A 72,089-nucleotide genomic window follows, 5' to 3' on the forward strand; every position below is an offset into this window, starting at 1 on the left:
AAATATCACTCTAGGATGTCAAATCTCTAAACTTGATTGAAATTGACCAATAAACATATAACAGGAATTAAATATCAAAGTCTTTGATAATGATTTGATCCAAAGACTCAATTGCCTTATATGCTGCAACTTCTTCACCCAGAACGTAATCTTTCAGCATCACTTGTATCTTTAAGCAGCAACGCTTGTGAACGAACCCTTTCTCTCAGAAACTCAAGAAATGTTTTGCGCTCCCTCTCCTCTTTTTCCAACTGAAGCCAACATAAAGCACAATTTTTAAGAAGATAAATCATTGATTCAAGACAAGGAATAAAGCCAGTAGGACTTGAAAAGCATTCTTTTAGCTGTTTCACACGATGATCCCAATATATATCTCTAATATCTTCACCAATTTTTAGCCTCTCATTGCTCCCAAACAATAGTAATTCTCCCATTGGGCAGAACAAATCCCCATATCTTTTACTATTTGCCTCTTTCACTAAGGTTACTACACGGGAAGCCAATTCTTTGATGGCAACATTTGTGGGGGCACATACGAGGACTCTGTAGTTCATCTTCAGTAGAACAAAAAGTAGTGTGGCCAAAGTTTTAGTCTTTCCAGTCCCTGGGGGACCCCATATGAGTTTTACAGCAGAGTTGTGATTGCAATTGAGACCAGACAGACATGCAGAAATTGCCTTATTCTGGGATTCATTAAGCTCTGATAGTATCTCTTGATATGAAAAATCATCCTTAAAGCATCAGCATCTTCCAGAGAGCCACAGATACCACATTCCTCAACCTGTGTTCCACCAGGCATTCACCAGTTACAGCACTAACCTACACACTTTAAAAAAACTCGTTCCTACTTGCATTGTATGCATTCTTTTTTTCCTTAAAAATTATACAAGTTGTACGCTTAGTCTCTCTCACTAGGGGGGGAAATTAAATAAATGCACAACATATTTAAGCCAAATTAAATTTATTTTTCTTACCTTATCTCTGTTGCATAAGATCTGCTCGATTACCTTCAAATTTCTGGGTATACGAAATGCATCCCAAATTCTTCTGTTAAGGCTTACGTTTGTCAAGAATACAAGAAATACAGTTTTATTCATTAATACTTCAAAGTCTATCATTTGAAGCCTTAACATCTAAGGAAACAGATACGCTGCCATCCTTATATTTATTCTCTTTTGTTCTTACAACTGATACAGAACTCCACATCCTTCCAACCCTTTTCAACTCTTTTACATTTTCTGGTTTGTAATCGGCCAAAACTAAAATATCATCCGGCGAAGCTTTGTATGATTCTCCATGATGATGAAACCTGCTTTTCCAGCTCTTAATTTCCAACTTATAGAGTCTCTTTACCACAGAGTTGTTTATTGGACTAATTACTTCCGCATAAGGTGCTTTGTATAAGATCTCCATACTTGAGCATATTTGTGCTCTAGTTTCTTCCAATAAAGGATTGAAAAAAGATCCAAGGTAATGATCAATGGACTCGAATGATAATTCAATCTTCTCTACCAGAAAATCACAGACCAGGATACAATAAATTGTAGATCATGAGTTTACACTCATAATATGTATTAAACTGTGAAACAAACATGGCTATGCAAAAGCATTTTGGAAAAAGTCATATAATAGAAAGAAGATATTGTTACACTACTAACCTTGTTCTTGAATAAATTTTCGTCCAAAATGTCGTCAATGGACCAGGAAAATATTGAATTCGTGAAATCAAAATCATCAGAGTTGTGCTTTGTACATGAAGTCTCACCATCCATCGTTCCTTGTAATCTCAGTTCACTTGGAAGAACAAGATCGCAAAAGTTTAGTTTTCTTCTTACATGAACGCATGCATGCAATTCAATACTATACTAATTTATCAGAAACCTACTGAGAGAGTGAGACTCTTCGAAATTTTAACTTCAATGATCACTTGTCTTGGAATTAGTAAGAAACGAGCATGCCGTAATAATGAAAAGTCTGAGATTAAAAAGCCTCACCCAATCAATGCTTGAATATTAAAATCCTCACTCAATCGATGCTTGATTATTAAAAGCCTTTAGCTTAAAAGTAGAACAGCAAAACAGTCTTTTTGTCTTCCTATTATTATGGGTTAAATATGTTTTTGTCCCTCAAGTTTAAGTGAATTTTGAAATTAATCCCTCATCAAAATTTTATACCAATTTAGTTCTTCATCTTTCAAAATGCGTGAATTTAGTCCTTTTAACCAAACCAAATTTTATTAAGTTTATATGACGTTTCAAGCACATTTCATGATAGTATTTAAGTTAACATTGAAGCAAAAATGTGTCAAACAGTGTAAATAATTTAAATGCTATCATGAAATGCGCTTGAAACGTCAGATAAACTTAACAAAATTTGGCTAAAAGAACTAAACTCACACATTTTGAAATATAAAGGACTAAATTGGTCAAAAGTTTTGATGAAGGACTAATTCCAAATTTCGCTGAAACCTGAGGACCAAAAACATATTTAACCCTATTATTATTCACTTCTTTTGGTTTTACATATTTCAATTATAATGCTTCCTTTTCTTTTTACCTCTTGATTCTTGTCAGCTCATAATATAACCATTTTCTGGGGAAAACTGTTTAACTTCTTTAACTTTTAATTAATGTGATTCTGTCTCCAAAATTTATTATGGAGAGTTTAATGATATATATATATATATATATATATATATATATATATATATATATATTTTATAAGTTATTTGATGAGTTATATACACTTTGAATTAAATACACAGTCCCTTTAAAGAGCTCTTATTCATTTATGAAGTAGTCCTAGTTGGTCTGTCATGTTCTGGCTTTGACTTTTTCATATAATCGAAAAAGGGGGCTTTTGCATAGCTTAACGTTTCACATTGTGGAAACAAAAAGAAAGTACAGGTTTGAATCTTATTAGGTGTTGCAAGCATGCAAAGGTTAGATAAATTCAAATTCCATCTTCAGTAACACTTTGAAGAATGAAACTTCAATCAATGCCACTGATAAATTTCACATTGTTATTGCTTTAACGAGATCATGAATGGAAAATTTTATATAATATCAAAATTATTTACTAATTCATTACATAACTTAATTTTAACAGACAATATGATTTTTAAAAATACATAGTTTTTCGGTATTAGAACTTTAATAAACAGTGGCATTAAGCTAATATAAAGAAATTTTCTCTCCAACGTACACTGGCATACGACCCTTTGGCATCCATACCCTTAGAAGATGCTTGGTTTGCATCAAATCATGCCTTTTGATACCAGATAAACGAAAGCCCATTGTCATGTTGAATTTGCTGAGACTTGAGAACAAAATGGTGTAAGAAAGACTTGAGAGAGAGGCTTATGAAAATTTAATGCTTCATGATGAGTTCTTCAATGTCACCTCTCTCACTTGAATTAGTTGTAAATCATGCTAACGGAGACCGAGATAAATATTCTTAGATGAGGCAAATGTACAGAAATCATGCTAGTGTAGTGCCTTCATCATCAATTTTCTTGAAGGCCAATTGAGGCAATGCAAAGCCTCAACTTAGTTGTTGTGACAGTCTTGGTCAACATATCAGTCGGATTCTTTGCACTTGGAATCTTCAACAAAAACAAGTCTCCATCATTTATCAAATTTATGATAGAATGATAATTCAATTCAATGGGTTTGCATCTGGAATGGAGAATTGGATTTTTAGCAAGACAAATAGCACTTTGACTGTTACTGAACAACGAAGAGTCATCTTGCTCTTTTCCTATTCTTTTAGAAGATTCTTCAACCATATCATCTCCTTCAACCATATCCTTTAAGTGAGTTCCGAAAGGTGTATTCTTGGTTTTAGCATTTTGCAACATTAAACCTGCTAAGTAATTTTTTTATATATTTTTCCTAAGATAAGTTCAGAATACCTTCAGATCTATCCCTGAAGATTCTCATATCAAGAATTTGGTTGGCTGGACCAAGATCCTTCGTTTCAAAATGTTTTGACAATTGTTTCTTCAACTTGTCAATTTCTACCATATTAACACCAGCAATCAACATGTCGTCAACATACAAGGCAAGAATGATATAGTTGTCAACATATTTCTTCACATAACACCAATACATCCGTGAAATTCTTAGTTTCTCATAAACTCATTAAACTTCTTATACCATTGTCTCGGTGCTTATTTCAATCCGTACAAACTTTTATGAAGTTTGCATACAAGATTATTTTTGTCTTGTACTTCAAAACCTTTTGGTTGTGCCATAAAGATTTCTTCTTTAAGATCCCCATGTAGGAATGCAGTTTTCCCATCTAACTGCTCCAAGTGAAGATTTTCTGCAACTACTATACTCAAAATAACTCTGATGGTAGTCAATCTTGACAATAGGAGAGAAAGTTTCTATGAAGTCAATTCCCTATCTTTATTGGAACCCTTTCACTACGAGTCCAGCCTTATATCTTTTGCTACCATCTGGTTCTTCTTTTAACCGATAGACCCACCTATTTTGCAAAACCTTCTTTCCTTCTAGTAGCTTGGTTAAAGACCATGTTTTATTCTTCTGAAGAGACTTGATCTCATCTTCCATTGCTAGCTCCCACTTAATACATTCATCTCTCTGCATAGCCTTAGCAAAATGCTCTGACTCACCAGTATCAGACAACAACAAGTAATATAATGAAGGAGAATACATTTGTGGTGCTACAATTATTCTGCTAGATCTTCTAATTAGGACTTCAGGAGTTGTTGTCTCTACTATTTGTTCAGGTTCTGACTCAGGCTCCATTTCTGTATTCTGCCTTCTATTGACTACATCACTTTCTGAAATATCTTCTAATGATACCTACTCTGACTGTTTATTTACATTTGCAAATTCTGCAGTCGTGTCTTTATAGAACATGTTTTCATTAAAAGTAACATTTCTACTTCTGATAATTTTCTTGTTTAGGTCATCCCCAAACCTATAGCCATACATGTCAGATCCATAACCAATGAAATAACATCGCTTTGCCTTAAGGTCCAATTTATCTCTACTATTAGAGTCTAACACAATATATGAAGCACAACCAAAAACTTTTAGATGTGATAGGTTTACCTCATTTCCAGACCATACTTCTTCAGATAACTGATAGTCTAAAGGAACTGATGAACCTCTGTTTATGAGATAGGTTTTGTGCTTATTGTGTCTACCCAAAATACCTTGGGTAATTCTGACTAGATTCTCATACATCTTGCTCTCTCATTTAAGGTTCTGTTCATTCTTTCTGCCATACTATTTTGTTATGGAATTCCTAGAACCGTCTTGATCATTCTAATCCCATTCTCTGAACAAAACTCCTTGAATTGACTATTGTCATATTCTCCGCCATTATCAGACTTCAAACATTTAACCTTTAAACATGTTTGAGTTTTAAACTCCTTTTTCCACCTTTTAAACACAAAAAACACATAAGATTTATTTTTAAGAAAATAAACTCATACCTTTCTTGCAAAGTCATCGATGAAGGTTGCATAATACTATGAACCTCCAAGGGAATTCACTAAAGTTGGCCCCCAAAACATCTATATGCACTAGTTCTAGTCTTTCAACTCTAGATGACTTACTTGCTTTGGAGAAGCTAACTTTTTTTTTCTGCTTTCCAAAGATACAATGTTTGCAAAGTCCAACGTCAACATGCTTTAAGTTAGGTATTTTACCTTTTGAGACCATGAGCTTCATTCCTTTCTCACTCATATACCCAAGCCTCTGATGCCACAAAGATGAATTGTTGCCAACTTCTGCAACTAATATCATATCCTCATATGCAATCATGTAAAGAGATCATTGTTTCTTTCCACGAGCAATAACAAGATTACCTTTCATTACCTTCCAATGTCCATCTCCAAAAGTGGTGTAATGTCCCTCAACATCCAACTGTCCTACAGATATTAAGTTTCTCTTTAAGGCAAGAATATGTTTGACATTATTCAAAATCCATACGTCTCATTAGAGGTTCATATATTAATATCACCTCTTCCTATAATATCAAGAGATTTTCCATCTACAAGGTAGATCTTTCCAAACTTTCCTGAAACATAGTTAGATAATAGACCTAAGGAAGGTGTAGTATGAAATGACGCACCTGATTCCATAATCCATGAGTCAATAGAACTATCTAAACTACATAATAGTGCATCTTCAATTTCATTAGTTGTTGCATTTGCTGCTTGATCATCATCTTGCTTCTTGTTGTTGTTGCGCTTCTTTGGAGCCCTTCATTGTTTTGTATAGTGACCCCTTTTCTAACAATTCCATCAAGTGATATCATTCCGGAATTTTGGTTGTGATCTCCCTCTAGACTTTGATATGTCTCAGCCTTGATTACAACCTTTCTAGCTACTTCTTCCTTTAGTTTCAGTACTAAATGTTGAACCAGAATTAGAATTGGAAGATTCCCTTGAACTTTTCCTATGAACATCTTCACTTAAGATCAAGTCGCGAATGTTATCAAGCTTCAACTTGCTATTACTTGCAAAATTACTAACCACAGTAACAGTTGCATTCCAACTTTTTGGGAGAAATGATAATAAAATTAAGGCTTTCAAGTCATCATCAAATGTTATCTACACTGATGTCAACTGCGCAATAATTGAATTAAATTCACTAATATGATTAGTAACTGAGTTACCTTCACCTATTTTTAGGTTGACTAGCCTGCGAATCAAATACACTTTATTGGATGTAGATGGCTTCTCATACATATTTCACAACGCTTGCATCAAATTTGCGGTTATTTTCTCGTTCATGATGTTGAATCCAAGATTCTTGGCTAATGTCAATCGGATCACACTGAGTGTCTGTTGATCTAACAACTTGCATTTTGACTGGTCCATGTCAATTGGCTTCTACCTTGTTAAGGGTAGATACAACTTCTTCTAATACAGGTAGTCCTCTATCTGCATCTTCCAGAACCCGAAGTCATTGTCATCAAACTTCTCAATCCTCAAGTTTCCTTCTTCCAATGTCATTGCTCCTGCTTCTTTTGAAGAAAGCTCCTATTTCCTTTGACAAAAGCTCCTGCTACTCTTGATGAAACTGAGATTCCCAAGAAGAAAAAGAAACCAAATCTTTTTTGATGTGGAAGATTAAACAATGATGCAACCACAGAGCATACTAAGAAAAATGGCTCTTGATACCAATTGTTAGGAACAAGGCAATAAAGGAAAGAATAAAGGAGAGAAAAATAAGTGACATGAAAAATATAACGTGGTTCGACATACAATGTGTATGCCTACGTCCATGACTATAGTAGGAAGTATTTTTATTTTTGGTATGTATCAAGCTTTACAAAGGGTCTCTTATATAGTAAAATAGAGAACCACATCTCACAATCCTAAGCGATGTGGGACTAAACCTAGCACCATAATACTAATAGAGTTTACATTGACAGAGTTCATTAAAGTTTTGTGGGAGTTTATCATGTGCGATTGATTGGATTATGCTTTATAACTTGGAAAATTGTTATTGTAATTTCATTTGTGAATTCTTAATCTCAGAGGGAGGTTAAGAAGCATACCTGAAAAGGTTGATACTCATCCGTGTGACCTAGAAAGGATGATTTCGTTGTAATCATGTGTTTTAATTAGTTGAAACTCCTAAGGAGTGTGCTTAAGAGAGAATTGGACGTAACCCAAGAGTTAGGAGTGAACCAGTGTTAAAATCTTTTTTATACATTGTCTGTTACTATTTTGTATGATATTATGTTACACACAAAAAAGTCTAAGCTCTATTCAATCCCCTTTCATGCCCATCTACACCAACGAGTGGTATGAGAGCCTGCCTTTGGGGGAATTCCTTAACGGGGCAAGGAAGAGTGGTCTTATAGACCAAATCAATGGAAAGGGACGGTCAAACAACCAATTGTCCACCTTTGTTCAAAAGAAAAAAAAATTATGACATGGAAACTCAAAATGTTGACCTATCTTGAAGCAATGAATATGAATCTATTGGATATCATTGAAAAATGCATCTATTCGCTACTACACCATATTTGGATTGACATCCTACTAACTTAAAAATAGAATTTGGATTGACATCTCTATTTATTTTTCTGTATTGTTTTTCTACTATGCTTTCAAAATAAACTCATGATCATTAATTTTGAAGTTTTAAAATATATTTAAAAGATTTTTAATATACTAATATAGTGTAGCTTTAATGCTCAATAAAGAACAACATAAAAAAAATCCAATAAAGAATTTGAACTCATCCTCGTTACAATGACTATTATTGTGATTATATGTGAGTTTCAACATTATTTTAATTAACAAACTTAATTTATTCAATGTTTGATGAATGTTCACATAAGCATATATTGGTTAAAACGATGTGAGAAAAATATATAAAAGTATTTTGACAGTAATAATTTAAACAATACCAGAAATAGTAATATAATTTTTGTGTATTTTTAGCTTTTTATAAGTATTTTTTAGGTTCTAAGACAATTAAAAGAATTTAAAAATAATCTTAAGAAATTAAGATATAGATAACATGTGTTTAAAAATAAGACTACAAATCATCTAACAAAAAGTGTTTCAAGGTAAGATTTTATTTTTATATTTTTAAATAATTAACGTTATGTTTTAAAATATAATTATTTTAATCTTTTGAAATGATTAAAGTTTTGTTTTAAAATATAATTAAATTAAAATGAGACTTCTATTATTTAAAATGGTTCATATTTTAATATAAATATATATTATAAATCATATTTTAAGAATGAAAAGTGTTTTAATAAATTAGTCTAAATTTCATTTGAAAATTAATATTTAATCAATATTTGACAGATTTTTATTTTATACGATAAAAGAATAATAATAACTATAACTATAGTTTTAAAAAAAGTTTTTAAATAGGGATATTGTAAAAAATTTACACTTACATTATCAAAATAATGTTTCTTTTAAAAGCGGATTGAAATATTGATCAATCCTATCTTATTAGATATTCTGTAAGGCCCAATACTTTTTAACAGTATGCAAGTTTGAATTTATTTGGCAAAAACTTCGTGTATCTAGCGTCTAAACAGGGAGAACAGTAAGGAATTTGCTTTAGCACTCCATGTTTTCTTTTCTTATTATTGTAATTGTCAAATCACTATTTCCAATTGTAAGAAACATTTAACATGCTCTAGTCAAAAAGTTAAAGTTTATGTGGCTTATTTATGGAATGAGAAGTTATGTCTTTTAAATTTTTTAGAAAGTTATGTTTTTTCAGTGTTTTTTGTTTGTTATATAAATGAATGTATGATTGTTAATAGACATGAAATGCAAGCAAAATGTTTTTATACCCCTGATAAAACTTCCTTAGCAATGATCCATAAATTTATTTAGTTGGATATTAGAGTCATTATTTTTGAATAAACATAATAAATGCACACATCCAAAATAATTAAATAATTAAAACATCACACTAATGACATACATTGGATTTAAACTCAAGTCCTCTCAACATAACCAAGTATTCTCCACCACTTAAGTTACTATTGTTCCTTGTCATAACTATCATCATTAATTAGTTCAGAAATCCCTTTACTTGCATTTATAAATATTTATTTATTTATTGAATATTTCCAAGTCTTACACAGAGAGGATGCTGGGTAGGGACAAGCTCGAGTAGTAATCTAGGGATTTATTATGCCTAGAGTTGAGAGATCACCTTGGGTTTAAATTCCCAAGGTTCTAGTTAATAGGGATGCATCTAGATTTACCTAAGAAAGTACTTCCATAGGAATAATCTTGAGAAATTTTAGATAAAAGAAGGGAGATTATAATCTGAATTAGGGGAAAGACAAAAGCAATCAACCTTGTTCTCTAATTTACCATTGAAATTTTATACTTTCTAAGTGAAATAAAAAATTAAATATGTAATAGTTGTGATCTAATTATTGATGACCTTTTGCAAGTCTATGTAAAAATGACTTTTACTACCTCAATATAATAGTGCACTTGCTGTAAAACAGAATTGCTAATGATAAAATATCAATATTATACTATAATACTTAATATAATGAATGATGAGATTATATTGTGACAATAAATCCACAATCAAAATAGTTTACAACCTTATAAAACATGATAGAATTATACAAATTGAAGTGGTCAGATACTTTGTCAAAGAAATGCTTAGTAACTTGATATGTACCTGTATGTCATCTACTCAAGGACACTTGCACACATACTCACCAAGAGATAAGTATTTTAGAAAGTTTCAAATTTTATTCCAATTGATTTTAATTTTGTATATTGGTTGTAGTATATTTATTTTATCACTACTGTTGCCAAATATTAATAAAGGTTGGGTTGATATATACGAGGTAATAAGGTGCAATCTTTCAAAGATAACGACCAATCTTGATAATGACCTTTAATGATATCTTTGTGCATGAGCTACACATGTAACACAACTGGTTTGACTTGAAACAGTTTGAGCCACAGTGGTCCTTTGCGTTCTTCGATCACTTCAAAACCGTCTCATTTTCTTAGGGTCGTTATGTTCTTCACACACAAAATTTCATCCTTTATAAAATAAATAAAAATATATTTAATTTAATATGAATCAATTTTTAATATATGTTGTATATAATTTAAAAGTTTTTAAAAAAATTAAATTTTTAATATATAAAATTTTAAAAATTTAAAAAAAGTTTGGAGTGTTGGGTTGATGAAAATAACACGTTTTGAAAAGTCTCACATCGCCTAGGATAACCAAGGGGTTGGATTTTACTGACTATATAATGAGCTCTAAGTCCATGATGTTGTCAGCCATAAGTCCTTAAGATTGTTGTAAATAAATGACAAATCATGAACAAAAAGAGTACTTCTTGAGGCGTGTAAATTCATTACCCTTAATGACTTATCCGCGGTGTGTTGCGCAAGCCCCCTAGAATACAACATGAACTTCTCGAATCTTCCAAGGATCTCAGAACTAGCAAGCAAGTACTCTTGAAAGAGTATTTAACCCAGATAATAGAAGAAAGAAATATGAGAGATAGAAGAGAGCTTGAAGAATGAAGGATAAGATTGAGAGATGGTGTGTTTTGGAGAGCACCAAAACCACCTATTTATAGGTGTAAATGAAGGAAAGGATGGGCTAAAAACATAAAGTTTCACCAACGTTCAAATCCAATATTGCAATGTGCTTTGGGATATTCATGAACCAGAATAATTGAATTAAACATGGAATCAAAACGGAAGCATGATATTGCACCAAAACAAAACTGCAGCAACAAAGAATTTATAGGTGGTAGCAACGTTCACATCTTTTGAAATGTTTATAACGCTTGCTTCACAACAATCCCCCACAAATTGCTAAAGATAAGAAAGGAAAGGCTGAAGGAAGAAAACCTGGGTCTTATAAAATGTAATGCATCGGAGCTGGTATAACAAGCTATATGAACCAGTCCTAGATAGATAAACTTAACACACAGTGTATTTGGTATAACAAGCTATATGAACCAAAAGACACTTGATGTATGTTAGTGGTTTATCGATCACAATACACCCCCACAATCCTTATTATTAACGCTGTGTTACGCTTACTAGGCCATGCGCGTGCCCGGTATTCATGAGTGCTCTAGAGATAATGCCAAGATCTCATACAAGCGGCCTCACTTGACACTTATATAGGTGATTACATCAAGTGTATGCTACAAATCATACACCACCCGTAAAGGATTTGAAAATCACTAAAACTTTGTTTAAACTAAAATTCTTACACCACATAAAATTTTAATTTACAAAGTTTAATCTCTCAATAATGCAGCCTTTAGCATTTTCATGCACACCATAGGAATGAACATAATTGATTTAAAATCAATTTAGTGCTATCAGAACTAACATGTGACTTGTTTTTACCCAAATGAACCTTATTCATGGGATCTCTAATCACAAAGGTTGGGTTACCATCACTTGTTTGTTTGCAAGTGGCTTAAGTCTTATTCCCCTTGATGTTTCCAAAGTCATATTTTCTTCCCAGGGGTTTTGTTAGGGGATCTACTAGATTCCGTTCTGACTTCACATAATCAATGGAAATAGTTCCACTCTTTAGCAGCTGCTTAACTAGATTATGTCTCAATTGTATATGTCTATTCTTTCCATTGTAATTTTTGTTTTTAGCTATAACTATGATTTGAAATCACAATGTATTGATACAGATGGGGTTTGTTTCATTCCTAGAGGAATGTTTACTAAGAAGTTTTTCAACCACTCAGCCTCACTACCAGCCATTTTGAGAGCAAAAAACTCAGATTCCATTGTTGATCTTGCTATAATTGTTTGCCTTGCTGATCTCCATGTAATCGCACCACCTCCAAGTGTGAATACATAACCACTAGTGGACTTTGTCTCATCTGAATCAGAGATACAGTTAGCATCATTGTGCCCTTCTAGTACAACGGGAAGTCCACTATATTCAATGGCATAATCTATTGAACCTCTTAAGTATCTCACAAGCCTTCCAAGTGCATCCCAATGCTCTTGATTAGGACATTGAGTGTATATACTCAGTCTACTTACTACATAAGCAATATCAAGTCTTGAAAAGCTCATTAAGTGTAGTAAGCTCCCAATTATCTGGGCATACTAAGGTTGAGAAATAGATTCCCCTCTATTTTTCATTAATTTAGAGTTAGCATCATATGGGGTACTCACAGGTTTAAAGTCATAATATCCAAACTTCCTAAGAAGTTTCTCAATGTATTGTTCCTGGGATAGTAATATACTATCTCCCTTCCTTATGATTCTAACTCCTAAAATCACATTGGCTTCACCCATGTCTTACATTTCAAACTTAGATCCTAGAAACAATTTAGTTCTAGAGACTATATCAATGCATGTGCCAAAAATTAACATGTCATCCACATACAAACATATAATGACACATTCACCATTTTCAGATTTAGAGTACACACATTTATCAACATCATTAGGTGAAAGACCATTACAAAGTAACACATTATCTAGTTTTCATGCCACTGTTTTGGTGCTTGTTTTAACCTATACAAAGATTTTAAAAGTTTTCACACCTTATTTTATTGACCAGGGACACACCCTTCAGGTTGAGTCATATAAATTTCCTCCTTTAATTCACCATTCAGAAAAGCAGTCTTAACATCCATCTGATATATCACTCGAATAGAGGAAATCCTAGTCACAGGGGCAAAGGTATCAAAGTAATTTATGTTAGGTTTCTAAGTAAAACCTTTCGCTACTAATCTTGCATTATATTTATCTATGGATCCATCAGGGTGATACTTTTTCTTAAAGATCCACTTACAACCAATGGGTTTTGCTCCTTTGGGCAAATCTACTAAGGTCCAAGTATTATTTTTCTCAATTGATTCAATTTCCATCTTAATAGCATTATCCCATTGTTTTGCATCAAGAGCACTAGTAGCCTCTAAAAAACTTGTTGGATCATTTAAAACTAGATAAGTATAAAAGTCATCTCCAAAAGAAGTTTCTTTCCTTTGCCTTATACTTCTTCTTAAACCCTCACTCATGGCATCACTATAAGTATCTATAGGTTGTTCAGATGTATCACTAACTTTTAATGGAAATATATGTTCAGAAAAACATTTTTTGTCTCAACAATAGTATTATGTTCAATCACATCACTTTTAAGAACAAGTAACCTATAGGCAGCACTATGTTCAACATAACCCAAGAACATACAATCAGAGGTTTTAAAGCCTATTTTCCTTTTCTTAGGATCGGGTAACATTACTTGGAGCCAAAAAGGAGCATGTGGGAGGTGTGACTTGTCACCTAAGCAAGTCACACTTGTCTTGCCATGAGAAGCTAACTCTCATCCTTGGAGAGCAAGTTTGAGAAGCTTCTAGGCTTTTCTAGAGTAGACACACTACTCTTGGCCCATTTGGCCCAATTCCCCTTTTTGGTCCAAAATTACTTCTAAAGCCCAATTTCCTCTAAGGCCCAATACATGGCCGAAAAAAAACCCTATTCTACTGGGCCTAAAATACAAAGCCCAAAATAAAATCCTAATTTAGTATTTACAAGCAAAATGTCCTAGGCTAGGTCTTCACATCTTCCTTGGCCCATGTGAAGTTCATCTTGGGCTTTGCATGCGTATTTAAGGCCCATTCCTCTTGTATTCTCCTAGCCATGGCTCTCGTTGTAGGTCCCTTGGCTCGAGGCGTCTCATCACTATTGGTGTCTTCTATTATGATATGTGTAATGAGCTCTTGAAGCGTCATTTGCTTGTGTCTATGTTTCAGCTGTTGTTTATAGTCAGTTCAGGATGACGGTAATTTCTCGATCAAAGAACATACTCTTTGCTTTGATATCTTCAAGTAACTTGTGATATTCGTTGATTTGAATCTTTATGTCTTTATCTTCGATCATCTCCGAACGGTAGTAATTCTCTATGACGAACCTTTGTCGGACGATGTCCTCAACAGTATATTTGACAATCAATGAATCCCAAATTTCTTTCGCTTCCTTATATGAGCAATACACATCGAACAAATCATTAGACAAGGTGCTAAGTAAGGTGTGTCAGCATACCTTGTTTGCATAAGTCCAATCTTCAACTTGTTTGGCACTGGATACGTCTGGTTTTGAAGTTGAGAGAGCCATAGCTACTCCATACATGTCTAGAAGAATAGACACACGTTCTTGCCAGCGTCGAATGAGATGCAACGTGTAATTAAGTGGGGAGCTATTGTACACCTTTAGAACAAACATTTCAATTGTCGATTGGCATTCCTTTTCCAAAATAGAGTTATATTATTTGTAACTCCCATCACAATTCAACTGTAAAATAAAACAACCATTTACTTGGAACGTATCCTTGAGTTGTGGCTTAGGATAGGAGTTAAGTGTAACATCCCTGGCGTACCACGCCCAGAGCATGTCAGGTTACTACAGCCCGATGCACCCCAACCCCTCACCCTTCTCCGTCCATTCATACTGGGTGGGTTGTTGCCAGTGGGAATCATCAGATTTTGCTGACCTTTAACACCTCTGGCACACCAGCAGATGCTACCAGTTGCGCTATGAATGGACGGAGAAGGGTGAGGGGTTGGGGTGCATCTGTTGAGATCTGGGTATCATCAGATTTTGGTCAAGCCTGAGGACGTACAAAAGACGGCATTTCGGTCTCGTTATGGACATTATGAATATGTCGTGATGCCGTTTGGGGTGACAAATGCTCCAGCGGTATTCATGGATTATATGAATCGGATATTCCGACAGTGTCTGGATAAGTTTGTTGTCGTGTTTATCGATGACATCCTCATTTACTCCAGAGATCGGGATGAACACACTGAGCATCTGAGGGTGGTGTTGGAAATACTCAGGGAACATCAATTATATGGGAAATTATCAAAATGTGAGTTCTGGCTGAGCGAGGTCCAATTTCTTGGACATGTAATCTCGGCTCATGGTATCGCAGTCGACCCTGCAAAAATAGAAGCCGTGTTGAAATGGGAACGGCCGCAGACGGTGACAGAGGTAAGGAGTTTTCTGGGATTGGCCGGGTACTACCGGCGATTTATAGAAGGGTTCTCCAAAATGGTAAGTCCTTTAACGCAACTCACGCGAAAGGACAAACCTTTCTCATGGACGGACCAGTGCGAGGCATGTTTTTAAGATATGAAGAAGAGATTGACCACAGCTCCAGTATTGGCTATTCCCGATACAACTCAAGCATTTGAAGTGTATTGCGATGCATCATACCAGGGGTTGGGATGTGTGTTAATGCAAGAGAAAAGGGCGGTAGCGTATGCTTCTCGACAGTTGAAGATCCACGAGAAGAATTATCCCACCCATGATCTGGAACTGGCTGCGGTAGTTTTTTCTCTTAAGACTTGGAGACATTACTTATATGGCTCCCAATTCCGAGTCTTTAGCGATCATAAGAGCTTAAGGTATTTATTTGATCAGAAAGAACTTAATATGAGGCAAAGGAGATGGATGGAGTACCTTAAAGATTACGATTTTGAACTCCTCTACCATCCAGGCAAGGCTAATGTGGTAGCCGACGCCTTGAGCAGGAAACGGGTGCATATGTCTTCACTGATGATGAAAGAATTGGAACTAATAGAGAAATTGCACGATATGAATTTGGGTTTACAACTGGATTCTGATCATATCCGGTGCAGTATGTTAACAATTACAAACACCTTCCTTGAGGAGATCCGAGAGGGGCAGGTGCATGATGCTGAATTACAACGGATTGTTGGATGGTTGGGTACAGAGAAAGGAAAGGAATTCAAGATGGGGGCTGATGGCATCTTAAGATTTCGAGATCGGGTTTGTGTGCCAGGGAATTGGAGGATGAGAAGGAGAGTTATGGATGAGGGACATAAGAGCCGCCTCAGTATCCATCCGGGTATGACGAAAATGTACAAGGATCTTAAGGAGTCATTCTGGTGGCCTGGGATGAAAACCGATGTGGCAGATTTTGTGGCAGCCTGTTTAGTGTGTCAGAAGGCTAAAATTGAGCACCAAAGGCCAGGAGGTACTCTAGAACCACTGGAGATACCCCAGTGGAAGTGGGATGGTATCTCTATGGATTTTGTGACTCACCTGCCTCGATCTGTAAAAGGGCATGATGCCATTTGGGTAATAGTTGATAGACTCACCAAATGTGCGCACTTTTTACCAATCAATCTGAGGATGTCAATGGATAAACTCGCAGAGTTATACATCCGGGAGATTGTAAGATTACATGGGGTTCCAGCAAGTATAGTGTCAGATCGTGACCCGAGATTCACCTCGCGGTTCTGGCAATGTTTACAGGCAGCGCTGGGAACTCAATTGAGAATGAGTTCTGCATATCATCCCCAAACGGATGGTCAATCAGAAAGAACGATTCAGTCGCTAGAAGATCTGCTTCGGGCATGTGTATTAGATCATTTAGGTAGTTGGAATGAAGTACTTCCCTTGGTGGAATTTACTTACAATAACAGTTACCACTCAAGCATTGGAATGGCACCCTACGAGGCATTATATGGGAGGAGATGTAGAACCCCACTATGTTGGTATAAGGATGGAGAGTCAGTGACCGTTGGGCCGGAGTTATTGCAACGGACGACAGAAAAGGTCAAATTGATTCAGGACAAGATGCGTGCGACTCAGAGTAGACAGAAGTCGTATGCAGATAAAAGGAGGAGGCCGCTAGAATTCCAAGCGGGGGATCATGTGTTCCTACGAGTCACCCCGACTACAGGCATTGGGAGAGCAATCAAATCCAGAAAGTTAACGCCGAAGTTCATAGGGCCATATCAGATTAACAGGAGGATTGGACTGGTAGCCTATGAAATTGCGTTGCCACCACATCTAGCCAACTTACATAATATGTTTCACGTGTCTCAGTTGCGTAAATACATTGCGGATCCCAGCCATGTGTTAGAGACCGATGATGTCCAGTTCAGGGATGATCTGACCCTGGACGTGAGACCGGTAAGCATAGTGGACTCTCAAGTCAAGAAGCTGAGAGGGAAGGAAATCCGGACAGTAAAGGTTCTTTGGGATGAGGCAACACAAGAAGCAACGTGGGAAATGGAGGACCTCATGAAGGAATCATATCCACAATTATTTCCTAGTAAGTGAAATTTTCGAGGACGAAAATTCTTTTGAGTTGGGAGTAATGTGAGATCCAGGAAATTCATAAAAATTAATAATTAATAAAGTATAAGAAATGAGGGGTTGAGACTACCATAAGAGAGTTCTTTGATAAATCCTAAACAAGAAACAATGTTAACCTAAGTGGTTTAGAGCACTTGATTATGTTGAGGGGACTTGGGTTCAAGTCCTGAGTATGTCATTAGTAGATTTATTTAATTCTGTTTTATTTTGCAATTATATCGTGAACGTGAAAACATGATTTAGGTTCATACGAATGTGTGAATTAATAGGAATCATATGATAGTTTGTTGGTGTGCATGTGTTTGATGGGTAGGAAGGATATGGGTTCGAATCTCGGCTAGAATGAATATTACCCTTATGTTTTACTATTTTGCCAGGTGGTTAAATGATCTAGAAACTGTAGAAATTCTCTGGAAATAAAAAAGGTAGCAGTTTAGGTGTAGTAATGACTATTAAACTTTAAATTTAAATTAATTTCGTTTTTATAATTTTTTTATTTATTTTGGGCTGAATTGGTGAGAGGGGGAGGAGTGAGTGAGAAAGCAAAGAGTCATATTGTGTGGCTAGGGAGTTCTGAGAAATTGCAATCCAGAGAGGGAATTAGAGTGGAGGCAAGGAGGGGAGCTTTGGGAAACAAAAAAGAATTCATTTGGAATTGTTGAAGCTAAAACACCAGGTAAGGGGAGGCTGAACTTTTGTGTTTTATTTTATTTGCTTCCGAGTGATCATTGTATGTGTTTGTACAATATATTGTTATTTTGCTGTCTGCGTGAGGTTTGATTGAGAAAGAAATAATGCAGAATTCATTTTGGTAATAAGCCTAGCATAATACACGTGCAGCCTTGTGAGGGGTGTGTATTGGTATTATCTATGATAAAGTTGGGAAGTTGATTACAATTTTTTTCGACGCCATTCGTTGGGGTAGTGTTAACATCTTTCAGTAATTTAAAAAGCAAATCAAACATTAGTATTCTTCCTTTCTCCCAATGGTGGCGTGACGAAAAGAAATAGAGTAGTGTTGATAGCTTTCTAAAGTCAGTTTAGACTTGAAAATAATTGTGTAGTGTTATACAAGAGATGAAATTGTTATACTACTTTCTGGTGAGATTATTATACATCTTTCAAAATATAATATAGCTTGAAATGTTGTATTGAAATCGATGCCTGTAAATTACGTTAAATAAATGTAAGCTAGAACAAATCTGTAATTGGAGTATTTAGGGTTGTTAAAAGAATAAATTTAGAGGAAGGAAATAAAGGATTTGGTTAGAAGATGTTTTCTTTCAAAAATAAAAAATGGATTACAGTGTTGAGGGATAGGAACTCAAATTGATAAACTTTTGGAAACATTCGGATACGTGATCCCATTTAACCAAATATAAAATGTTCATATTAATTGATAAGTGAACTAATTTAAAAGGATTGAATTATAGGTGTTCAGTTTATTTAGGATAAAATGGGAAGGGTTTTAATTAGGAAATTAAAGTGTAAAAGTGCATAAAGAGTTGAGAAATTGGTATGAGTGCAGTGGGATATTTTCAAGTCAAAAGTTTTGATTTATGGGTAGTGGATTCTTTTCCAAAGTGCAGTAAATGTCTTTTTATATATTATTTTATAATCGTATAATGTTGATAAAATATTATATGAATATAAAAGTTAAAAGGTTTACTTTATTATTTTAGTGGTTACGGTTATGAATTTGATTGTTACATGCATTTTACGTTGACATGGTATTTAAATACTTTAGATGTTTTATTTATCAAGTTTAGGTAGTAAGATGTAGGTATCTTAAATATCCTAAATATAAAAGTTTGGAGTTTTTGGTTTGACAACTAATGGGTGCATCAGTAACTCCTTTACCAAATGACAAGGAAAGGAGTTATGTTTTTTTTTACGTAAACAAAGAAGAAAAAAAAAGAAATTGCTGTATAACCTTTAATTCTATTTCTATTAGCAATATTACATTGATGATATATTAGATAATAATTTGTATGGACTTTGAGTAAAATTTTGGTAGTTTACGTATTCTTAGACTGTTATATTAAAGACAATATAATATAAAATTTTGAATTAATATATTATTTTATGATAATATAATAAAATAAGGTGATTTAGGTATTGTGGGCTAGGCGGTTGGCAGCCCAATTTTGGCCTGGCGGCGCTTAGGCAACGTCAGGCGATAGAGCATAGGCATGGGTCCATTGCAGATGGATTTGCATGGATGGGTTTGATAGCTTGGTCAGGGATATGCTGGATTAGTTACGAGCGGGGAGGTTCGTAACGGAGATTTGAGATGCGTGATTGATGCGGGCGGGGAGGTCCGTATCTGTTGTACTCTTGTGTGGGGATACGAGCGGGGAGGTTCGTATGTTCCGTGCTCACACTTGAGGCTGCTATGAGCGGGGAGGTTCATAGTAGGTGTTCACGCATGTTGGACTACAAGCGGGCAGGTTCGTAGAGTTGGACTACGGGCGGGGAGGTCCGTAGAGTTGGACCACGAGCGGGTAGGTTCGTGGGAGCATGATAATCCCTAAGGACCAAGGTTGTGAATGGATCTTTCTCATATAGGTTATGAGATTGGGGTATAATGTTATAGAAAGGTCAATAATCTAAAATTGATTAAGTTGGACTGGGTGAGGGTCAATTCTTATTATTTTATTGTTTGTATTATTTTTCTTTTCAGCTCACCCTTGCTTGTTTGTGTGTTTGTGTTTGGCGATGATCACGTGACTTGTTACGTGGGAGCAGACGTGAATTCAGGTGATCATGCTGATGCTTAGCAACAGAGCGGGGCTACCGATGGGGGATTTTCTTTATGTTATGCTTCCCTACCTTTTGTAATAGACATTATGATGTTTTATCCATTATGAACTTGTAATAAAGATGAGATAGTACGAATGGATTATAGCGAGACTAGTTTGAAATTTCCCACGCTTGGGAATTTATTGTAATGTCTGATTTTCTTAAAGTATATTTTGTGAAAAATCAGTTTTATTTAGTAATATCCATCTGGGGTGTTACATTTGGTATCAGAGCACAACTGGTAGCATTTTTTTGTAACATCCCTGGCGTACCACGCCCAGAGCATGTCAGGTTACTACAGCCCGATGCACCCCAACCCCTCACCCTTCTCCGTCCATTCATACTGGGTGGGTTGTTGCCATTGGGAATCGAACCCCCAACCTGACCTTTAACACCTCTGGCACACCAGCAGATGCTACCAGTTGCGCTGCAGCACAACTGGTAGCATCTGCTGGTGTGCCAGAGGTGTTAAAGGTCAGGTTGGGGGTTCGATTCCCACTGGCAACAACCCACCCAGTATGAATGGACGGAGAAGGGTGAGGGGTTGGGGTGCATCGGGCTGTAGTAACCTGACATGCTCTGGGCGTGGTACGCCAGGGATGTTACATTAAGGACATGGCATTTTATGGGTTGTGGCCCGGAATGACTTTCCTTGAGTTGTGGCTCGGGATAGCGGATGAACACGAGGAACTCTTAAGTTGTGGCTCAGTTGGTGAGTGTTACCGGTGTGAGTGTGCTGGTTGTGGCCAGTACGGATGGGTCCAGATGGATTGCCCTCCTCAACGATTGCTGACGAGTTTGGTAGTCTTGGGACGTTACAAACTATGTTCGTATTTGTGAACTCCACTTGGCGTTACGGTGTGTGATCCGTAGCATGGTTCCCGCATGTGCTCTATCGGTTGTGGCGTATAGGTGTGGCAGCAAGGCGCCTTGAGATACTCACTAAAAGATGTACAACACTGGTAGCATGGTTGTGGCCATGTAGAAGGATGAAATGAGTTTCCTTGATGTGCATTGATATTACATGGTTGTGGCCATGTGGAAGGAAGGGAATGAGTTTCCTTGACGTGCATTAATATTACATGGTTGTGGCCATGTGATAGAGAAGGAGGAGGTTCCTTTGTGGTGAAATGATATCATACATGGTTGTGGTCATGCGAAATAAAAGAAGGGATTTTCTTTGATGTATTTTATTATATATATATATATATGATTGATATATATTTATGTGTTATCTTTTTAGCTCACCCTATCTGCTTATGTTTAGCGATGATCGTGTATGCGGTACACGTGAGCAGATAATATTGCACGTGGAGCTACTAAGGCTTAGCCGCGGAGTGGGGCAAAGCCTTTGAGTTTTGTATTATTTTGATTTGAAATATTTTGTAAACTCTTATGAGAGGCTTTATTATTATGTTTAGTTTTATAAACTATGGATTGTGGATTTTAATTGGAAGTAATAAAATGTTTTAAATTTCCCACGCTTTATGGGAAATGAAGTATTATTAATTGCAATGTAATCTTGTTTTACCTATTTTATTTTAATTTAAACCAGTAATATCCTGATGGTATGTTACACCTTATGGGAAGGAAGACTTGGATTATTCAGTATAGGTAAGTCAAGAGTTGCAAACATGGAGTCAAGTTGGGTTAACACAGAATTTGTCCCATTCTTAGATTGACATGCAACTTCTGCAATTTCGTAAAATCTCGTACACATGAAGTCATACCTTTTGACATCGGGGTCGTCGTTATTATATTTGTATGACGCTCTTATGTAAGTGTGTCTTTGTCGAATGCGTTTGCTCCACCGCTTCAATAGGTAGTGATGTGATACACTTTTGATCTCTTCTTGTGCTAGTACAAGAAAGCTGTGTCAACATAAAATACCTCTAAATTGAAACAAAAGACAAGTACATCGAATTTGTCATCACTTTGTCCATTACGTATGCACTCCTCTTTAACCATGTACTTTGAAAACATTTCATCACATTCACAACTTTTGATAGTGCAATGGATTTTACTCCTTAACTCTTGCTGAACTTCAGCTAGCTTTCCATGAGTGTATTCTTCCTGGAACTGCCTTTCAATCAATGATTGAGTGGCACAAGGTAGGGTGGTATTGGAGGAAGCAAAATCGGCTTCAATTTCCTTCTCTGCCTTGGACCGTAGCGCATTGTCGTATTGGACGCCAAATTGTTTCAGTGTTGTGGTTGAATTTATGAAACCATCAAAGAAGGCATTCATACTCTCACTTCTTTGAGTGGTGGACATACCAGCCCAAAATTGAGACTTCAAATAACAAGGAACCCATCTACTTCTTTCGGCGTAAAGCGTAGAAAGCCATTCGTTATGATGTAAGTTGAAGCTGGATATGAATTGTTCCCAACCAAGCTCAAAATTAATAGTGGAGGTGGACTCGTACACCAATTGTTTCAAAGCATTTTTTATGGTCTTGTACATTGTCAATCCACCCAACTTTTCGGGCACTTTCTTCATGATGTGCCACAAACACGTATGATGCCTGGTGTTGGGAAATACAACAACAATAACATTTTTCATGGCTTTGCATTGGTCAGTTATGATGCCATCTGGTGCCCTATTCTCCATGCACCTTTACAAAGAGCAGCCCACATCCAAGTAGAATTGAGTGGCCATGATGGTTAACACCAACGAAGGGTGCGAACGACATGTTGTATTTGTTGGTTAGATATGTAGTGTCCAATGATATGACATTACCAAAGTCCACTGACACAACTCTACTCCTTGTATCTGCCCAAAAGACATTAATGATTATATTTTCAGCATTAGTGTCAATTTCATAATAGAATGAATTATTCAACTCTCTCATTCTTGAGAAATGTTGAATCAAAGCCTGGCCATCTCCCTCCTTGCCAAAAGATCTTCTTTGCTACCCGATGTAATTCCTTGAGTCTCGCTCAAGAAACTGTAAGTTGTCAAAACCTCCTGCTTGACCAACCAAGGACCTAAATGTCTTGTTCAAACGTACATCAGCCTCGTCATTAATATCAAGTGTTCGCTTAGCCTGCAAATGCAATCTTCTATTCCCACGTATTAACCTTGATTTGGTTGAACTAATGTCATGATTGTGATCATTAACCATAGTGCTTAGTATCCATGCTTATGGTTTTTTTTACTGTTGTTAAGCATGCTGGACATTGTCTTGTTTGGATTGGGTGGGTATTCAATTCTGGCGGGATATGGGACACATACTTCCCTTCCCTTGAGCAAACTAATTTCAGGTAACACAACTGTTTATCGTCATCCTTTTTTTTATGTACGAGTTCGAACACCAAAACCATATTTCACAACATGTTGCTTGTAGAAACTCTTAACCTCTTTTGCACTTTCAAATCACATTCCAACAGTGGGCACAACACCCTACTCAGTGTTGTTCATGTCTTGAGCACTATCAGACGTTTCATCTACATCAGATGTGCCTAGTCCACAGTCTTCATGAAGTAAAGTTATGTCGTCCAAGCATATTGGGTCATCATGTTCACCATTTTGCATTTGTTCATTAAAGTAAATTCACATTCAGTTTACTTTATCCATAACACTACCATCCCAATGGCCATTGGATCAGTTTAGATATTTTATTCTTTGTTTATAATTTCAAAACTCTGTTTGTGATTCATATGAAGGTAGCATTTAGATACCATTTCATTTCATAAATAATATTTCACTAAGTTTAGGATTGCATTTCAGAATGTATAAGCAAAAAAAAACCTACATAATTAGTATAACGTATATGGGAGACAATAAGCAGATTAAGCCGCACCATTGTAAGTGGTCCAACTAGTTGTTGGTGGAACTAAAAGCTTGCATTAAATTCTTCTCTTACGTCTTCAATGGTGGCTAAAATGTCAGCCCCTGTTAGTCGCTAGACATTAATTCCACCTTCAATCTATTTTTACGGTGTTTATGCATTTTAACTTTTTTGTTAGCAGAAAAATCACACCATGCCCTTCATTGCAATGAATGCAATTAAATGGTGATGGCTGACGGGACAGGTGTGTGTGGCTTGTTTAAAAAGTCACAGAAGAAGTGCAATGGGACAGTCTTTAGAGTAGGAAAATGTCACATCACTTAAATAACCAGTTTGCAAGGGTATTTTGGTCATGAAGTTTGTATTGCACAAACTTAACACGTTTTCTTCAGCTCCAGCTTTAACGTGCTTTCATTGGGTGATATTGCATCAGAGAAAATGGAACAATGGGAGTCTCTGGACTTAGACGAAGCGAAGCTGCAAAGCTTCATGCGACGGTGTAGTGGAAGCACGTCTTTGATCCCTGGTCTAGCAGGAAATTATCAAGTTGTGATCATGAACCGTGTGGCAGGAAGACAGGAGTCCACGCAGCAGTTTATGGGGCACATTGTTGTTGCAACTTTTGCTCGTGACTTTGAATCAAATGCTTGGAAATGGGTGACCATGTTCATCAAACACCACAATAATTTTTTATTGAAACACTACTACAACCTGGTTATAAGCTTCATCATTCAAAAGATATGAGCGCACTAAATGATGCCATATGCAGGTTTGGTGGAAGGGGGTGACATGAAAAATGTTACTCCAATGTACACCAAAAAGGTGTTTGACAAATTGCCCTTTGTGGCATGTGTTGTGAAGGAGAGTAAAGGAAATGGGTTGGGGGATCTGCTTCTCACTATTAAGGTATTTCAAGTTATATTGTGTTTTTTATTTCCAACATTTTGCCCCACTGAAACTGCTCAACAAACATTTTAATGGTGGTGAGCTATTTTATTAGGACCCAAAGCACACTGCCTAGGCCAGCGTTCACAATAAAGCAGTTTCATATCCTGAATGTGGTCCACTGATTGGTATTGGGGCTGTGATTTTACTGAAACAAGTTTTTGTATTCAATCCTAAGGCAGATAAGTTGTACTTAAGCATCACTCTAAGGAATATTGTTAAGGTGTGATATTTAGTAGCTTATTCATCATATTGTGTCTTGTCCAAACACATTATTGATTGTGTTGTAAACAAATGCATAGGTCTTCAAGCATGACATCAGTGATCCAACAATGGAAGAGGTAGCAGCTTCACACAAGGTTGATATAGAAAAGGAACCACCCCAAGAACCTGTTCAACAACAGATGAACCACACTGAACCAGTAACTGTAAACCCTGATGTTGAACCAATTGTTCAGCAAAATGTGGAAATGAATGTGGATTCAAATTTGGAGCATTTGGACCAAATCCTTTTAAAACAGTAGAGGATAGCAGTGAAGATGAGGAAATGACCTACATCAGCATTGATGATAGGATTAAAAGCCTAGTTGATCATTTCAAGAAATTCAAGAACACTAAGGCAGGGCAATCATCAAAGTCACAACCATAGTGACAACTATATCCTGTTATATATTATGGTTTAAGATGAAATCCTCAACTCAATGCTAAGTTTAGTTATATTCTGTCAAACGTTGTCTTATGCAAAACATTAAGGGTGTTTTGATTTATAATTTCACTGTAATGTATGCCATGGAAGGACCCCTTATTTTGTTATGTGATTGCTTAAACTGTGGTTGTGGTTCACATATCATGTGCTTTGGTAGTTAGGTTGTCAATGGATTGTGGACCTAAGTTTTTCTTTGAAGGAAACTTCAGGTTTGCAGTTAGCATAATAGAGCTTTGCATTTAAACTAGAAGGGAATAATTGTTAGACATTTATAATAACTGTGCTTTGCACTTATGATAATTGTGCTTTGCACTTAATCTGGGACTTGGTCAATTTCAAAAAATTAACAAGGTCAAAAACTTATCCTAATACTTATTCCTTCTCAATTCGTGATACTCTAAAGGGAGTCCATAATTTACTCACCCCACCAAAGTGGATACTTATCATCCAACCCAACAAATCTTAAACATCTTGTTCAAATCATATGACTCAGGTTAGCAGAAGGGAAAACTATACTTCGCACTTATATCCTAAATCATTTCTCACACCACAAACTACTGAAATGGGTTCACCTTTAATTAACCCACCTCATCCACCAGGACAACACCATAAATCTACTAAACTTAAGGTAAATAACTTGTACGTCGCTCCATGAAATGAAGATTGTGCAATGAAGTTCAGCTTTGCACTTATGATAATTGTGCTTTGCACTTAATTTGGGACTTTGTCAATTCAAAAAATTAACAAGGTCTAACACTTATCCTAATACTTATTCCTTCTCAATTCGTGATACTATAAAGGGAGTCCATAATTTACTCACCCCACCAAAGTGGATACTTATCATCCAACCCAACAACTCTGAAACATTTTGTTCAAATCATATGACTCAGGTTAGCAGAAGGGGAAACTATACTTCGCACTTATATCTTGAATCATTCCTCACACCACAAACTATTGAAATGGGTTCACCTTTAATTTACCCACCTCATCCACCAGGACAACACCATAAATCTACTAAACTTAAGGTCAATAACTTGTACGTCGTTCCATGAAATAAAGATTGTGCAATGAAGTTTAGCTTTGCACTTATCATATATGTGTTTTGCACTTAATCTGGGACTTGATCAATTTCAAAAAATTAACAAGCTGCAAAACTTATCCTAATACTTATTCCTTCTCAATTCGTTTGACTGTAAAGGGAGTCCATAATTTACTCACCCCACCAAAGTGGATACTTATCATCCAATCCAAAAAATCTTAAACATTTTGTTCAAATCATATGACTCAGGTTAGCAGAAGGGGAAACTATACTTCGCACTTATATCCTGAATCAGTTCAACCCACACATTTTGAGGTTCACACTTACCAACCACATGCTACGCACATAAAATGGAACCTTACAATACTTGAAATTATATTTATGACAATGATGTGAAAAAGCAAACCAAAGTTTACCATTTATTTCGTCCTGGGTTTCAACAACATTGCAAACATTTGTACAACAAAATATATCTGTTCATATATATATATTGAATGCCCTATACAGAAAGTAATTAAGTTCAGGCTTATAAACCACCCTGTCATTTACAAAATCTCAAATCCTAAACCTATCAAACTGATAGGAAAGCATATGTGTTGTAGTGAATGGCGTAAAGAACAGCGTTGCAGTGAATATTTTGGGGATCCATGACTCAATCAATTATGTAGTCTTGCCGAAACTTTTGCAGTTCCGCCTGCAATAAAAAATTAACAACTCAATACATTGAACTTAACTTTTCAATTCAAGTAATGAATGAACAATTTTCCTCCTTGCACATTAAACTTACCCCACTATAAGTAGGCCTGCTTTGGCCATTGTACTTTTTGTTAGCTTCCCAATGCTCCATGTATTTCAGTACCATAATACCACACTCAAATCTGAAAATGAAAACCAAATTCAGTAACATCAGCTATCACAGAACTCATCATCTCCAGCATTGAACAACAGTTTGAAGTCAGAAACACAATAACTTACAAATTTGGTTATTGTGGCAGGTCTTCAATGATTACTTTCAAAGATGGTGTCTCTTTCAGGTTGGGACCCATTAGCATTGAGAACAACAACTCCATATTATGTGCCTTTAAACATACGAATTCAAGTAACATGTCATATTACTTAATAGGTTAAAGAAATTATAAATTAATTCTGCAAAGTCAACAACATAACAGTACTTACAATGTGGTTGTCAATTTGTTTTCTCCTAGGACACTTGTGTCCTAGGGAAGCACAAACAATTTTTTGGATTCCCAATCAAGGGCATAGCACCACCAATGGTTGTCATGAAGCACAGATGCCATTACCTGAAACAAGTAAATGAACTTATAAGCACATAATTAGTGCACACAACTTGAACATAGCCACAAGAAAGATAAATAAAAATAACAACACTAACATATTCTGCTCCCAAAATATCATGTATAGATAGAAGGCGATTTGGAAAAAGTTCATTGTAGTCCAGTAAAGACCAGACCCGTCTGTTCACCTTCCTCTTGGCACAATCACAGATAACCTTATCCTGCATAAAATATTAATACAATTAAGTCTTGCTAACAAATTAAAATTGTATATAAAAAAATGACAACACATACCGTGTACATTCGACTAAATATGACTCTACTAATATTCTCAGTTTCACATTTTTCCTTGAACATAAATGTCGTTGCTGCAAAGAAAATGGACTACATACACACACAACAACAAAAAAGTCATCACTAACCTTATCTAGCTAGTTTTTTTTACTTGTCAAGATCTGGTCATTGATCTCCACAAATAAACACCTATCATGTCAACAAGTTTATATTAAAGTCATCAAAATAAGAAAAAAATAACAAAACAAAATTTGAATACCATTACCCTATTCCTTTGGGAGTTACAATTTGATACAAAAAGAACTTGTCCACATGGGGAGCAGTGATGAAGGCGTGACCACAACCACCACTACCACCTTAGAAGCTCCCTCAAGAAGGATTACTAGAAGCATATCTAGAGGGAAGTCTTCTATTCCATCATCTTTATCTTTGTTTTGCATTTCTTTAGTTTGAATTCCCTAAGTTGGTTTAGAGTTGACTTCTTTTGGTTGACTTGTTGACTTTGACCCAAGTTGACCTTTTGACCAAGATTAGATTAACTTAAACCAACATGCTAATCCTTGTTTGTCTTGTTTTTTTAGGTAATTAAGAAGAAGTAGAGCATGCCTAGGTGACACATGATGATTGGAGCACTTGGATGATGTGGAAGAGAGAGGAAAGCAAAAAGCAAAAGTAGACATGTACCTTGTCTCCTTTTGCCTTTTTGGTTTATTCCTTTGAAGGCTACTTGGTCTCCTTCCTCTTTTGGCCTATAATCCTCATGGGAATGCATCCACCAATCATATACACTCACTTGGCCGAGACTTCACATGCTTTAAAGTTTCTAGGGTTTGCTTGTTAGTCCATTCCATGTTTGTGTTTTTGCTAAAGGACCCCTATGAACTCCTATTTAAAGGGTGCTCCTTGTCTTATAAAAGGGTTGATCATTTTATTTCTAAACTATTGTGTTTTAACCATTAAATTTCTGTGAGCTCTCCTTCCTAGAAGTGAACTCACCTTTGCCTTATCTTGCTTGCAAGTGGCGACACCATCACTCATCTCTAGGGCTTGGTTGGCTTAGATCCCCCCTATGAGTGGCGTGCTTCTCCTATGCTGATAAAGATGGCTACTGGGATTGACGTAAGGCACAATTGCTAGTAGATACGGGTTGTAATCACATTCTTCAGTCTCCATAACCTTCTCTTCATTCAACATAGTAGTTGCCACCTCCTCATGGGAATCATGGCCTTCTTCATCACACATTTGCACAAATTTCAGACATGGAGATGCTACGCCAATGTCACAAGATTCCATTTTGGATGGTACAGAAATCCCCTTTCAGAAAAATATCCTAACTACATCACAACCCACCAACCCAACCAAATAGAAAAATGTGGAATGAATCATTAACTTATTGTGCAAAAACTCCTTAAAAATAGAGACCAAATACAGCACCTCCAACACTCAAACCAGTAACAATACCAGTGAAAAAATGGCACCTTTCCAACAGAAATCACAAGGATAATAGCATTCAAAACATGATTTACCCACCCCTCAGCTTCAATGACTCCCTCAACCCACACGACCTCTACCACCTCAACTTTCGCCAACAATGGAATGAAAGCAATCGAAAACGAAAATGGGGATTCACTTACAGCAGAAAGGGATGACCTTCAACGGAAGAGGAAAAAGTTCATAGAGAAATGAAGTGGAAGCGGCTTAACTGCAATGTCAAGGGAGTTTTTCTGCCAAACAACGTCACTGTTATACACTTGACTTCTGTAACTTCTTCAAAACACCTATCACACTTTCCTTCAGACAGCATCGTTACGTGGCTTATTTTTTGAAAAAAAAATTAAAATCTCTCACTGCCACGTCAGAGAGTCAGAGAAGTTGTGAAAAGTTGGTTGCTAAAATATCATTACTATTCAAATAAATAAATGTTGCATGCTTTCGATTTATGTTTTCTACTGTAAACCATCTAATATGTACCATTCAAATAAAATAAATATTGTATTATTTTATTTTATATTATTAGAGTAATTCATTATAGAGAAATTTTATGGCAAATGCAGGATTTGATGCGTATTTGACAATACGTGTTATTTGAAAATTTAATCTAAATCTTAGTATGGATAAATTGTTAAAGTTAATAGAATTGGACTATAATACTTGAACTTTTATGGTGTGAGATTTTTATCCCCACACAACTCAGTATCAAAAACAACATAATCACCCCCAACACTTAAGCCCAAACATATGCTCATGTCTAAACAACTTAACTTAACCAACTGCTGTCTAACTTGGATGAATTCCCCAATAGTAACCCACCGACTCAAAACCTCTCTAAGCAAAGCACAGTTGATATTCAACTCTTTCTTTATCCTTAGGCATGATGAAAAAGGGGTCAATTCAATAATGCCACGGTTACTATTGCTAAGAAAGCGTTTGCTGCAACAATGTATCTAGTTTGGAAACGGTGCTCAAACGGACCTAAGTAAAATATATTTGAACTTCAAATTAACACAATCTTCAGCAATGTAACAAATAAACCAATTTTAATGCATATATATACATTAATCATTTAAGTCACCTCTTTGTTATCACAAGGTTTGGCATCACTCATGGGTGCTTTTTTTTTTTTTGCTACCGGGTGCCTTTCCTCTATTGACATCCTTTTTCCTTGTGCTAACAGATGACTCTCCTCTATTGACATCCTCCTTCAATTTCTGTGATGACGCATTCCTTTTGCGTTTTCCAGCCATTTCACTTTGAAAAAAAACCAACTCAGTAACACATAACAAACACCCAAAACCAAAACGCACTAACAGACCAAAACTAAAACCCAACAAGCAACCTCATATCTTTCTTCCACAACAATAACCAAATAACTCCAACATTGATATAAATCAACCCTAAACCAAATCAGAAATCCCCTTTCAGAAAAAATATCCTAACTACCTCACAATCCACCAACCCAACCAAATAGAGAAATGTGGAATGAATCATTAACTTACTGCACAAAAACTCCTTCATAACAGAGACCAAATGCAGCTCCTCCAACACTCAAACAACACTAGTGAATAAATGACACCTTTCCAACAGAAATCACTACGACAATAGCATTCAGAACAGGATTTACCCACCCCTAGCTTCAGCGACTCCCTCAACCCACACGACCTCCACCACCTCAACTTTCGCCAACAATGAAATGAAAGCACTCGAAAACGAAAATGGGGTTTCACTTACAGGAGAAAGGCATGACCTTTAGTGGAAGAGGAAGAAGTTCAGAGAGAAATGAAGTGGAAGCGGCTTAACTACAATGCCAAGGGAGTTTTTCTGCCAAAGAGTGTAACTGCTCTACACTTCACTTTTGTAACTTCTTCAAACTACCAATCACGCTTTCTTTCAAACAACACCGTTACGTGGCTTTTAAAATAAAATAAAATCTCTCACTGCTACAACAGGTAGTGAGAGAAGTTGTGAAAAGTTGGTTGTTAAAATATCGTTACTGTTCAAACAAATAAATGTTGCATTCTTTCGATTTATGTTTTCTACTGTAAACCATCTAATATGTACCGTTAGAATAAAATAAATATTGTATTATTTTAATTTACATTATTAGAGTAATTCATTATAGAGAAATTTTATGGCAAATGCAGGATTTCATGCGTATTTGACAATACATGTTATTTGAAAATTTAATCTAAATCTTAGTATGGCTAAATTGTTAAAGATAATAGAATTGGACTATGATACTTGAACTTTTATGGTGTGAGATTCTTTATCCCCACACAACTCTCCTCTATTGACATCCTCCTTCAATTTCTGTGATGACGCATTCCTTTTGCGTTTTCCAGCCATTTCACTTTGAAAGAAAACCAACTCAGTAACACATAACAAACACCCAAAACCAAAATGCACTAAGGGACCAAAAATAAAACCCAACAAGCAACCTCATATATTTCTTCCACAACAAAACCAAATAACTCCAACATTGATATAAATAAACCCTAAACCAAATCAGAAATCCCCTTTCAGAAAAAAATATCCTAACTACATCACAATCCAACAACTCAACCAAACAGAGAAATGTGGAATGAATCATTAACTTACCGCGCAAAAAATCTTTCAAAACAGAGACGAAATGTAGCTCCTCCAACACTCAAACCAGTAACAACACCAGTGAAAAAATTGGCGCCTTTCCAACAGAAATCACAACGACAACAACATTCAGAACGAAATTTACCCACCCCTAGCTTCAGCGACTCCCACAGCCCACACAACCTCCACCACCTCAACTTTCGAAAACAATGGAATGAAAGCAATCGAAAACAAAAATGGTGTTTCACTTACAAAAGAAAGGAATGAGCTTCAGCGGAAGAGGAAGAAGTTCATAAAGAAATGAAATGGAAGCGGCTTAATTGAAATGCCAAGAGAGTTTTTCTGCCAAACAACGTAACTGCTCTACACTTCACTTCTGTAACTTCTTCAAACCACCAATCACGCTTTCCCTCAGACAACACCATTACGTGGCTTCTTTTTTTAAAAAACAAAAAACTAAAATCTCTCACTGCCATGTCAGGTAGTGAGAGAAGTTGTGAAAAGTTGGTTATAAAAATATCATTACTATTCAAATAAATAAATGTTGCATGCTTTCGATTTATGTTTTCTACTGTAAACCATCTAATATGTACCATTAAAATAAAATAAATATTGTATTATTTTATTTTATATTATTAGAGTAATTCATTATAGAGAATTTTTATGGCAAATGCAGGATTTGATGTGTATTTGACAATACATGTTATTTGAAAATTTAATCTAAATCTTAGTATGGCTAAATTGTTAATGGAATTGGACTATGATACATGAACTTTTATGGTGTGAGATTTTTATCCCCACAGAACTCAGTATCAAAAACATCATCACCCCCAACACTTAAGCCCAAACATATGCTCATGTCTAAACAACTTAACTTAACCAACTGCTGTCTAACTTGGATGAATTCCCCAATAGTAACCCACCGACTCAAAACCTCTCTAAGCAAAGCACAGTTGATATTCAACTCTTTCTTTATCCTTAGGCATGATCAAAAAGGGGTCAATTCAATAATGCCACGGTTACTATTGCTAAGAAAGCGTTTGCTGCAATAATGTATCTAGTTTGGAAACGGTGCTCAACACGAACCTAAGTAAAATATATTTGAACTTCAAATTAACACAATCTTCAGCAATGTAACAAATAAACCAATTTTAATGCATATATATACATTAATCATTTAAGTCACCTCTTTGTTATCACAAGGTTTGGCATCACTCATGGGTGCTTTTTTTTTTTGCTACCGGGTGCCTTTCCTCTATTGACATCCTTTTTCCTTGTGCTAACAGATGACTCTCCTCTATTGACATCCTCCTTCAATTTCTGTGATGACGCATTCCTTGTGTGTTTTCCAGCCATTTCACTTTGAAAAAAAACCAACTCAGTAACACATAACAAACACCCAAAACCAAAACGCATAACGGACCAAAAATAAAACCCAACAAGCAACCTCATATCTTTCTTCCACAACAATAACCAAATAACTCCAACATTGATATAAATCAACCCTAAACCAAATCAGAAATCCCCTTTCAAAAAAAATATCCTAACTACATCACAACCCACCAACCCAACCAAACAGAGAAATATTGAATGAATCATTAACTTACCGCGCAAAAACTCCTTCAAAACAGAGACCAAATGCAACTCCTCCAACACTCAAACGAGTAACAACACCAGTGAAAAAATGGCGCCTTTCCAACATAAATCACAACGACAACAACATTCAGGACTGAATTCACCCATTCCCAGCTTCAACGACTCCCTCAACCCACACGTCCTCCACCACCTCAACTTTCGCCAACAATGGAATAAAAGCAATCGAAAACGAAAATGGGGTTTCACTTATAGGAGAAAGGAATGACCTTCAGCGGAAGAGGAAGAAGTTCATAGAGAAATGAAGTGGAAGCGACTTAACTGCAATGTCAAGGGAGTTTTTCTGGCAAACAACGTAATTGCTCTACACTTCACTTCTGTAACTGCTTCAAACCACCAATCACGCTTTCGTTCAGACAGCACCGTTACGTGGCTTTTTTGAAAAAAGAAATTAAAATCTCTCACTACCACGTCAGGTAGTGAGAGAAGTTGTGAAAAGTTGGTTGTTAAAATATCATTACTGTTCAAATAAATAAATGTTGCATGCTTTCGATTTATGTTTTCTACTGTAAACCATCTCATATGTACCATTCAAATAAAATAAATATTGTATTATTTTAATTTATATTATTAGAGTAATTCATTATAGAGAAATTTGATGGCAAATGCAAGATTTCATGCGTATTTTACAATACATGTTAATTGAAAATTTAATCTAAATCTTAGTATGGCTAAATTGTTAAAGTTAATAGAATTGGACTATGATACTTAATCAATAATAAATGCCTTAAAGGCTCCCACTACCCGCATTTATTAATTAATTATTTATTTAATTTTTTAATTTTCTCGGGTCTTACACCGTCTCTCACCAATCTCACTTTCTCAGTGGTCTGGTCCAACAACTCTGGTCCTACCAACACTACCTCCCCATCTTGATACCAACAAAAAGGCGTCCAACCTTTTCTGCCATAAAGAGCCTCATATGGCGCCATGCCAATGCTCGTGCGAAAACTGTTGTTGTAGGTGAACTCTATCAAAGGTAGGACTTCATCCCAAGCGCCCAGATGATCTAGTACACATGTCCTCAACAAATCCTCGAGCGACTGAATTGTTCTCTCTGATTGACCGTCGATTTGGGGATGATAAGCTGAACTCATGGTCAGTTTGCTCCCCAAAGCACTTTGCAAGGTCTGCTAGAACCTGGAAGTAAACCACAGATCCCTATTTATATCAATACTTGACTGTACTCCATGCAACCTCACTATCTCCTTAATGTACGACTGAGCCAATTGGCCATGGACATCCTCAAGTTCATCGCTAAGAAAAGAGCACTCTTGGTCAGTCGGTCCACTATAACCCAGATGGTGTCATGCCCCCTAAAAGTTCGTGGCAAATGGGTCACAAAATCCATGAAGATGCTATTCCATTTCCACACTGGTATTTCCAGGGGCTGTAGAATCCCATCAGGTCTCTGATGCTGCACCTTTGCCTTCTAACAAGTCAGACATGCAGATAGGAACTGTGCCACATCCTTCTTCATCCCTTGCCACCAGAAAGTTTCCTTGAGATCCTAATACATCTTAGTCATGCCGGGATGCAAGCTAAGATGACTCTTATGCCCTTCCTCAATCAACTTCTTCACCTCAACATCATCTAGTATGCACACCCTGCACTGGAACCTCAATATGCCATCATTTCCCAACGAAAATTCTCTCGCTTCATCTGACCCAAGCTGTTCTCTCACCCTGCTCAACGAAGTCACTAGATATAGTCAGAGTACTACACCTAATGAACTCAGATCCTAACTCCACATGCAACTTCATGTCCCTGAATTTCTCTAACAGTTCCACCTCCTTGATCATGAGGTGTGCAGTATGTATAGTCTTCCTACTCAAGGCATCTGCTACCACGTTTGCCTTCCCCGGATGATATAGCAACTCAAAGTCATAGTCTTTCAAGAATTCCATCCATCTCCTCTGTCTCATGTTCAACTCCTTCTGATCAAACAAATACTTGAGACTTTTGTGATCACTCAACACACGAAACTGAGTACCATAAAGATAGTGCCTCCAAATCTTCAGGGCGAACACAATAGCCGCCAACTCGAGGTCATGAGTGGGGTAGTTTCTCTCATGCACCTTAAGTTGCCTTGAAGCATAGGCCACCACCTTCTTTTCTTGCATCAACACACAACCTAGCCCTAAGTGAGAAACATCACAATATACTTCAAAAGGTTTCCCAACATCTGGAATGACCAATATGGGAGCACTAGTCAACCTGCGCTTCAGCTCCTGGAAGCTTTCCTCGCACTTATCTGTCCAAGTGAAAGGTTGGTCCTTCCGGGTAAGTTGTGTCAGAGGTGCCACTATCTTGGAGAATCCTTCTATGAATCTCCTATAGTAGCCAGCTAACCCCACAAAGCTCCTAATCTTCGTCGCTGACTTGGGACTTTCCCACTTAACAACTGCATCAACCTTTACTGGATCTACAATAATGCCTTGTGCAGATATCACATGGCCTAAGAATTGCACTTCATCCATCCATAATTCACACTTGGATAACTTAGCGTACAATTGTTTCTCCCTCAAAACACTAAGTACTAACCTCAGGTGTTATGAATGTCGTCTATGAAGACTACGACAAACGTATCCAAGAAGGGTATGAAAATTATGTCCATGTAGTCCATGAACACCGTCGGAGCATTGGTCATACCAAAAGGCATAACCACATACTCGTAGTGTCCATACCGGGACCTGAAGGTTGTCTTCTGCACATCATCAGCCTTCACTAATATTTGATGATATCCCGACCGAAAATCAATCTTCGAGAATACTGATGATCCATGCAACTGATCCATCAAGTCAACTATCCTCGAAAGGGGATTCTTGTTCTTCATGGTCATCTTGTTCAGCTGCCGGTAGTCCACACACAGACGTGAACTCCCATCCTTTTTCTTCACCAACAGCACTGGTGCTCCGTAAGGCCAAGTGTTGGGTCGTATGAACTACTTTCCCAACAACTCCTCTATCTACTTCTTGAGTTCCATAAACTCTACCAGAGCAATACGGTATGGAGCCATACGGTATGGAGCGATCGACACTGGCCCAGTTCCAGGTACCAAGTCAATCGAGAACTCCACTTCTCTACTGGGAGGCAACAATGATACTTCCTCCGAGAATATGTCCTCAAACTCATGCACCACAGGTATAGCTGATGTCTCTCCCTCTTTTTTTACCTTCAAGTGGGTGAAGATCATGAAACACTAAGCACTGTCTTGTAGTTCCTTCATAACCCCGTGTGAAATCAACAACTCAGGCTCCTCTGAGTCGTGAAACAACAACTTCTTCCCTCGGCAGTCTATGAGAATGCGGTTGGCAGAGTGCCAATCCATCCCCAAGATCATCTCCAATTCTTATAGAGGTAGGCATATCAGATTCACCTTGTATCTGCGTCCTTCTACCTCCACAGAATACCTAGTGCAGAAGGACGACGTTCTGACCAAACCCGATGCCGGAGTAGATACCACAAGTTCACACTGCAGCCCACACACCGGCAGACCCAACTTTTTCATACATGCATCTGACACAAATGAGTGTGTCATTGTAGAATCATACAGCACACACAAAGATTCACCAACAATCATGCAACGACCCATAACAAGTTTACTTGCGCCTGCAGCCTCTGCTCCGGTCATGATGTATACTCTACTCGCCGCTTGGGGTCTGTTGCCTCGATTCCTCTGTTGGTGCTAGGAAGGAGTCTGTACTAGAGGGCGTGTCACTGCCTTAGCAAGAGTGGGGTAGTTTTTCCCAAAGTGGCCCTCCTTGCCACAGTTGTTGCACCTGCGATAACCCTCCATGTGTGGGCAAACGTTTCTCAGATGCGGGCCTCCACATATGAAGCACTATACTCGGCCTGTTTGTGAAGGGAAACTCCTAGACCCTTCGAACTGATGGTGGGGTCTATCATATGGTCTCCTCTGCTCCTCGTGCCTCGGTTTGGACCTAAAGGGTCCACCGACTTTCTGATGCTGTGGGCGCTGACCCTCTACTTCCTGCTTCATCTTCTCCATTACCCTGGCCTTTTCCACCAGAGCAGCAAAATCCTTGATGGACAATGGGACTACCATCAAGCGAATGTCACCACGAAGACCATTTTCAAACTTCATGCATCGCCACTCCTCGTCAAGTGGCATGGTGTAGAAACGGCTAAGGTGCTTGAATTTCTCAGCATACTCTGCCATTGTCTTCCCTCCCTGAGTCAACTAAAGGAATTCCACCTCCTTGGCATACCGAATGATGTCTGGGAAATATTCAGAGAGGAAGTTCTCCCTGAATACCTCCCAAGTCACAGGCTCATCTCTCTCCTCCATGATGGACTTGGTGCTAATCCACCCATGCTCTGCCTCTCCTATGAGCATATATATAGCAAAAGCTAGCCTGTTCTCCGTAGGGCACATTTTTGAATCAAAGATTCTCTCGAGGTCCTTTAACCACTAGTCAGCAGCATCAAGACTCGTCTTGCCATTGAACTTTACTGGATGGTGCTTTAGGAAGTCCTCTAGGCTCCACTCCCTAACTATAGGTCGTGGCTCAGGACCAAAGGTAGGAGCAACCATTTTGTTCTCCTCCAGCTGGCGGATGGCCTCCATATGTTGTCGGTGGGCATCCTCGGCAGCTACCCTAGCAACCTTCATCTGGTGCATTACTAGTTGTTACTGCTCAAGCGATGCTGCTTGTCGTTGCATTGATGCTTCATGTTGTTGCATCATTGTCGTACTCTATTGGGTCATCGCTGCCACCATAGCTTCTATTGCTCTGGCGATATCTGGTACATCGCCTTGAGAGGATTGCGGAGTCCTAGAGGAGGTGCCATAGTTCACTAGCACAAAGGAAAACCATTGGTTAGGCTTGATAAGGCATGAATTTAACTAAAGACACCCAGAAAGACAGAGAGAAAGCTAAGCGGACATCCAAGTCCACGGACCTAAGGAATGACCGCTCTGATACCATAAATGTAACACCCTCTTTAATTAATAAAGCTAATTAAAGGAAGCGTCACGCAGAATAATATAGAAACACGGTACATGAGTTTAAACCTTACTCCTTATAATCATCCAAAGGAAGTTCAAACATAAAAGGGCACACCACAATGCCAAACAAGTACAATGATAAAACAACAGTATTTAGAAATAAAGCAAAAGAGACAACAAAACACGTGGGTCAGGGCCCTAAAAGAGAGCCTAAACTAACAGAATCCACCCCAAACAGGCTATGTAGCAGAACCATCGCCTCCTTGTTGACCACGGGTGTTCCTCGCATCTGCTCACATTAACAAGTTGATGATCATTGCAAAAAGAGACAACCACACAACAGAACACACAACAAATAACAGAAAGGTAAGCTAGAGCCAAAAAATAGTTTTGTCATGCAATCAGATATACTTTCACAGTCAATTATACATACATCATCCCAACATGTTATGACCTTCCAAATAATACACTAAGACTCGACACGACTCATCTGGATACATATAATTTAGTCAAATTCAATGGATGCTTGCACTTGTAGTGGATTATCCTGCTCACCCTCAAGCTGCTCACCCATGAGCTAAGTGTTACGAGTGTTACAATGTCTCAATCTCCCACACACAAGGTTAGCGCTTAATGAGTTTCAGGCCTCCTGCTACTCTCACCACAAGAGTCAGTCTGCTCTATGTGAGACTAACTGATTCCTCAAAGCGTCAGGATGCAACCTTATCTTGAATCCTTACTAAATTATAAAGATGGGGCACCACCATGAACTCCCACTAACAGGGGTCATGGAATTACGTCCCGACCACTGAAGCACTACCATGAGGTCTCTCACCTAGAGGTCCATGGAATTACATACTAACCACATACCCATCATATTCAAACAGCCAAAAATATATATCATGCATAGAAATCTCATGCCAACCTCTGTAACCAATTCTCATTCATATCACATGTGGAATCCATACCAACTTATTCTTCCCAATCCATGAATATAGAATTTCCTCTCATACCAATACCGTGCCACTTTAATACCAACCATTTCATTTAAATCACATGCCAAGATCATACCAAACCCAACATTCACAACCCATGTACCACATCACTCATACATCATAATCCATCTCATGCTTTTATCATAACAATAATATTGAAGCATGTGTCAACCATCAAAGAATAGAGAAACAACCGAAATAGCCAAGTCTTTTCGCCTAGCCCCTCACTCAAGCTGAAGGGTCTCGCTCAAGCGAGCTCCCTTCACCTAGGCGAGAGCTCGACATACAGGAACAAAGGCTTATGCGCATTCTCGCTTAGGTGAGACTCCCCTTGCTTGGGCGAGACGCTCGCTCGCTCAAAACAAAGTTGGTCGCCTGAGTGACAACTCACGAGAAATAACCTGGCGAGCCCCTATTAATCTCGCCAATGCTCACCATTGTTCTCTCGTGCAACAGTCACCCAAACACACCCAAGCAGTTCAAACAGGCATTCCCAACAACTCATAATCACACACAATCCATTCAATCACGAAATTAACGGAAAAGCAGTAGGTTTCACGGAATGTACAAAAGGATCTAGCTTCCCTTACTTGGAAAGGGGTTAGCAGAGGACTTCTAAACCAAAACTAGCGAGCACAACAGCTCCAAGGTTAGCTTAGTGAACTAGAGATTAGTGAAACAGAGGGGAAATTGGATTAATAGGGGAAACTTCAGTTGAAACCAAGACAACAGAGCTAGAATAGGGGAAAAACAGTTGGGAGGTTAACTTACGTGGAACAATGGAGTCCTTCTAGCTCAACGTAAAAGTGGAAGCAAAACCCTAACAGAGGTTCGTAGTTGCTTAAGAGAGAAGTAGGGAGTTCTGTTTTTTCTGAAATGAGATAGATTGAGTGGGTTTAGGTCATATTAGGGTGTTTGGCTCCCTATGGGCCAGCCCTAGGCCCAACTCACATGGGGCAGCCCTTTTAGTTTAAGGCAGAATAAAATATAGGGCCTTACATATACCCGAACCAGTATAAATTGTTGTGTGAATTTCTTCTTTCTTTTACCTTTTTTATTTTACGTTTATGGTAATGCACTTAATTAATAAAACAAAATAAAAAGGATATTTTTTTAAGTATAGACATTAAGAAAAATTGTTTTAAAGCATCAATTCAACCCCCTTCTTGATGTCATTTGTCTAACAAAACTACCTCCTTTGAACCTAAAAGGCAAACCAGAATCAGAAAGGACCAAGTTCATTCTTGGAATTAATATTTTATACCAATATGTTTTTCCTCTAAGTACTGTATCATATATAACATTTCTTCCAAAATGGTTGACTTGTACCATTAAACAAACCATTTGTTTGATTAATATTTCTTAATAGCATTATAGGTAAAATCACTTTGACATTAAGTTTATGATTGGGAATCCCTAATAATATCATTTAAAAACTTTAGTGTAAATCATTCAGCCTGAATTTGTTGATTTTCATCAGATTGACAAGGTGTGTAAATCATACAACTCACAGTTCCCAATTCATACACAATAAAGCAACATCTTATTTCCATCTCAACCTCATACTGTAACCATGGCATCATCCCTCAACCCTTCTAGTAAAGCATTTAGATCAGACAAGCAAGCAACACATCAGTGAATCACTCAACAATACTACCAAAACCTGCCCCCAGTCTCGCTCAGGCTAAAAGGTCTCGCTCAGGCGAGGGAGATCCTCTCGCTCAAGCGAGCCCCTTCTTGCCTAGGCGAGGGCTCGAGGAGTGGGACAACAACTTATGCGATCTCTCGCTCAGGCGAGTCCCTTCTCGCCTAAGCGAGATCACCCTCACTCAAAAATGCTAACTGGTCGCCTGAGTGTCAATTCAAGAAGAAGATCCTGGGCGAGCCTCTGTTAGTCTTGCCTAGGCGAGACACGCTCGGTTGGGCGAGAAAGACAGTGCTCACCACTGTTCTTGCGTGCAGCAGGCAAGCATTCAGACCAAACAATGTTCAAATAGGTTTCCAATCAATTAGAATCATCAATCAAGTCATGCCATCATGAAACAGATTCAAAGCAAGTAACAAAGCGAAATAGAACAGCGAACCCTAGCTTCCCTTACCTGGAAAGGGGTTATACGAGACTTCGACACTGAACCACGGAGCACAGCAGCTCTAGAACCAGACCTGCAAAAGTGAGCCGAACCAAGGTGAAGCTGAACGCGAATCTGAGCATACTTCGAAACCCTAGTAAAGGTTTTTTGGAGAGAAAATGGGTAAGTTAGAGCATTGATTTTTCAGAATGACTTGCAATTGAGGGACCTTGGCTGCTTTAGGGGCCTTGGCACCCTTTGGGCCAACCCTTTAGGCCCAACAGTGAGGCAACCCTTAACATTAGGGCACTCAATAAAAGTGGGCCTTACATTCTCCCCAACAACACAAATTTTCGTCCTCGAAAATTCACCGATGGGATAGGAAGAAAACTATGTTTTCTTCATTCCCTCCGACAACCACTGCCCCGACATGACATGTTTGATGACTCCAACACCTATAGCCACTGGAAACTTTGCCTTTGTGCTATGCGATATGTGTTCAACATTGTAGATTGGTTTAGTCACTACACTCAAACTAACTTCCAACTTGCAACCTTAACACTAGATTGCTCGTTCATACCTGCCCAACTAACTTGTATTTGATATACTGACTCATCCACCATATGCTCTCCACTACCCCTCATATCACTGTAGGTGTCAAACTAAAGCATGTTCGTCATGTGTTCCCGACACCTTGTTCACTCTTTTATGCATTACTCCACTGACTTGATCGCGATTGAGTTCTAGCCTACTGCCTCACCATTAACACTCTTGGCCACTTTTATGTATAACGACACTCATAACCTCTTGCCTCCTTTACTGGCTTCCACCAATGGTAGTAAGGTCCACAATCAAGTCATTCCATTTCCAAATTAAGTTTTCATCTGTTACAACCACCAAATTCATTTTGGCATCTCATCTTCATTTTACTAACTTGTAACCATCATTCCCCAAAAGCCATAGAACCATGTTTTCCTTGACTTGAAATTTCTAGTGTGATATATACCTATCAACTCTAAGATACTTCTCAAACTAAGATTTTTCTGAATTGCTTTTTCTCCAACCTTGTTGAAAGACTCACTAGTTCTAGTCAGATGACTAGACTAATGAAATATCCTCACCCATTCTCTTCCTAACCCAAACACTTATGTTTCTCAACAAACTCTCACTCTTACCCCGTCAAATCGTGGATCTTGAATTCCCTTCTCCGACTGAACATCTACTCTTGCTTTCTCACTTCCAAGTTGGCACCCTAATTTAAAATCATAATTCAAACCATCTCCTACTTCTCTTGTATAACTTTCTCTGAGTAACCCCATAATTCCAACTTTAAATGATCACTGAACATCCTTACTTGATACTCATAAGAATGACACTTTCGCTGTTTATGAAGAACTGGGTGTCGTAGTAATTATTAAGTCATGTGTAAGATAGTTCTTTCCACACACCTCTCACCCTTCATAGGTATCACTTCCCACCATCCCACTGCGCTACTCTGATCACACACACAAGTCACTCATTCGTTCACTCAAAACGATGTTCCTCCCACGTCTGCCGTGACAAGGAAACAATCATCATTGAGAAACCTTCCTTCAAAACCTCTACGGAACTTGCAAAACTCTTTGGACTCACCTTTTTATAGTCTTAACGTCCTATTTTCTCAACATCGTATCCACCCCTTTCTAAACCACATATCCTACTAGACACTACAACCTTTGTCAATCCCTTTTCTTGCCCATTCCAAAGACTTTGTTCGCACTTGGAAACTCGCCGCTAAACCTTGACGGTACAACTAACATGTTTAAGATTGCCTTACCTTCATCATGTTTCCACTCTTTACAACCATAGGCCCACAAAGCCAATCCTCTCTTATCCAACGCTTTCCCTTGAACAATTTATTCCACCACTACCTTTCCTCTAATGTCCACCAAACTTGCAGTCATCCTTGTAATTATAATTAGTATAAGCCACTACTTCTCTAACATCTCCTCCACTTCCGTATTTACTTCAAATTCACAGTAGTAACCATTTCATTAGGAACTATTGTCACATGTTCTTCCTCAAACACCAACGCAGAAATGAACTCCACCACACCAAGATCAAAACTCTAGTACTTGTTTCAGAACACGTTTATAATCCTTTTACCATTTAGATCCCTTTCGTCTATTATTCACTGCCTTCGTCAGATGTTTTTGATTCACATGAAGCGCTGCCCCCATTATTTAGCTTGATTCATACTTCATACACAACCATTGGCTCATCTCTTTTTAATCTAAGAACACAATCTCATTGGTTGTCCCATCTCATCGGAGCGAGATTGAGAAAACAACTGATTCACCCTTAAGACTATGTTCCAACCTTGCAAGGGAATAATTCGAATTGGGTTTGAATTTAAATACTTTGATCACTATGAAGACACCACACACTCGAGCGAGTCTCCACTTGGTCGCAATTGTAGCAAAAACCATCATCTCACTCGCAACCCCTTTTTAAAGTCAACCATGACTCCTTTACCATACTGGTGACACCAAGGAGTAGATGATCCCATGAAATTCGACCCTCAGTCCAAGCATTACTTTGTAAGGTGCATCTCTGGAGGAGATTTTCCGTGCTAACCACTTTAGCATCAACCATTGTAGACGCCATGTCAACTACTCAAAACTTTTCTTTCCACTCCCTCCATCATTGTGCTCCGACATCAGTTGGGTTGTCCTTCCATACGAGAATAACCTTTAAAGGTGTGTCCCTCCTTTTGGTACATGAAATCTTCCACTTATACCCAAGATCAAATGTCCTATTCATGAGAACTACTTTTCCTTGAAGCATCCCACTATCAGTTTGAAAAGACTCATCCTCACCTGCTGACTATTAATCCTAGTATGAATTCCTTATACCACTTCTTCCCTAACCATAAATTGTTCTTTCCCCTACTTAGGAACGTCATCTTTCCTAACTGATCAGTGAACCCTTCTCCATCTCAGCCTCTCACTAGAGGTTTGCCATCTTTTTGCACTTCACGATCTCCTCCTTTCTTAGCTTTCTAGTTGCCAAGCAACCTCTCCAATTTTTGCGATCTAAAATTTGCCAATTGTTCCTCTTCCACTACTCCAAGAAGCATTAGGTGTGACCATATGACTATATCCAATGACACATCTCCTAACACTGTATGCATTTTCCATGACTCTGAACTTCAACATTGTCGGAATGTAGAATCAATTTGACTTTCCCCAAATGATGTGGCACTTGCATGCACTGCTACCTTTCAGTGTTCTAAATCTTTGAATTCAACATCTTTTAAAAAACATGTAGTATTTGTTTTCGAGAGTCTATCCTTAAAGTTCCCTCTTGACCAAACGTTATTTTGTGAACTCTAGCATCTTCTCCGGTTTAGTAACCCAAAACTTAGCTTTCCTTGCTCAATTATATACACCATACATTAACTTCCTATCTCTAAGGCAAGACGTTGTCTCAGAGACCCCATCCAACACTTGTAAAGGTGAGCAGACCAAGTTGACATTCAATCTGCTTTCCCTTATCTCCGTAGACACTAGCCACAAAGCACAAAGGCGCAACAAGGCAAACTACTTCATACAAAGCAACACTCTACCACTTACAAACAATCAACCCTTTTGTCTGTCACCCTTCTTTCCCCAAACCATTAGAATTAAGAAAGGAAAACAACCTTTAATCTAGTCATGAGTGTGCACCCTCATTACTTTATCAAGGCATTTTCTGTTCTTAAAACATTTGATTTCACTGACAAACTCGACTAGACATGACTACTTACGCCTATAAGGCATGACAAACCCACAACCTCAGGTCATCCTAAGGATGAACTGCTCTGATACCATTAATGTAACATCCCATTTTAAATAGATAATTCCAATTTAATAAAACGCCACATATATAAATATCCAAAGAGTACAGAAATTGGTATATGAAGGTACACAGTACCCCAAACCTATTCATAACAAAGCAAAGAGGCACCACACTGCTTATCATCAATACAATAGTTAAAAAATAGCACAAGTTTTTGTCCAAAATAAGAGAAATTCGAACTAAATAAACTTCTTCAGTCGCGGGCCCCATAGTGAGCTCAATACTCGTCCATAACCATCAAGTTGCAGCATCTCTACTGTCATTACCACTGTCAGGGGTTCTCGCATCTGCTCACATCAATAAAATTGATGATCATCACAATGGAGAAAGCCACACACAACATACAAGCAAGCGAAAGGGTAAGCTAGTGTAACAAATCCTTATATTATAACACTCAGCAAGTAAGTTCAAAACCAAACATAATTAACAGATATCCACACATGATATACCCAAACCACTTAAGGCTTTTAGACTTGACTTTCCGGATACGTACGATGAGGTACCACCACCAAACTATGGAATTACGTCCTAGCAGTGAGGCATCACCACGAGGCCTTCGCGAAATTACATCCTTACATGAGGCACCACCACGAGACCTCCGTGCAATTACGTCCTGGCCTTAAGGCACCACCACGATACCCCCCGTGGCATTACGTCCTTATGTTGAGGCACCACCATGAACCCTTACCCCGAGGTTCATGGAATTAAGACCATTAGATGAGGCACCACCAGGGACTCCCAATAGGAAGGCCCATGGGATTACGTCCATTAGGTGAGGCACCACCATGAACTCTCACTATGAGAGTCATGGAATTACGTCCTTCTCAGACTTTGTATATGTGTCACCGACCAATAAGAGAGTTCCTATAAATACTAATATCATGTTGACATGCATATGTATACAAACAACCCATCATACAACTCATAGTTCCCAATTCATACACAATAAAGCAACATCTTATTTCCATCTCAACCTCATACTGTAACAAGGACATCATCCCTCAACCCTTCTAGTAAAGCATTTAGATCAAACAAGCAAGCAACACATCAGTGAATCACTCAACAATACTACCAACACCTGCCCCCAGTCTCACTCAGGCTAAAAGGTCTCACTCAGGCGAGGGAGATCCTCTCACTCAGGCGAGCCTCTTCTCGCCTAGGCGAGGGCTCGAGGAGTGGGACAACAGCTAGCAGAGGTTTTGTGGAGAGAAAATGGGTAAGTTAGAGCATTGATTTTTCAGAATGACTTGCAATTGAGGGACCTTGGCTGCTTTAGGGGCCTTGGCACCCTATGGGCCAGCCCTTTAGGCCCAACAGTGAGGCATCCCTTAACATTAGGGCACTCAATAAAAATTGACCTTACAATGTTTCAAATGTCAACGGCTAATAAAGAAAGTATAGTTATAGGTTATCTTCATAAGTCATATAAAATATGGTGATACACATTAATCATAAGCACACCAGATAGCATAGCAGTAAAAATTCACAATAATAACCATTATAATGTCAACATGGCATTTTTCTTACTTTATCATTACACTCCTACCCTCAAATATCCTAATATTTAATATTTAATTAATAACATGAAAATAGAGAGCAATGTTTTTTTCTGCATCACACAGACATAAGATGTTAGTATAGAACATAACAATACATTTGATTGATTAATTACCTTTGGACCATGAACCTGATTTGAATATCAAATATTACAAATGTATAGGATTACAAACAATAGATACACCATATTGAATGCCTTAAACGATTGTGAAGCAGAAGTGAAAGAATCATTCAGATATTAGACAAAATAAAAATAAAAATACACACAATTTTAGTTTGATATTCAAATTCAGATGTTATAGAGAAAGAACATCACACAGAAAAAAATGAACATCCCAAATGTAAATATGAACTCCAAAATTGGCAGAAACCGAAGAAAAATCCCAACTTTTAAGATTTGAATAGAATTCTCAGACCTCAATAAAGAGTAAACATATAATATATATATATATATATATATATATATATATATACTAAAGTAAAATGAAAAAATCTTATAATAACTTATATCTCTATGACGAAGAACATGGTGCTTTGAACACTTAAAAAAACATGAAAAAACCTTAGAAAAAAATTACCGTAAAAACAAAAAAAAAATTAAACCTTGAACACTTGAAACAAAAGTACGATTGAAGAAATGTATTATCTTTCTTCAAAGGCTGCAAAAACAATAGAAAGATTATAAAATACAACAAAATAAGTAAGATCTGAAGAAGTAAAATTAAAAAACGCATAAATCGGATGGTCTTGAAGTAAAAATGAAACGCATATACAAACTTGATCTTTTAGATAAATGGTCTTAAATTGTCCTCTAATATTTTGTAACTTGGCCATTGATTTTGTGCTTAAGAGGAGAATATGAACTCCAAAATTTGAAAAAAAAAAGTGAATCAAAATCCCAACTTTAATCACCTCAAGAAATGAAACCAAATGAGAAATTAAATGTATTGTATTTAAGATTTGAATAGACTTCTCAATTGTAACGTCCCATTTGATTATTAAACGAAATTAAAGAAAACGTCATGCAATGATAGTATAGTAGCGTAGTCTTGGGGTCTGTAACACAACCCCTACAACCTGGCACACCACAATGTCAATAGAAACCAGATACAAGTCTAACAAAGAATGAAGAGTAGAAATACAAAAAACGATACATGGGCCATAGCCCTAAAGAAAACACGAAGAAAACTCCAGCCCAGATGGCTAAGCAGCGGAATCACCATTCCTTTGTTGACCACGAGAACCTCACCCATCTGCTCCCATCAATTAAATTGATGATCATCGCAAGAAAGAACAGCCACATACAATACAACCATACAGCAAAACGGGTAAGCTAGAGCCAATAACATATTCATCATACCGTCAATTATATTTTCACCATTCAATATTCATACCACAACCAAGCATGTTACGACCTTGCAACCAATACACTACGACATGACTCGACTCATCCGGATACGTATAACTTAGTCAGATTCAGCGGATGCTTGCACTTGTGGTGGATACCTCTGCTCAACCCCGAGCTGCTCACCCCCGAGCTATGTGTTACAAGTGTTACGATGAATAAAATTTCCCTCACCACAAGGTTAGCCCTTAATGAATTTCAGGCCTCCTACTACTCTCACCACAGGAGTCAGTCCGCTCTAAGTGAGACTAACTGGCTCCTTAGAGTGTCAGGATGCAACCTTAACTTGAATCCTTACCTAGTTATACAGATGGGGCACCACCATGGACACCCACTAACAGGGGCCATGGAAATACATCCCGACCACTGAAGCGCGACCCTGAAAGTCTCACCTAGAGACCCCAAGGAATTATGCACTGACACGGACCAGCATACATAAACAGCCAAGAATTTATACATACGTCGCACATGACATTTCAAACCAAAGCCCATAACAAGATTCCATTTCTCGTATGTTGAATCATTGCCAACTCGTTATTCCCAATCATGAGTGGAGCATTTCTCCTCATAACATAACCATGCCACTGGTTTACCAACCATCAAGATTTATTGTTACTCATACCAAACTTGTCACTCCAATTTCATGAATCATCTCACACAATTATCATGTTCCCGTCACGTCAAAACTCATAACTCAAAACTCATACACCACACCATTTATACATGCAATCCAGTTCATAAATTTAAAGGTAAAACTCATACAAGCATGTTGTTCACTTCTTAAAATCCAAGAAACATCAAGACCAACCCATTCCTCACCCAGCACCTCGCTCAGGCAGAAAGGTCTCGCCCAGGCGAGGAGGACCCTCGCTCAAGCGAGCTCCCTTCGTCTAGGCGAGAGCTCGACTTCCAGCATGAGAACCCTGCGCGCGTTCTCGCTTAGGCAAGACCCTCCTCGCTTAAGCGAGACGTTCGCTCGCCCAAAACGTACAGTGGGTCGCTTGGGCGACCCTTCGCGAGGAAATACCTAGGCGAGCCCCTGTAACTCTCGCCTAGGCGAGACAAGTTCGCCTAGGCGAGTCTATCAGACTCCGCCATTGTTCCTCTCTGCCATCAGCACAGTTTCATACCCAAGCAACAAATCAACTCACACCATACACTCATAGTCACATATAAGCACGAAAATCACAGAATAACATCAAAGCAACCATTTTTGTACCGAACAATAGGGTTCTAGCTTCCCTTATCGGGAATAAGCTAGAAAAAGACCCGACACGAGCTTGACTCTAAACAGCGAAACGCAGTCCTCAAGAGGCGACTCCAAGAGGTAGGACGGGAAACGGCTTCGAACTGGCGTGCTCGCGATGGTCCCCAAACCCTAGCAGAGGTAGAAGACGGCTGCGGCTCTAATGCAAGGATGACAATTTTTCTAAAAATGTGAGAAATGTTTGGTTTAGGGCAGACCTAGTGACTTTATTTGTTGGGCTGGCCTTAGGCCCACTCACAAGGACAGCCCACTAACTTTAGGGCAGAAAAAGATAAAAGATTTTTAATGGGCCTTACATTCCCTCCAACAACAAAAATTTTTGTCCTCGAAAATAAAGACTCACCAGTTAAACAGATGTGGATGTGATTTTCTCATGTCCTCCTCCAACTCCCAAGTCGAGTCATCCGTCCTCCGATCCCAGATGACTTTGGCAAGACTGACGATCTTTCCTCGACGTTCCTCAACCTTTCTATCCTCAAGAGCGATGGGTGGTACTTCCACGGTGAGGTCTTCCCTGATCTGTATATCCTCAGCTTCCAACACGTGGGCCGAATCAAATACATACTTCCTTAGTTGTGACACATGAAATACCGGATGAAGGTTTGCCAACTACGGGGGTAAAGCTATCTCATACGGACCAAGGAATTTAGGAGAAAGTTTCCTTGAGCGGAGAGCCCTTCCCACACCGGTGGTTTGGGTCACACTCAAGAACACATGATCGCCAGCTGCGAACTTCAAGGGCCTCCTCCTACGGTCTGCATAGGCCTTTTGCCTACTCTGAGAAGCCTGCATCCTATCTCTCACCATCCTCACCTTCTCGGTGGTCTGCTCTAACAACTCGGGTCCAACAAACACCACTTCCCCATCCTGATACCAGCAAAGAGGAGTCCTACACCTCCTGCCATAGAGAGCCTCGTATGGCGCCATGCCAATGCTCGCATGAAAGTTGTTGTTGTTGGTAAACTCGATCAAGGTCAACACCTCATCCCAAAATACATGTCCGTAGTAAGTCCTCAAGTGACTGAATGGTCCTTTCTGATTGACCATCCGTTTGGGGGTGATAAGCTGAACTCATGGTGAGCTTGCTACCCATCGCACCTGCTACCCATCGCACCATGTAGCGTCTGCCAAAACCGAGATGTGAACCGTGGGTCTCTATCGGAAACTATGCTCGAAGGCACTCCATGAAGCCTTACTATCTCTTTAATGTACAGCTAGGCCAACTTGGCCATTGACATCCTCAAGTTCATCGCCAAAAAGTGAGCACTCTTGGTCAATCGATCTACTATCACCCAGATGGTGTCATGTCCTCTAAAAGTCCGCGGAAGATGAGTCACAAAGTCCATGGACATGCTGTCCCATTTCCACACGGGTATCTCCAACGACTATAGAATCTCACCGGGTCTCTGATGTTCCACCTTCACCTTCTGACACGTTAAACATACTGATACAAACTGGGCCACATCTTTCTTCATCCCCTGCCACCAGAAGGTTTCCTTGAGATCCTGGTACATTTTAGTCATGCCCGGATGCAGACTAAGACGACCCTTATGTCCTTCCTCAAGAATTAACCGTTTTACCTCCGCATCATCGGGTATACATACTCTGCCCCGAAACCTTAGTATGCCATCATCACTCAAGGCAAAGTCTCTAGCTTCCTCTGATCCAAGCTGTTCTGTAACCCTGTTCAGACTGGCATCCAACAACTGCCTCTCCTTGATCGAGTCCAAGAAGTCACTAGATATAGTAAGGGTGCTATACCTAATGGACTCGGATCCCAACTCCACCTGTATCCTCCTGTCTCTGAAATTCTCTAGTAGTTCTACCTCTTTTATCATGAGATGTGCCGTATGTACCGTCTTCCTACTCAGAGCATCTGCCACCACATTTGCCTTCCCCGGGTGATATAGGAGCTCGAAGTCATAGTCCTTTAGGAATGCCATCCACCTCCTCTTCCTCATGTTCAGCTCCTTCTGATCAAACAAGTACTTTAAACTCTTGTGATCACTGAACACCCGAAACTGAGCACCATACAGATAGTGCCTCTAGATCTTCAAGGCAAACACTATCGCTGCCAACTCTAGATCATGAGTGGGGTAATTATGCTCATGTACCTTTGTAGATATGACAATGGCGAACACTTTTTCTTACCATCTTATATTATGCGTACTCAAGGGTCTAGAAAGCAACAAGATGTAGTGAAAAGTATAAATGCAGCGCAAATGCAAAAGTTTTTTTAGGTAGTGTATGTAAAATGCAAGTCTTGTTTATTTTGGTTCAATGAAAGTGTGTGATAGTGTTGTGTAAAAATATGTCTTTTCAAAGATTCGATGCATTGCATGCATTACCAAACCAGTGTTTATGAACAGTTTCAATTTTTGTAGTCTTTTATGTTTTCAGATTCACTGAATTGTATCTCTAACTGCTAAAGGCCTTGGATATTCTTGGAAACACCAAATAACGAGTAAATAAAAGAGTGCTTGGAGTGTTTAACTTTTAACTTTTAAATGATGAATGATTATCTAAATTTTAACTAGACTTGTATATCTTGTTATAGTAGACAACACCAAAGACATGATTGGATTATGTAGCCCTCAAGTAGAAGCTGACACACATTAATTAGAAGCAACACTATTAGGACTCCTTCCTATAGGGACATATTCAGCTAGATCCAAGGATGTAGTTAATACTTCCTTAGCACTAAACATGAGGTTAACATTTCAAAATTGCTTTTCTATGTGACTTTATCCAATGATCCAAGATTGCATTGGTCACTTTATGCATTGTCACTACATTAAATAACCAAAACTTAAGCTATCCTATGTCTCTGTGCAACTCCCAATGTTGTTTATGGGACTTGTTTCAAACAATTTTGTCAACAATGTGCCTCGTGAATTAACAACCCAACAAACTAATAACAAAAAGTTTCAACACACCTACTAATACCTAACATTGATAGTAGAGAACTCAAAACAACACATTCTAATAAAAATATCATTCATAAATGTCTATAAAAATTATCTAACTATCAATACAAACTCCAAAAACTAACCTTCATTGTCGTGTCATAGGGTTCACCTCCAAACCAAAACCCCCCTCTGCTACCTAAGAGATTAACCTATTTTCAACACAAATCCATTTCTAAATCAAATAACAAGTTCAATTTTTGACTTTAGGAAATAAAAAATCTCACACTCAAAACTGAACTCCTTGACTCACTGCCAAGAACCTCAACTCCATCCAATTATTCCTCCACACAAAGATCTCAATCACCTTCGACTTCAGCATTGGGGATACATTAGGGTTTGGCAATGCAAACTAATCAACAAATCAGACAAGCGTTTTGACCTTAACTCGCAATTCCTGCTCAAATGTGCGAAATCGGCATCCAAGAACCCTTAAATTGATTCGCTCAAGCTTCACCGATCTTTAAACAAAATGGAGGGCGGACAAGAATGGAGGGTGGACAGGAATGAAGGACGGAAAATGCACTGGAAAAGAAATGAAGAAATGAAGTTGGAAAAGGAATGAGGAACAAGGTACGCGCATGTAGCTGAAAAAGAAAATAAATGCACCTTGTTGCGCGAAGAAGTGAGAAATGCATCTTTTTGCTTGAAGAATCAGTGTGCAAATGGTTACTCAAACATGAAATGGGTAGTGGGTGCGCGCCGATGAAAGGGATAAATTTTAATATGTGCCAATCCTTTTAAATTTTCATTTTTCCCTCTTTCTTAAACCCAAGGTTGGCATAGAGTCCATAAACGACAAGACTATTATGTCACAGGGTTGCATGATACTACAATGTCGTCATGAAAGACGTTAAATGTGACGTACAACTTAGATAATAATATAAAATATAAATATTGAACTTTCTTATTTTTCATATAGTTTTACTAAACTTTATAGTAGTCTTGTGGCATATGTTTTTGGATATTTATCAAGATTGCAGTTTCTTTATAAATCCTTCTTTAGAACAAATGAAGTGAAACCTATACGTTGCTAATCCTTGCTTATTTTTGACAATGTATCTATCGTTTAAGATTTCTTCCAACATATTTTTCACTTCATTCTCGTAAAACTTCATCTTATGGGTCTGTGTCGGTTACAAAGCAATAAATAGAACCTGAAATTTAAGAAAGGTTAGAAGACTAAGAGAGAAAGTGAAAGAATGCATCTGTGATGAGAGATCAAGTGATAGGAAAAAAAAAAGAATACTCCTTCCAAGGGTTTCTCCTTCAATAAGGGTTTTCCCTTTGAGCTAGCGCTAGTTTCTCCAATGTTGCCAATTCATGAGGAATCCTCTTTTACCCTCTCCTACTATTTGATGTATCCACCCCAAGGCTTATAGCTTGGGCCAACGCCTAGGCCAAATCATACTCAAGACCCAATCCATGGTCCATATGCATCTTAAGCCCAAAGCCCACCAAGAGTCACAATAACAAGGAGCATTCTAAAGAAGATCTAAATGGTCTTTCATCAAAATGGCCACACTTCTCATGGGCTTCAATTACTCTTTTCATGGGCCAAATAAGTTGTGAAGATATGAAGAGATTGCATCATTGAGCATTAGAATAGCCTTTTAAATTGAACTCATCGTTCAGGCCTAGCTTTCATAAATAATAGGCTAAATAAACTTATGCATTGGATTTTAATTGGGCTAATCCAAGCCCAATAAGGAGTCTTGGCCGAGACACCCCATTCACCACAGGGGAGGTGCAACTTTGGCTTGCAAAGGAGTGTCATGCCACTTGTCACGCATCCAAGCTATCATGCGCATCCAAGGGCTAAGAGAGAGACTTCTTCTTCAAGACTTGCATTTCATTTCAAACACCATTTCATGTGCATGTGCATTAGTGACATTCTCTTCTATAAAAGAGAGTCCTCTTGCACTTTGTAAAGTTTACTCTTGAAATTTCTAATAGAATATTTGTGTTGAGATACTACATTCTTTTATTATTTTGAGAGCACCTAAGCTAGAGGTTTACAACATTTCCTCTAGCCACCTTCGACTAGCCTAGTTTCTAGTCTAGTTCTCCTTTCATCACTTCAAATTCCATTGCTGCAAGAGCCTTAAACACTTGTCTCCATGCCATTTTTTGTTGTATGGAGTTCCTACCAACCACCATACATTGGAGCTCCATCATTGTTCAAGCTAGCAACTAATAAATTCTTTCACTTCTCTTTATGACCTAATTATATGTAACTACTCTAACTTCTTTGTGTTGTCCTGGGCTCCATATATGTTTCGTGTTTATGATTTCATTGTGAAGCCATGTAAAAGGTTAAAAGAGAAACTTTAACTTGACTATATATGTTGGGTTTTTGATTGATGCATGTGCATTTTGGTACATTTACAGGAAGGTGAAGCAATTCTGGAGGCACTTACTCCTTCTTGGCAACTATTTGGTTATGGTAAGGTAAGTGAAAATGTCTTTAATGACATCTTTGTCATTTTACAATTTTTATTTGTCAATCTGGATGGCTTTTTTATGTTAAGTTCTGGTCAACATTATGAGGTTCATTGTTGGTAATTGTTAGACTTAGTTACAACCTGCTTTATTGAATATGGGTATATCTCCTACTATAGTGACAGGGAGAAAATCCCAAGAACTTCTTGATTCTTACACACAGTTTGCACTAAACTCTGAGAGACCTTCTCTCAGCCTTTCCCACCAATTCTGTGAATAGAAAACAAACTAAAAAAACACCTAAACCCTTAACAAACTTATAAAGGTCTGTTATAGGTTACATTACTAATTGTTTCAAACTGTTTCAACTGTTTTCTTTTCCCTCCTTTTGTACACAATACCATATTATGGTAGAAAACAATATTTGAAGGGAAAAGAATTTATAGCACTTTCTAGTTATTTAAATTTCTGTTTTGCTATGACATTTTCAGAATCCCACCTTGCTGCTTGAATATGTATGTAATTAAATATTCCAAAGTAATAGATAGTACTATCTATTACTAGTAATCTTAAATAAATATTGTCTACTTCCTTAATATTACGAATGAGTATTTTATTGCATATTTTTATTTGAATTGGAAATGATTGATTACATAATTATATTCAATTTTATTATCTGCTAATATGCAACAACTTTTGGTTCAGGTACTTGTTGCAGGGCTGTATACATTATTAGGTGGGTGCATGTTCTTTCATAAACTATCAATTGTTGATAGTTTAAAACTTAAATTTTTAGGTTGCATCAAGGTTGTAGATTTTTCTTTTTTACTTTTAATATGTACCTCTGCATATATATATATATATATATATATATATATATATATGTGTGTGTGTGTGTGTGTGTGGGGGGGGGGGGGGGGGGGGGGCTACGAACATAGGTTTATGTCAACTTATTGGTGATTAATCAAATTTTTCTTGCACTATGTTTTAAGACGTTATGTAGTTTATTCAAATTCATTTTGTTTTAATAGCTTAAATTGAAGCTAAATAAATCATGGACAAGTGATTTCATGTCTATGATCTTTTTACTAAAACCTTCCATCACTCTATTATTCACCATCCTCATGGGATGAGGCTTTTCTTTGTTATCTTGATTTCATAAAGAACATTAGTATTCTCTCAGAGTGAGAGAAGACATTACAATTAATTTGTGCACTTGGCCTCGGTTTGGTATGTTCATTTCCTTTCAGCAAGTGTTTTTCAAGTTTCACTGAGTTTTTAGTTTATTTATCACTTATGTTGGGAATAAGTCAATAGAGTATATTTTGGGATCAAGACGAGAGAAGTGAAAGATTAAGCACACATAACTAAAATAGAGACAAGAAAAATAAGACTCACAATAAGCAAAATGGAAATTTTATACTGATGGAAGAAATTTACATCACCTTCCTCTTTACTAAAGAATTTCTCAAAATTATGAGAATTCAAGAAAGGAGAGAAAGAAAATGAGAAATGGGATGTTGTTTGTAAACAGGGGACATTTGGTTTCTTTTATAGCCACCAGCCCATGCCCTCAAGGTGCTCCCACCAATGTGGGACTTTTTCTTAACAATCTCCCACAAGATTTTGATGAAACCAATCAAATATTCACACCTTCATTATTTTTTACCTTCATGTTGCTTGTTCTTATGATAAACTTCAGTAGGATCGAATCCATGTAGACTTTATTGACACTAAATTCTGATCCTCTGAAATGTAATGTAACACATGAGGTTGCTTCTAAGGACCTCTTATCAATATTTTACTACTCTCTGTCAAACCTGCCATGAACCTACTAACCACTCCCACTGCTTGTGCAATGTTTGATCTTTTATACATCATATCATTCATAAGGCTATCCACCACAAATGCACTCGGTACTTGAGACTTCTCCATTCCCTATGCTTCACTGTTAGGACTTATACTTGTGGATAATGTACTATTGATAGGAGATGGGGTAAAAATTGGCTTACACTCTTGCATGTTGAAGCGCTGCAAGACTTTCAGTAAGTTTTACTTTTGAGAAAGCCAAATCTTCCTATTTTTTCTATCTTAGTAAATTTACATCCCTGAAATCCTTATTTGCTGTAGATTTGAAATTTTTTGGGGCCTACCTCCAACATGTCATCCATATACAACATCAGTGGTCTAAATACTCAGTCCGTTGCAACTAAGGCTTATGAAGGAATCAAAATATATTGTATGAACACTTAAGTGCCCTCGTTAAATTGTACTGAGATTTATTCAACCCTACAAACCAAGTTTTCTTGTTCTTTATCGCCTTGTGGTTGGAGCATTGTAAGACCTGAGAAAATTAAATAAATAAATAAATATTTATTTAATAAATGCAAGGGCGGGAATCCCTAAGTTCATTAATATGGATAAAGAAGACAAGAAGCAATGGTAGCTCAAGTGGTTAAGAGTATTTGACTATTATAAGAGGACTTAGGTTCAAGCCTTGTGTATGTCATTAGCATATTAATTTAATTGTTTTATTATTTTAATAATATGCTTGATCATGGTGTGCGATAATATAATCCTAGAGGTGTAGGATTTATCATGAAACATGAATTAGTTGAATGGTTGTGCAATTGTTTAGTAATTGAGTTAGGGTAGGTTTGAACCTTGGCTAGCACAATATTTTTTTGGTTCTGCAATGTTAGGGAAAACCTAGAAACCCTAGTAGCCGTTAGAGAAACCAAAGAAGCAAGGAATAATCTGTTACACTGCAATGAACTCACATGTTAATGGTGTTAATTTTATTTTCGTTTTGGGTAATTAACGGAGAATTAATAAGACTAATAATGGATGAAAGGGAGGAGAATGATGCTCTTAGGAAGGAATTTTCGTGTGGCTACCAAAAGGGAGTTTTAGAACCCTAAAAACAGAACTTAGGAGAGTGTTAGAAGGCTGGAAGGAGTGCCTAAGGGTGGAGATCAAATGGAAGATCAATATGGTGTAAGAAAGGATTCTAAGAGTACTTTTGGAGCCAGAATTACAGGTTAAGGAAGCTGTCATTTCTTGTTTTAATGATATTTGATGAGTACGTATTTTTGCCCTCATTTAATGTTTAATTCTGGGTATTTAATTGAATTTGGGTGCCTAAAGAGTGATTTAATTGATAATTTTGATAATTAGGTTGTTTGAGCTTGTGTGATAAAAATGTCTTAAAAAGTGATTTTTAGCTGCATAAATTATTTTTGGATATTTTAACGTTTGTTGATGCAGCTGAAGTTAAGTTTTAAGCTCATTTAGAGGTGTGGAAATAAATTGATTAAAGCTTCATGACACCTTAAAGATAAATCAAAGAATAAGAAATTATCAAAAGCACAAAAATTCAGGCCAAGCATTACATGAAGACGGCAAGAAAAGCTTGAAAAAGTGAAGAAGTTTGGCTAAACCAAGAAGAGAGGAAAGAAAAATTGGACCTTGCGGTTTTCTTTATCTTTATGATAGAAGATAATTTGGGAAAATATATCTTTAGATATTTTATTTGATATTTTTAGATATTTTATTTGATATTTTTAAATAATTATCTTATTTAATTATATCATAAAATATTAAAAGATAATAACTACCAAATCTTTTTAAATATGACAAGATCTTCTTGAATCTTTTTAGTTCCACAACAAACAAATATATCTTGAAGATATTGGATTATTTAGAAGATAATTTAAGGAAATTGCAAAGGGTTGATTTGGAAAATTAATACAAATATTAATTGGTGATAATTTATCATATATCTTTAAGTAATTAATTAATTTAATTATATTAGATATTGATATTATCAACCAATTATATTTGTCAAATAGTCTATATCTCTCCAAGTATTTTTAAATATTTACATTTATCTTTATTTCAAAAGATATTTGAGAGATTTTAGCAACAGAAAAGCCCAGTCCAATTCTTATATAAAGAGACCAAGGGAGAAGTAGAAAACAAGCTCGGGACTTCGGAGTTTTGGAACCCTTAGGGGTGCCTAATTTCGTTTCCTTTCTCTCTCTTTTCTTCTCTCTATTCTTCTTTTTATTTTGTATTCCATGGATTGCTAAACTTCTTAGGTTGATTCCATTGTAATTTCATTATGGATTTTGAGGTTAGAATGAATTAATTTCTTTGTTCTTTTTATTATTGTTGAGGTTTTAATTCATCTATGTCTTTTATCTTTGAATCTCGTAAAAAGTAATGATTTTAAATCTATATGCATGTTGATCATATGAGTTCAAGGGTTTTTAAATTTAATTGAGACTTTACTTTGATTTTATTTAGAAACTTTCATGTGATTAAATGAGTTTTTACCAATAATTGAGACTTTACTTTGGTTAAAGGTATTTACTCTAATGAAAATTAATCGAGACTTTACTTTGATTAATTAAGCTTTTTATTTGGTGAGGAGATAAAAGAATAGACATGATTAGGCATAGTAAATTTGATTGAGACTGTACTTTGGTTGAATTTACTGTGGATAATCTAAAAGTTCTCACTTTTAATTGAGACTGTACTTTGGTTAAAAGTGAGAACGCCAACAAATTAATTGAGACTTTACATTGATTAATTTGTAAATCTACAATAATAATTAATCGAGCAATAATCTTTAGATAACCGATGATGAATCTATTTTGAAAAAGCAATGGAATCAATCTATTTTCTTTACTATTGTTTTTATTTCTTTTTATCTTTTCAATTTTATTTCTATCTGTGTTTATCTTAATCCCCATATTTTTATTATTTTATTTGACTAACTCTTTTGTATAGAATTTATAAGAACTAATTTGTTAAAAATCAATTCCGTGTTCGTTGGGAGACGACTTTGGGTTACTTTACCCTTTCTATTTTGTTGACTACTTTCTTAATAATACTGAAGTTGTTATAGATAAGTAGTATTAATTTGATCGCGTCAACGACAGCGTTATCAAATTTGGCGCCGTTGCCGGGGAACACGGTTAGAATTTTTATCATTTTAGTTCTTATTTCTATTTTTATTCTTTTGATTTTATTTTTTATTTTTTATTTTATTTTTTATTTTTTTATTTTTTTATTTTTTTGTTTATCACTAACATTTTCTTTTCTCTATTTTTGTTCTAACATTTTTTTTATTTTTTTTAGTTATTTTATTTTATTTTATTTAGTTATTTTTTTAAGCATAGTTTTTGTTTGAGGAATTTTGTTGGGAAATTTGTGAAACTAGTTGGGAAAAACTTTGGCTAAGGAAAGACAAGGTACTTAAGTTGTCCATTGAGACGCACCTCTCTTTCCTGGAAGTCTACTCAACAAGCTTTCAACTTATTTCTTTTCAGAAAACCTCTTTCAAAAATGCAAAATAGTTTTTCATATGAAAATAATCAACAGTGTGATTTTCAAGTGAATTATGATTACTATCCACAGCAACCACGTGATTCATATGATTATCAGCAACAAATTGTCACACCTACTTCTGCACCTAATACAAGTGGGTTAACTTTACGACAATTTAATGATCTATATCCTAGATCATCTTTTTTGGGACATGAGCAACAACCATATTCTGAGTGTCCACCTCAGCAATCATATGTTCCAAATAGTTTTTAGCAACAATATGTACCACCACAGCAAGTTGAAGCAACCAATGGACCATCCTATAGGGAAGTTATGATACTAATGGGTGAAGTTATAGAGAAATTAGAGTCCATGGATGAAAGGTTGCGAGTTGATCAACGATGCAGAGATATTGAGCAAGAGTGGTATGAAAATAAGCAAATATTGTCTGATATGTTGAGGGATGCAAGTAAGAACAACTTCATAGAATTACTTGTAACTGTTAATACCACCCCTCAACCCCATCAGAGATTTCCTGAAAATCCATATTTTAACGAACTTCGTCATAAAATCAAAGATGTGCTTCTGAAGTTGGCCATCAGAGCTGAACAAATGTCTGAAGATTTGAGTCAGCTAATGAATGTTGTAGTGAGAAAGGTCACTTTGGAAGATATGATGAATATGATGACTGAAATGATGAAGATGAATCAGACAGACCAGAAAGAGATGATGAATGCCGTCACACAAAGCTTGCAGAATCAGTCTGAAAAACCAATAGCGGAATCACATCACATTGATATATCTACTGATGGATATAATAATTTTCATAGTAATATGTCTACTGATGGACATATTAAGGATGTTGTTGAAGTTGATATAGAAATTGAAGATTCTCACACTAACATATCTACTGATGGATATGTTGATAATGCTCAATGTGAATATAAAGTTTTATCTGTTGATGATATTTTTGAAGAGCAAAGTTGTGAGGACAATGCAATAGAGGAACCAAGTGTAGTTGAAGAGCCAACGATATTTAAAGATGCAGCTGAAGCATCTACTATTGCAACTGACTTGGTTAATGATGAAGCAGCAGATTCAACTACTTCAAGTGCAGATTTTTGCTCACAAGATGAGATTACAAGGATTACTGATGATCCGGTGAACTATCCGAATGCACCTGATGATGCTCAAGTTGAGTTCAAGCCACACACTTCACACATCAAGTTTGTTGATGTGAATGATGCAAATAAGTTTTCAGTGGTTATCTTTGTTGACATGGCTGCAGAAAAAGAAGAAAGGTTGCTACAACAGGTAAAAAGCTTAGATTCAAATTCTTTTGAAATCATTGTTGATAGAAAAGTTAATTTGCATGCATGTTTGTTTTTTGTTTTTGATTTTAATAAAAAATATAAAAAAAATTTCAAAAATATGTTTTTTTGTTTTTAGTTTTCATAAACTTCAAAAAGTAAAAATTAAAAAAATGGTACAAGCTGACTTGTACTTTATAAAATTAAAGAAAATAAATTTTGACATATGGCCAGATTGAGCCAGAAATGAAAAATTTTTTCGTTTCCTCCCCAAAATAAGTCCATCAAGGACATTTATTTTTTTTTTGAAATAAGTGTGGGGGAAACAAACTGTAGCTAGGATTTTTTTTTCTTTTTTATGTTTTTCAATTTTTTGTTTTTGTTTTCATTTAAAAAGAAAAAAAATTGTGATTTCTTTTTGAGAAAATTGTGAAAGTATTAACTTTTTACTAAGTGAAACTTTTAAACAATATGTCTCATAAGAAATCCACCAAAAATATTTCCCTGCTTTCAATAAAACATATTGACATTGAATTTTTAGGAGTTGATTCAATAATTGGGATGATCATAATTCTGGAAAAATAAAAGTCATGTTGATATGAGTGGTTTGTTTCTATGAATTTCTAATTGAGTTGATTTGAGAATTTCTTGATTAAATCTTTTGTGAAAGAATTTGACCTTGTGAGTCTTGAGCCTTAATGTAAAGGATGAATTGCCATATGTCATTCCTATTTTTTTCTTGAGTGACTTGCTCATGTTTGTTTATACTCAAATGTTTAGCTTGAGTCTTTTGTTTTGCATCTTAGGTGAATATGCATGATTTGATATGACTGAGGCATTTCTTGTTTTTAGCTACTTGGCCAAATAAGCCCACCTTGATATTAATCCATTGGTAGCCCCTTTGAGCTTTAAACCTCTTTTTCTTGTTTTAAGCCTATTGCATAACCTTGAAAAGAAAAAGACCATATTCTACCTTAGGAAGAAAGAAGGAGCTAATGGATTATGTTCAGGAATGGTTGAGGAATAAAGTGTGTGGGTGAGTACCTCACCCACAAATTAATAAAAATGGCAAAAGGAAAAATTGTTGATGAAATTGCTTTCTAAAAAAAAGAGAGAGCAACAAAACAATAAACGAAAAAGAGTTGTTTTTGAAATTATGCTCCATTATTCTTTCTATATTTTAATTTCAAAAACCCAAAAATCTTAAAATTTTTCCTACCTTTGCCTTAGCCCCATTATAACCTGTGAAAAGTCCTCATGATCTTTGAATGCATATTTTCTGAAAGTTTGTGAATATTAGAGTCTTGTTAAGTATTATGAGAGTTTACTTACATGAGTATTTTGAGTGAAAACACAAGCCAAAACACTTGAGAGAATTTTGGTGAGAAAGTACACATTTAACTTGAGTGCTTTCTTTCATAATTGATTGTCTTGTGAATTCAAAAGATTAACTTATGTGTGAAAAATAGAACATTTCTGTTTGTATATACATGATAATTTGATCTCTAGAGTATTGATTTGTCTCCAGTGATGTTCATTCCTTTGATCCAATGTTGATGTGAAATAAAATACCTCAGATTAAGTTTTGAAATTGTTTGATTTTGCCCAGGAGTGCAAAAGGATAAGTGTGTGGGTATGATGAGTACGTATTTTTGCCCTCATTTAATGTTTAATTCTGGGTATTTAATTGAATTTGGGTGCCTAAAGAGTGATTTAATTGATAATTTTGATAATTAGGTTGTTTGAGCTTGTGTGATAAAAATGTCTTAAAAAGTGATTTTTAGCTGCATAAATTATTTTTGGATATTTTAACGTTTGTTGATGCAGCTGAAGTTAAGTTTTAAGCTCATTTAGAGGTGTGGAAATAAATTGATTAAAGCTTCATGACACCTTAAAGATAAATCAAAGAATAAGAAATTATCAAAAGCACAAAAATTCAGGCCAAGCATTACATGAAGACGGCAAGAATAGCTTGAAAAAGTGAAGAAGTTTGGCTAAACCAAGAAGAAAGGAAAGAAAAATTGGACCTTGCGGTTTTCTTTATCTTTATGATAGAAGATAATTTGGGAAAATATATCTTTAGATATTTTATTTGATATTTTTAAATAATTATCTTATTTAATTATATCATAAAATATTAAAAGATAATAACTACCAAATCTTTTTAAATATGACAAGATCTTCTTGAATCTTTTTAGTTCCACAACAAACAAATATATCTTGAAGATATTGGATTATTTAGAAGATAATTTAAGGAAATTGCAAAGGGTTGATTTGGAAAATTAATACAAATATTAATTGGTGATAATTTATCATATATCTTTAAGTAATTAATTAATTTAATTATATTAGATATTGATATTATCAACCAATTATATTTGTCAAATAGTCTATATCTCTCCAAGTATTTTTAAATATTTACATTTATCTTTATTTCAAAAGATATTTGAGAGATTTTAGCAACAGAAAAGCCCAGTCCAATTCTTATATAAAGAGACCAAGGGAGAAGTAGAAAACAAGCTCGGGACTTCGGAGTTTTGGAACCCTTAGGGGTGCCTAATTTCGTTTCCTTTCTCTCTCTTTTCTTCTCTCTATTCTTCTTTTTATTTTGTATTCCATGGATTGCTAAACTTCTTAGGTTGATTCCATTGTAATTTCATTATGGATTTTGAGGTTAGAATGAATTAATTTCTTTGTTCTTTTTATTATTGTTGAGGTTTTAATTCATCTATGTCTTTTATCTTTGAATCTCGTAAAAAGTAATGATTTTAAATCTATATGCATGTTGATCATATGAGTTCAAGGGTTTTTAAATTTAATTGAGACTTTACTTTGATTTTATTTAGAAACTTTCATGTGATTAAATGAGTTTTTACCAATAATTGAGACTTTACTTTGGTTAAAGGTATTTACTCTAATGAAAATTAATCGAGACTTTACTTTGATTAATTAAGCTTTTTATTTGGTGAGGAGATAAAAGAATAGACATGATTAGGCATAGTAAATTTGATTGAGACTGTACTTTGGTTGAATTTACTGTGGATAATCTAAAAGTTCTCACTTTTAATTGAGACTGTACTTTGGTTAAAAGTGAGAACGCCAACAAATTAATTGAGACTTTACATTGATTAATTTGTAAATCTACAATAATAATTAATCGAGCAATAATCTTTAGATAACCGATGATGAATCTATTTTGAAAAAGCAATGGAATCAATCTATTTTCTTTACTATTGTTTTTATTTCTTTTTATCTTTTCAATTTTATTTCTATCTGTGTTTATCTTAATCCCCATATTTTTATTATTTTATTTGACTAACTCTTTTGTATAGAATTTATAAGAACTAATTTGTTAAAAATCAATTCCGTGTTCGTTGGGAGACGACTTTGGGTTACTTTACCCTTTCTATTTTGTTGACTACTTTCTTAATAATACTGAAGTTGTTATAGATAAGTAGTATTAATTTGATCGCGTCAACGACAGCGTTATCAAATTTGGCGCCGTTGCCGGGGAACACGGTTAGAATTTTTATCATTTTAGTTCTTATTTCTATTTTTATTCTTTTGATTTTATTTTTTATTTTTTATTTTATTTTTTATTTTTTTATTTTTTTATTTTTTTGTTTATCACTAACATTTTCTTTTCTCTATTTTTGTTCTAACATTTTTTTTATTTTTTTTAGTTATTTTATTTTATTTTATTTAGTTATTTTTTTAAGCATAGTTTTTGTTTGAGGAATTTTGTTGGGAAATTTGTGAAACTAGTTGGGAAAAACTTTGGCTAAGGAAAGACAAGGTACTTAAGTTGTCCATTGAGACGCACCTCTCTTTCCTGGAAGTCTACTCAACAAGCTTTCAACTTATTTCTTTTCAGAAAACCTCTTTCAAAAATGCAAAATAGTTTTTCATATGAAAATAATCAACAGTGTGATTTTCAAGTGAATTATGATTACTATCCACAGCAACCACGTGATTCATATGATTATCAGCAACAAATTGTCACACCTACTTCTGCACCTAATACAAGTGGGTTAACTTTACGACAATTTAATGATCTATATCCTAGATCATCTTTTTTGGGACATGAGCAACAACCATATTCTGAGTGTCCACCTCAGCAATCATATGTTCCAAATAGTTTTTAGCAACAATATGTACCACCACAGCAAGTTGAAGCAACCAATGGACCATCCTATAGGGAAGTTATGATACTAATGGGTGAAGTTATAGAGAAATTAGAGTCCATGGATGAAAGGTTGCGAGTTGATCAACGATGCAGAGATATTGAGCAAGAGTGGTATGAAAATAAGCAAATATTGTCTGATATGTTGAGGGATGCAAGTAAGAACAACTTCATAGAATTACTTGTAACTGTTAATACCACCCCTCAACCCCATCAGAGATTTCCTGAAAATCCATATTTTAACGAACTTCGTCATAAAATCAAAGATGTGCTTCTGAAGTTGGCCATCAGAGCTGAACAAATGTCTGAAGATTTGAGTCAGCTAATGAATGTTGTAGTGAGAAAGGTCACTTTGGAAGATATGATGAATATGATGACTGAAATGATGAAGATGAATCAGACAGACCAGAAAGAGATGATGAATGCCGTCACACAAAGCTTGCAGAATCAGTCTGAAAAACCAATAGCGGAATCACATCACATTGATATATCTACTGATGGATATAATAATTTTCATAGTAATATGTCTACTGATGGACATATTAAGGATGTTGTTGAAGTTGATATAGAAATTGAAGATTCTCACACTAACATATCTACTGATGGATATGTTGATAATGCTCAATGTGAATATAAAGTTTTATCTGTTGATGATATTTTTGAAGAGCAAAGTTGTGAGGACAATGCAATAGAGGAACCAAGTGTAGTTGAAGAGCCAACGATATTTAAAGATGCAGCTGAAGCATCTACTATTGCAACTGACTTGGTTAATGATGAAGCAGCAGATTCAACTACTTCAAGTGCAGATTTTTGCTCACAAGATGAGATTACAAGGATTACTGATGATCCGGTGAACTATCCGAATGCACCTGATGATGCTCAAGTTGAGTTCAAGCCACACACTTCACACATCAAGTTTGTTGATGTGAATGATGCAAATAAGTTTTCAGTGGTTATCTTTGTTGACATGGCTGCAGAAAAAGAAGAAAGGTTGCTACAACAGGTAAAAAGCTTAGATTCAAATTCTTTTGAAATCATTGTTGATAGAAAAGTTAATTTGCATGCATGTTTGTTTTTTGTTTTTGATTTTAATAAAAAATATAAAAAAAATTTCAAAAATATGTTTTTTTGTTTTTAGTTTTCATAAACTTCAAAAAGTAAAAATTAAAAAAATGGTACAAGCTGACTTGTACTTTATAAAATTAAAGAAAATAAATTTTGACATATGGCCAGATTGAGCCAGAAATGAAAAATTTTTTCGTTTCCTCCCCAAAATAAGTCCATCAAGGACATTTATTTTTTTTTTGAAATAAGTGTGGGGGAAACAAACTGTAGCTAGGATTTTTTTTTCTTTTTTATGTTTTTCAATTTTTTGTTTTTGTTTTCATTTAAAAAGAAAAAAAATTGTGATTTCTTTTTGAGAAAATTGTGAAAGTATTAACTTTTTACTAAGTGAAACTTTTAAACAATATGTCTCATAAGAAATCCACCAAAAATATTTCCCTGCTTTCAATAAAACATATTGACATTGAATTTTTAGGAGTTGATTCAATAATTGGGATGATCATAATTCTGGAAAAATAAAAGTCATGTTGATATGAGTGGTTTGTTTCTATGAATTTCTAATTGAGTTGATTTGAGAATTTCTTGATTAAATCTTTTGTGAAAGAATTTGACCTTGTGAGTCTTGAGCCTTAATGTAAAGGATGAATTGCCATATGTCATTCCTATTTTTTTCTTGAGTGACTTGCTCATGTTTGTTTATACTCAAATGTTTAGCTTGAGTCTTTTGTTTTGCATCTTAGGTGAATATGCATGATTTGATATGACTGAGGCATTTCTTGTTTTTAGCTACTTGGCCAAATAAGCCCACCTTGATATTAATCCATTGGTAGCCCCTTTGAGCTTTAAACCTCTTTTTCTTGTTTTAAGCCTATTGCATAACCTTGAAAAGAAAAAGACCATATTCTACCTTAGGAAGAAAGAAGGAGCTAATGGATTATGTTCAGGAATGGTTGAGGAATAAAGTGTGTGGGTGAGTACCTCACCCACAAATTAATAAAAATGGCAAAAGGAAAAATTGTTGATGAAATTGCTTTCTAAAAAAAAGAGAGAGCAACAAAACAATAAACGAAAAAGAGTTGTTTTTGAAATTATGCTCCATTATTCTTTCTATATTTTAATTTCAAAAACCCAAAAATCTTAAAATTTTTCCTACCTTTGCCTTAGCCCCATTATAACCTGTGAAAAGTCCTCATGATCTTTGAATGCATATTTTCTGAAAGTTTGTGAATATTAGAGTCTTGTTAAGTATTATGAGAGTTTACTTACATGAGTATTTTGAGTGAAAACACAAGCCAAAACACTTGAGAGAATTTTGGTGAGAAAGTACACATTTAACTTGAGTGCTTTCTTTCATAATTGATTGTCTTGTGAATTCAAAAGATTAACTTATGTGTGAAAAATAGAACATTTCTGTTTGTATATACATGATAATTTGATCTCTAGAGTATTGATTTGTCTCCAGTGATGTTCATTCCTTTGATCCAATGTTGATGTGAAATAAAATACCTCAGATTAAGTTTTGAAATTGTTTGATTTTGCCCAGGAGTGCAAAAGGATAAGTGTGTGGGTATGATGAGTACGTATTTTTGCCCTCATTTAATGTTTAATTCTGGGTATTTAATTGAATTTGGGTGCCTAAAGAGTGATTTAATTGATAATTTTGATAATTAGGTTGTTTGAGCTTGTGTGATAAAAATGTCTTAAAAAGTGATTTTTAGCTGCATAAATTATTTTTGGATATTTTAACGTTTGTTGATGCAGCTGAAGTTAAGTTTTAAGCTCATTTAGAGGTGTGGAAATAAATTGATTAAAGCTTCATGACACCTTAAAGATAAATCAAAGAATAAGAAATTATCAAAAGCACAAAAATTCAGGCCAAGCATTACATGAAGACGGCAAGAATAGCTTGAAAAAGTGAAGAAGTTTGGCTAAACCAAGAAGAAAGGAAAGAAAAATTGGACCTTGCGGTTTTCTTTATCTTTATGATAGAAGATAATTTGGGAAAATATATCTTTAGATATTTTATTTGATATTTTTAAATAATTATCTTATTTAATTATATCATAAAATATTAAAAGATAATAACTACCAAATCTTTTTAAATATGACAAGATCTTCTTGAATCTTTTTAGTTCCACAACAAACAAATATATCTTGAAGATATTGGATTATTTAGAAGATAATTTAAGGAAATTGCAAAGGGTTGATTTGGAAAATTAATACAAATATTAATTGGTGATAATTTATCATATATCTTTAAGTAATTAATTAATTTAATTATATTAGATATTGATATTATCAACCAATTATATTTGTCAAATAGTCTATATCTCTCCAAGTATTTTTAAATATTTACATTTATCTTTATTTCAAAAGATATTTGAGAGATTTTAGCAACAGAAAAGCCCAGTCCAATTCTTATATAAAGAGACCAAGGGAGAAGTAGAAAACAAGCTCGGGACTTCGGAGTTTTGGAACCCTTAGGGGTGCCTAATTTCGTTTCCTTTCTCTCTCTTTTCTTCTCTCTATTCTTCTTTTTATTTTGTATTCCATGGATTGCTAAACTTCTTAGGTTGATTCCATTGTAATTTCATTATGGATTTTGAGGTTAGAATGAATTAATTTCTTTGTTCTTTTTATTATTGTTGAGGTTTTAATTCATCTATGTCTTTTATCTTTGAATCTCGTAAAAAGTAATGATTTTAAATCTATATGCATGTTGATCATATGAGTTCAAGGGTTTTTAAATTTAATTGAGACTTTACTTTGATTTTATTTAGAAACTTTCATGTGATTAAATGAGTTTTTACCAATAATTGAGACTTTACTTTGGTTAAAGGTATTTACTCTAATGAAAATTAATCGAGACTTTACTTTGATTAATTAAGCTTTTTATTTGGTGAGGAGATAAAAGAATAGACATGATTAGGCATAGTAAATTTGATTGAGACTGTACTTTGGTTGAATTTACTGTGGATAATCTAAAAGTTCTCACTTTTAATTGAGACTGTACTTTGGTTAAAAGTTAGAACGCCAACAAATTAATTGAGACTTTACATTGATTAATTTGTAAATCTACAATAATAATTAATCGAGCAATAATCTTTAGATAACCGATGATGAATCTATTTTGAAAAAGCAATGGAATCAATCTATTTTCTTTACTATTGTTTTTATTTCTTTTTATCTTTTAAATTTTATTTCTATCTGTGTTTATCTTAATCCCCATATTTTTATTATTTTATTTGACTAACTCTTTTGTATAGAATTTATAAGAACTAATTTGTTAAAAATCAATTCCGTGTTCGTTGGGAGACGACTTTGGGTTACTTTACCCTTTCTATTTTGTTGACTACTTTCTTAATAATACTGAAGTTGTTATAGATAAGTAGTATTAATTTGATCGCGTCAACGACAACGTTATCAATATTATATGCAATTGCATTATATATTGATGCATGAAAGCTTTCACCTGAATCAAATTCTTGTATCGTTTAACTTTTTGATGTTTGTCGTATGTGGTTTTAGAGAGAGTATGTCTGTGGTTATGGTTTTAGAGAGAGTATGTGTGTGTTTGTGGTTTTCGTTGTATTGAGTTCTCTTTGTGACCCAATCATTGCTATGATTATCATGATTCTTCTTTTTGAATTTTCTGACCTAATCATTGCTATGATTATTATGATTCTTTCTTTTGGCTTGCCAAGATGTTTAGAGTTTTTCTTCTAACTACAACACACTTAATATTATTCTTATTATTTTTATTATTTTATTATAATTATAATTATAATTATAATAATAATTATTTTTTCTATTATTATTATTATTTTTATTATTATTATTATTCTTATTATGTTTATTTAATTTTACTATTATTATTACTACAATTTCTATCATTTATATTTTTTATTTATTTTTATTTTTATTTTGATTATTATTATCAATTTCATTTTATTTTATTTTATAATTATATTTATTAGTATTATTATTTTATTATTTTATTATTTTTGTTATATTATTTTTATTATCTTTGTTTTGTTTTTTTATGATTTTATTATCATCATTATTGTTTTATTTTTATTCTTTTATTTTATCATTATTATTATTTTATTTTATTAATATTACTGTTTTATTTTATTGCTTCATTTTATTGTATTATTATTTTCATTTTCATTATTATTTTTATTTTTAAAATTTCATTTTATTATTATTATAATTATTTATATTATTATTATTATTATTTGCATTACTATTATTATTATTATTATTTTTATTATTACTATTATTATTACTATTATTCTTATTTTATTTTATTTTATAAGTATATCTTTATTATTATTATTATTTATTTATTTTATTTTACTATTATTTTATTATTATTATTATTATTATTTTGTTTT

The 72,089-nt window shown here is 35.9% G+C and overlaps 4 protein-coding genes across 4 annotated transcripts; 1 reads left to right on the plus strand and 3 right to left on the minus strand.

Annotated features, from left to right (window-relative positions):
• The first annotated feature begins 16,981 nt into the window (after positions 1–16,981).
• On the plus strand, positions 16,982–17,605 carry LOC146885507 (uncharacterized). Its single transcript, XM_085674959.1, has one exon. It carries the CDS (start codon positions 16,982–16,984, stop codon positions 17,603–17,605), a length of 624 nt encoding a protein of 207 aa, XP_085531085.1.
• Positions 17,606–22,300: 4,695 nt separating this feature from the next.
• LOC146885508 (protein FAR1-RELATED SEQUENCE 6-like) lies at positions 22,301–23,053 on the minus strand. Its single transcript, XM_085674960.1, has one exon. It carries the CDS (start codon positions 23,051–23,053, stop codon positions 22,301–22,303), a length of 753 nt encoding a protein of 250 aa, XP_085531086.1.
• A 14,163-nt stretch (positions 23,054–37,216) lies between these two features.
• LOC146885509 (uncharacterized) lies at positions 37,217–37,882 on the minus strand. The gene is made up of 2 exons (XM_085674961.1): positions 37,628–37,882; positions 37,217–37,423 (listed from the first exon to the last, which is right to left on the minus strand). The coding sequence occupies exons 1-2, from the start codon at positions 37,880–37,882 to the stop codon at positions 37,217–37,219; spliced, it is 462 nt and encodes a 153-aa protein (XP_085531087.1).
• Positions 37,883–37,936: 54 nt separating this feature from the next.
• LOC146885510 (uncharacterized) lies at positions 37,937–38,431 on the minus strand. The gene is made up of 2 exons (XM_085674962.1): positions 38,130–38,431; positions 37,937–38,030 (listed from the first exon to the last, which is right to left on the minus strand). The coding sequence occupies exons 1-2, from the start codon at positions 38,429–38,431 to the stop codon at positions 37,937–37,939; spliced, it is 396 nt and encodes a 131-aa protein (XP_085531088.1).
• Positions 38,432–72,089: the final 33,658 nt, after the last annotated feature.

This window comes from Vigna unguiculata, chromosome 6 (assembly GCF_037176805.1).
Source record: "Vigna unguiculata cultivar grain cowpea cultivar isolate G323 ecotype 2 chromosome 6, ASM3717680v1, whole genome shotgun sequence".
Taxonomy (NCBI): Eukaryota; Viridiplantae; Streptophyta; class Magnoliopsida; order Fabales; family Fabaceae; genus Vigna; species Vigna unguiculata.

What these genes read in the sequence shown, in the direction of transcription:
- LOC146885508 (XM_085674960.1), bottom strand. Translation starts at nt 23,053, where the DNA reads ATGGAGAATAGGGCACCAGATGGCATCATAACTGACCAATGCAAAGCC.
- LOC146885510 (XM_085674962.1), bottom strand. Translation starts at nt 38,431, where the DNA reads ATGGCAGAGTATGCTGAGAAATTCAAGCACCTTAGCCGTTTCTACACC. An exon ending in CCCCACCATCAGTTCGAAGG is followed by an intron (nt 38,031 to 38,129) that starts GTCTAGGAGTTT and finishes GGGTTATCGCAG; the next exon opens with GTGCAACAACTGTGGCAAGG.
- LOC146885509 (XM_085674961.1), bottom strand. Translation starts at nt 37,882, where the DNA reads ATGACCGGAGCAGAGGCTGCAGGCGCAAGTAAACTTGTTATGGGTCGT. An exon ending in TAGAAGGACGCAGATACAAG is followed by an intron (nt 37,424 to 37,627) that starts GTGAATCTGATA and finishes ACCCACTTGAAG; the next exon opens with GTAAAAAAAGAGGGAGAGAC.
- LOC146885507 (XM_085674959.1), top strand. Translation starts at nt 16,982, where the DNA reads ATGGCACCCTACGAGGCATTATATGGGAGGAGATGTAGAACCCCACTA.